At 40.5% G+C, this 72089-nt stretch overlaps 1 protein-coding gene across 9 annotated transcripts; it reads right to left on the reverse strand.

Moving 5' to 3' along the window:
- Positions 1-7028: 7028 nt before the first annotated feature.
- tle3a (TLE family member 3, transcriptional corepressor a) lies at positions 7029-33580 on the reverse strand. Of its 9 annotated transcripts, none has more exons than XM_032582532.1 (22): positions 32966-33580; positions 32344-32496; positions 31850-31950; positions 31587-31650; positions 30239-30283; positions 24197-24259; positions 23870-23974; positions 21285-21314; positions 18533-18737; positions 17214-17221; positions 15749-15871; positions 14534-14584; positions 14299-14451; positions 13716-13848; positions 13406-13578; positions 12595-12668; positions 12261-12510; positions 10858-11105; positions 10581-10728; positions 10344-10494; positions 9217-9293; positions 7029-8941 (listed from the first exon to the last, which is right to left on the reverse strand). In XM_032582532.1, exons 2-22 carry the CDS (start codon positions 32365-32367, stop codon positions 8834-8836), a joined length of 2334 nt encoding a protein of 777 aa, XP_032438423.1. In that variant the 5' UTR covers positions 32368-32496; positions 32966-33580; the 3' UTR covers positions 7029-8833. The 9 variants fall into 9 exon arrangements, with proteins under 9 accessions (XP_032438423.1, XP_032438414.1, XP_032438410.1 ...); XM_032582523.1 differs by having other exon boundaries at positions 13406-13581; positions 21285-21311; positions 32966-33575; XM_032582519.1 differs by having other exon boundaries at positions 13406-13581; positions 32966-33575.
- Positions 33581-72089: the final 38509 nt, after the last annotated feature.

The following is a 72089-nucleotide window of genomic DNA, read 5'->3' on the forward strand; positions in this document are numbered from 1 at the left end:
GCCAGAGCGTTGCCTTTTGTCTGCTGGAGACACAGGGGCAATTATCCAGCCTCCTGTAATGTTTCCCTGACTTTAATCTCCTGGCTGAAAGCGTAAAGCAAAATGGGTAAGGTTTCACAGTGCCTCTGGGTTCTATTAACACACAACTGCTGTTTCTGCTCAGGCCCGGACAGCTAAGAGAGGGCTGCCGTCTGACAGACAGGTTTCCCCCAGGGCTTTTAGAGGGAAAACATGATTATATCATAATATATTTTCAAAAACGGATCCTTTTTGAAAGATTGCCCCCTCTGTCTTTTCAATAGAACATGGTGGTGCCTTGGCCAGGGGCGGTGAGAGTGCCAGGAGTGACAGACATGTCAGTATATCAAGTTTTTAACTAGAAAAATGAAGATTCATGAGTTTCCATTAGATTTTTTTAACTTTCCTATTTTTAAAGCTTTTTAAGCTTGCCTTTTTAGACAGTATTGGTTTGACTCTTTGTCATCATCTTAATCCTTAGCCTCAGAAAATCCTACACATCTCTTTTCTGTAGGAACATCCGTATTATTGGTGACTGTTTTTTACAGATTCAAAACAAACCACCTCCATATTTTTTTCCATGTATAATATGAGTACAGAACATTATGAGATTATTAGGTTAACTTTTCCAAGTCAGGTAAAACTTAATCTCGTACTTTTGTGTCAACATAAAGAATTATGCTTACTGGTTTTTGTAAACACATACTTAATATATGATATGGTGCCACCAGCTTCAGAAAGACAATCAAAAGATAACTTTCAAAGGTTTACATACTAGCTAAAAACAATTTCTCAGAAATGAAATATAGATGTGTTTCAATGTCAAACTCTCTTCCTTAGAAGAAAGATGAGCTGGGGGGTTTTCTAGTGTATTTGATAAAGATATGGATGTTTTCAGATCCTCACTGCTAATTTCAGACAACACACCACTCACATGATCAAATCATGTAAACTCGCATCTTTTCATTGTTAACCAACAACCGATAGCCTGGAGTTAGCAAATACATCTGTGAATCACTTGATTGCACAGGATATTGTCAAAAGAAAACAAACAAACAAAAATAACTTGCAAGCCATATTTCCTTAGAGATTGTATTGGTTCCTGTCTGAATTACAAAAGAGTATGTTTCTTATTGAAAAGTACCAACATTCACTGACTGCTGTTACCTTTATACTGCATTAAATGGCTTAAAGCAACTATTATGATCACCAAGGAGAAAATGGGATTGTGTTTATACATTCAACAATCCTTCCAAAAATAACGGAAAGATAGACATTCTGACAAATTATGTATATTGAAATATTAATCCACAAAGCAGTAAAGTAACATTTTTTAACATTTTATTAAATCAAAACCAACTGCAAAATTCCTTATATGTAGGAGCAGATTCTTTCCAATTCAGCAAAAGTAGTCCATCGTGTAAATTATTTTAAATAATAATTAGAAGCAAACACAGGCGAAGATTAGCCAAAGGGAAATCCAGTTCTCATCACCTTAGCTCAATATCAGCATTTCCTCCGTAATTAGTCATGTTACTTATACACCTCCAGCTGTGCTTTAATCACTGAATGTGTGTGGAAAAATAATTAGCATCTTAGCATAATGCACATAATAAAGAAGCACTTGTAGCTGTCTTGATCTTAACATCAAAGAGCATGTGGGTCCCTTCATGGGGCATTAAAGTAACAAGAAAAAACAATCTAATCAGAAGCCATATTATTTACAGAATTTTTGGAATTAGTTCTTCTGGAAAACCTTTATTACTAAAGCATAAACAAAACAGCGGTTCTAAAGACAAGCGGAGAGGAAATTATTTATTTTATAGTAATAGCTGCGTTGCCTCAATAGTGGCCAATGCCAGGCAGCCGCCTTGACCTCAATATCTAAAATAGCATCCAGTCCACTCGTGTGGCCGTGTCATTTCACTAAGCTCTCCACGGGGTAAAGAGCAACATCAAGTTTTCATGTAGAGAGTCCTGTGAACATCAGCAGTCTGAACACAGCGAGTGACAGAGGCAGAGCTGGCAAGCAGCAATCCACCCTAATCCAAATGAATCCGGGTCTCCCAGGTTTGTTCATCCTGGTTGGAGGGCGATGACTGCTCTGCTCTGCTGGAGTGCTTATCTGCTGTCAGTGGTCGGTGACTGTACAGGCTTCATGTTATCAGGGCTCAACCTGCTTGGGGATTGGAGGGTCCACAGAAGGTAAACACAGAACCTGTCTTTTGCTTATCTGTCCCAGGAGTGAGTGTGCCTGTAACGTCCGTGTGTATGAGTGTGTGTCTACATAAAAGAGAGAGGAGAGAGAGAAAAACAGAGAGCGGGGAGCTTGTTTCCATGGCAACCTCCTACTTTACCCCCCCCCCCCCCCCCCCCCCATCCCTTGGCCCTCCCCTCTATAAGAGAACCCTGGTGGTCTTTGTGTAATGCGATTCCACTAGAATGCACTGTGGATTAGAGCTGTGTTGCCTTTGGGCCCTAGGCAGGGCAACAGTGAAGACATTATTACCCAGATCAAATGCTGTAATCACTAGGCACCGGGGGCTTTCACATGCATTGGAGATAAAACCGAGGACTGGCAATGCTCAGGTGATTAGAGGATTAATATTCTGAATTTCAGGAAGGTGCTAGTCTCACGCTGTCAGAAAAAAAAGAGAGAAAAGAAAAAAGATTTTCTGTGTGATGAAAAGGAGAACATACGAAACAGAGTTTCAGCCACACGATCAAGACAATATTCTGTTGGGTTGTGGGTTAGAAAGGGTCATTATGAGATTCTCACATTATGATAATCTTCAGTAAAAACACCAGAGTTTCAGGGTATCGTAATTTTTACACCAAGAATTTAAAGCAGAAATATCTAACATGATCACACAGCTTTTATTTAAAACAGAAAAACTCTTATTTCTGCAGCCAAATTAACCCTCTATGGCATGGCGTTGCCCTCAGGCAACAAACCACATATCTGTACCTCACATTGCTCCTTTATTTTATTTTTTGGGGGGCATGATTTTTGACATATTTTTGTCCAAAAAAAAGTTTTTTCATGAATATAGTTTTTGTTTGATTTGTATTTCATTTCTCATAATCAGTGTAGAAAATCTTGGTGTTCTAGACCAATGTTACCCTGAGGCAACAAACCCAAATCTGGTTCCAGGAGGTGTCAGAGTCCGATTTTATGATTGACATGTAATTAGGGACCACCAAGCTCCCAAAGAATGCAGGAAAATATTTTTTCCCCCCAAAAATAAAAAGTCATGCCATAGAGGGTTAAAATGGCATATTGATTATTACCGTACACTGATTGCAATGCTTTCTATACATTTTATTTATTACTTCTTTGATTTTGATGGTTAAACGTAAGCAGAAAAAAATGCTTATAGCATAGACAATTGCATCTTTTCGCTATTCTGCTTTTTACACATTAATGCTCAGAATAAAAGATATTATCCATCCTAAAACTTACTGGTACAAGTCACAATAAAAACTGGTGATGGTCATTTCCTTTAATTCCCTTCACTGTTACTTTCTTTTGTCAGTTTATGTAGTTATTTATGCGACTTATTCAGGTCCAAAATGATTCCCTTTACAGCTAGATGTTTCATAAGCCCCACAAATCAGTTCCAACCTGGCAGAGCCTTTGTACCCACTTTGGTAACCAAAAATTTCAAGTCATCCTTCACTCATTCTACTCAGTCTACTATGAGGAAATGTAGGTACTGTCTGTGAAATAAACAGTAAATATTGATGGCAGAAATGCTAAAATTATTCTGAGTTGACTTAAAGGTCATTATCTGTTATATTTATGAGTAAGTGGGTCCAAAAACCTAAATCAATAATAATAGTGATATTTTCAAAAAGTGCTATTTTAATGAGTGATGAGTGGTGCACTTTGAATTTCTACATTTTGAGTTTTTGCCTTTACTATTGACTGGAAATATTGCAAACGAGGAAAAAATTTACAATTCTTCTTTCCACCAGATGACAAGAAGTGTCCAGCAACAGGTGGGGGAGAGGGGACTTTGCATTACTCCATGCACCATACAATGTCACTGCTGCACTTTCTCTGGTATCTCATTGAAGGATATTAAAATATTTGTCCTGATGGAAAATTTTTAGCATTTTAAAACCTGAGCATAACTTGACACAAACAACCAGCCCATGCTTAACTGTGCTACTTGGTAAACCAAAAAAGGTAGCCTATTATCAGTCACCACTTGGTTTCCTGCATGGTTTTCAGATCTTGCCTCTAACAATCCAGACAGACTATGCAACTGGACTACGCTCTTGTGTTTTGAACTTCTGTAAAGCACTCGGGCCACTCTAGTCTCTCATCCTGCACCACTACCCTTCTTTAAATAGTCGAGAGCAGCACGGGCTTTTGCATGAGAACCTGCTGAAAGCCTTCCATTGAAACGTAGATCAGCGGAAGGCGAGACAATGACCCCCTCGATGTCCACGATTAGGCTCTTAGAGGTGCGGCCTTTCATCTGCAGATATTCCACTGTTTGATTAAGAGAGGAAGAAAATCGTACTTGAGCTGGGAGCTTAAGGTACAAATGCACACAGGAACTACACACTTCATGTGGGAAAAGAAAGACTACAGCTTTTAACAAATGAGCCCGTGAGAGCGTAGCGCGGCGGCTGGCTCCATGCTGAAAGCATCCGGCCCCGCTTTTGTAATCCAGCAACAACATCTCTGGAGAGACAGCCTTATGAAGAGCTCACTGCTTCAAGCACATGGTCCTAGAAAAGTGTTGCGGTGGAGTGGATGGACTGGGCCATTCTCCTCATCCTGCCCCAACGAATTCAGCGACCAAGAGGCCACTCACCAGAACTCAAGAGCTGTGTTTACGTCATTTCTTTCCTTCATGAAGTGGCTCTGAATAAAACTTCTGTCTTACTGAATCACACTGAAGATGACTGTGTGATGTCACAGTACAACCATGAAAACCTAAGAAGAGATTGGAGCTGACAGTGACCACACTTGGGGCACACTGCTGCCTTTGAAAGCTGCACCAAGTTCATCCCTCAAATATTAATGTGAGCTCAGTCATTTTCTGAGTTCCAGTTAAGCCAGGAGATCCACCACAGCCGCTCTAACAGCACACGGAGTGTCTTCCGCTTATGTCTGCAGTTCTCCTGAGATAGATGTCAGCTCTGGATGCATTTACTGCCATTTGCTGATGCACTTCCATTTACTGTCAAGGAGAGCCTGTGAATAATATTGCATGTACTGTAAATGCAGACCGGAGTACAGGAGAATCCTTGTGATAGTAACAAGACGAACTGAAGCGAGGACTCGGAGGACATACTTCTGGCTTCCAGGCAGTAGACACAAAGATAAGATCCTTTTATCATACCCTACAAACAGTGGATACAAACATGTTACACATTGTGTTGGACTCCCATGTCAAAATACAATGCCATAACAAATAATATCAAAATGTTTCCCACCTTTATTGGGAAGTACTATTCCATACAGTTCAATAAAAAGAAATCTGAACAGGGACATACGAAAAAGATCGTATGACATTTATGCCTTATTGCATAAATGTTTTTTGTTTGAATAATAAAAAAAATAAATTATAAAGTCTTTGACTGTGTAACGCCTCATGATCAAAGGTATTCTTTAAGCTTCTGGAAACACGGGAACAAGGTGTCTGTGTTATAATAGCTGCATTTTTAGTGAATAACAGTGTTAACTTCTGTTGCTTTTTTGGTCATGCTTTTATCCCTTATTTCTGTACGTCTTTTGTTTTATTGTTATAGATTTTTTTAGGATACAGGCCAGTGTACCAGAAGCAAAGGTAAACAAAGCATAAGTGTGGACACACCCTTAATCTAATAGCATGCCTTGATTTAATTTCAGCATTTTGTCTTCTTGTGTCTACATGCCATCGATAATAACAAATTCAATGAACCAAAAATAGAGTTCCGCTGTCTTAGTAGTCTTTTCCTGACATTTTCATCTTTCAAGTTAACCTTGTAAGACCTTGTGTTGCAGTATTACACAATCTCTATTTAAAAAAAAAAAAAGTACAAATACTGATTTTTCTTTTGCTTTTTTGTTGTTGTTGCTTTTGTACCCAGACTTAGAGACTGACCACTTTTATTCAGTCTTGGAATTCTATTAGGTAGGAAACCTGCATATAAGCTCCTGCTACAGTCACAAAATACCCCAACTTCAAAAACTTTTGATGTGCAAGATCTCTGTGAGTTACTGTATCACATTAATCAAAAGGAAGGTAAGTAAAGTGTCTTTTAAAATTTTTGGGGGTGATCATTAGAATGTGTACATATGTCATATCTGTGTAACACTTGCACAAAATCCTAAATAATTTCAGATTATTAGCATCATAAAACTGTACAAAAACATATTTTCACCTCCAAAGTGTTACAAAACCATCAACAAGCTTGAACTTTTTAAAAATGTTTGCCTATGTCTGGGTCTTCCACATTTAAATCATGGTTTGAAGAGAGAAGATCAAATATATCTAATTGTACAAAAGTATCGGTTAGGACAAGGATATTAAAATAAAGTTCTACAGCATTGCATATATGACTAGAGTGTTGACTGGCAAGACAGAAGTCCTTTCATAAAAAATATCCAAGCCTGACTAAAGATTTCACAAACCTATGGAAGAAAGTGTTATAGGTAGAGCTACAGCTGAATAGGCCACAATTTCAAAAGAATAACCATATTGCCAAAGAAACACAGTGAAACATGGCAGTGGCAGTATCATGCTCTGATGCAACCTTACTTGAGAATAATTAAAAATATAGCAAGAACCTGCTAATTTTAACCCAAGGCACTGAGGTGTCCTCTAGAAATAAAAAAAAAGTATTTGCACTGGAAGAAAATTGTAGCTGTAAAAGCCAGTCAGGAAATAAATAAAACTAACAAAAAATCTGATGTCCATTTTAAGTGTAAGCAGGTACCATCAATCAGATTATTATTTCTATTTTATTTCTGAAAGTGGAAAAAAGTCTGGTGTGATACCTTAGTCTTCTTTGAAAAATGTATCTAAAACCATTTGTTTCAACAGAACACCTTATGTTTCAGAAGTTTCAGATTTTGGATTAACTGAATTTATCACAAAGATTGATGGAGGATACATAGTTGTTATTTATTCCCTTGCAAGAAAAGCTGCACAAAATCTCATCTGAAAATGAGCTTATTAGCATAATAGTTGCTAGTTTAATATAAAGAGATTCAAATTAACATTTGCAGACATCTGTAGTCTTGGCACTAATCTACGCCAGTGAACTAGTTGAAACAGCAGTCAAAACAATGACGGAAATACAATTAGGCAAATAAGTACTTCAAAATTAAATAAAAAAAATATAATTTTACTATTTGAAAAAGAGCTGATATGCAGATTTTGTGAAAACAGGGTTGGATTTTTTTCAGATTCTCCCTGACTCTTCTGTTACTTTCATGTTAAGGTTTAATCCTCTTTAAGATAAATTAAATAAGAGTTAAAACATTCAGCTATTCACTAAACACCTTTGTAAGCAGAATGGCAACTGCAGGTTAGAAATCAAGTCCAGATTATACTTTATATAAAAACAGTTTATTGACTTATCAACAACTGTCTACTGTACAATCCTTATGGGTGAAGATGAGTGTATGCGACAGTTTATGCAGAGGTTGTTGCTGTAAGAGTTTTCCAGGCAGAATATTGAGAGTACTGAAGAAAGCAAATGGCATACCTAGGATGTCAAATGCGGACGTGGCTTTTCTTGCCATCTGTGTAACCAAGCAAGTCTTGCATATCAGTCACAGGCCGTCAAAACAAGGAAGGCAATAATTAACTTGCACAGACTGATGACTTTGCAGAGCGGAGCAATGAATTTTCATACAATGGTTGAGTCAACATCTGAGCTCAAGTCATGGCTGCCTTTCAGGAAATCCATCAGTCTCCCAGTCGTTAGTTATCCATTTTGGTATTACTGAAGGCAGCCAGTGTTCAGGGACAGATCTTCATTTCAGAGTTGAGTTTCTGCTGACCAAAGCCAGTGGGCCAATGAAAACTGAAAACAATGAATTTCTTCGTCCTCCAGACAGGGGGCGGGGTGGAAACGGGCAGTTCCGGAAACTTCTGTGGCTAAACTCCTTGGAACAAGCATCTGTTTTGTACCAAGTAGCAAACAAAAAAAAAAAAAAGCTGTTGTCGGGAAAGAAAGGAAAAAAAACCCTCCAAATTAGATTTCCGAAAAAGGTTGCTCTTGACAAAGAACATGGGAAAAAAATGGAAAAGAGGGGAGAGGGGGGAGGAAACAGAATATCCTCTTACAAAGTCCTAATCTAATTTCCATCCCCAAAGGGGACAGAAAATCACAGAGAGAACAAGAAAGAACCATCACAAGCGAAATTGGACACCAAAATATAAATCTATAAAAGGCCATTTATTACTCCATTATGTACACTTTTCACAGGACCTCCGAGGAAAAGCTCCAAAGAGAAGCACCGCTTCTAGTTGTGTCATGGAACTTTATCTCCACAATCGAAAGCATAAAAAAAAAAAAATCCAACAAGGAAGAAAAAAAAAAACCAGCAAGACGTCTTTTTGTTTAATTTCCTTTTCTCAGTGCCTTCGCAAAACCGCTCTTGCTGTACAGAGTGTTGTAATAATCAAGACATAAAATCCAGGTCCAGAACAGCGCCACCATCCATTCCAGTCTGGCACTGCCAAACTTCCTGTCCTGCAAAGCAGAATCCATGTAGTCTGTTTGAGGGAAGATAGACGGCGGAGGAAGAGCATGCCGTTCCTAAGCATGGGCATGCTCCGATCCGAAGCCGTCCTAAGCAGTTCTAATAAATCACTTCATACACGGTGGCCTTCTTGTCACCGGAGCCCGTCACGATGTACTTGTCGTCCGTTGAGATGTCGCAGCTCAGGACCGAAGAGGATTCCTTGGACTGTTAAAGAGAGAAGAAGATAAAAATGTGTTATTTCTGAAAGCGAATAATACACTTTGATCCATTTAAAGTAAAGTGGGGAAGATTAGCTGACTACAGGGGTAGATTAGATTGCGGTGACATCAAGTTTTTGGCCCTCAAAAAGACTCCTTTGTCAGGTCAATAATTCAGTTTCAGTTTTCACTGATAGGGTAGGCCTGTGAGACAGCGGTCGGCGTGTCCTTCCGCTCATTCTTTTGGCCGCGGCTGCAGACAAAGGGTATTGATCTGCATACCTGGAATATGCTGGCGCCATAAGGAGTCCTCCAAGCATTCAACAGATTGTCCTTCCCAGTGCTTACAAACCATTTACCTGCAAAAAAAAAAAAAAAAGGTAGTGCCATGATCAGGCCTCCTTGAACTAATGAGAGACCTGGGAAAATACCTTCAGAACAAGACTCATTACATCTCTAGCCTTGAGGACAAAACAACTGAAAAAAGGCTTTAGCTCTTAAAGTAGTACCATAAAATGCTTCTTGTTTTGTATTTTATTGGGATTTCATGTGATAGAGTAAAAAGGAGTGCATAATTGCATAGTAGAAAGAAAATGATATACGAGTTTAAGCTTTTTTCTCTGGAATAAAAGTCTGTAAAATGCAGAATGCATTTCATATTCAGTCATCCTAGAACATTTTATTGAGCCTTCTTTTGCTTCAATTATAATCTATTCACTAAAACTCCTGCCAAATTAGAGGCAAAAACAAAAACTAAGAAAGATTTCTGTTAAAAACAAAACGATGTAAGCAGTCTGATGTCTGTAGAAAAGGGATCTGTGACTCATTGTACACTCCCCGTCCCCAAAAATGATCCAGAATTATCCCACAGGTTTGCATTAGTAAAACAAAGATTTTCAAATTCTTTAATTGTTAGGGTTTACTATTTTCTTACATCCTGTAAAAGACTTGACTGAATTTTCTAGATGGGTTAGATTCCAGGGCTACCCTTTATTTATCTCCATCCAATTTTTTATATCTCCAGCTTCCCCTTCACACATGTAGAAAATCATCCCCTCAGCATTATGCTGCCAGAAGTGGGGGTGTTGTATTTGGGTATAGCATAGTAAGTTTTCTGCTGCGCTGGTGACTTCTAATTGTAGTTGAATTAAGTGGATTTTACATAGGATTATCAGAGTAAAATGGGCTAAATAAAAATACACGCCACATATTTCAGATTTTAATTCGTAAAAGTAAAAATAAATAGAAAAACTTTCTTTTTACTTTCACTTAAGACCAATTTACAAATTTGTGTCGATCTAGCTAAAAACAGTAAAAGTTAAAGTTTGTAATAACAATTCTAAGGGGTGTTAATAGTTTTGCAAGGTGCCATATTATTCTCTGTTCCTTTTATGAGGGTTAGTTCATACCACAGTAGGCGAACTTAAGGGAGAGGACACAGCTCTCGTGCAGGTGCAGCTGATACTTGTCAGGCTTCGAATGATGGAGCACCTCCACATTGCTGCTCTCCATTCCAACAGCAAGCCACTCTCCTGTCGGACAGTAGCCCAAGGAGAAGATCTGGGGGCGGGACAGTATTAACAGTTCAGTGGCTAAAACAACATATTGGTGGGCTACACGTTTGGTTCTGTATTAAATGGCTGTACCTGTGAAGTGAAGTCATGCTGCTGCAGCTGTCGACCCTCCCTCAGATCCCAAGAGCGAACAGTGTTATCAAGGCCGCCTGTCCACAGTTTAGTACCATCATGAGAAATGTCAATACAGCTAGCACCATCTGTATGACCCTGGAACTGCCTGCAATCAGAGTAAGAAGGAACACAAACATGTATTGACATCCTCTTTAAAAGCTCCTCACACAAGAGCGGTTCTGTTATGGGGCCAGGCCCCGCACACTGGGAATATGTTTTTTTTTTCCCCCCTAACCTAACAAGAGTCTGGTTGTGCAGGTCCCAAACGGCGATGTTTCCATCACTGCAGCAGGAGAAGCAGACTTTGGCGTCGGGGCTGATAGCCAAGGCGTAGCACGCCGGGGCGGACGAGGTGAGCTCAGCCTTGATGCGGGGCGTCTGGGAGGCCAGGTCCCAGATGGTCAGAGTGCTGGCCTCGCCTCCAACAATCAATGTGCGACCATCAGGCAGGAGCTTACAGGATCGGATGTAGTTATCCCTGTTCTGTCGTATGGAGGACAAAAGCCAATCAATACAAGCTCTGGCCAGTGAGAGGAGTGCAGAGAATTAGAAACGAATCAGGAAGAAAATCCTCAGACCAAATCAACTAACAGGTGTTCTCCAGGCTGACCTGAACCAAGTGGAAAGACGTACAGATGGTCACGATTGTGCATATATTTTAAATTTCCCAATTTTAAAATTCAATATTCTTCCCACACAATGATCTTCGAATTATTCAGTGTTTTTCTTCCTAGCATAAATTTGTGCTCTGTACTAACAACAAAAACCTGGATGGTCATTTTTTTTCTGTAGCCAACAGTGTTCAAAGAAAAACAAGGAATGACACATATGTAAAACCAAACTAAAAATGTTCTTTGAACATTTTTCCAATTTGTGGTCGTAATTTCCTTTACTTTTGGTCCCCCAAAAGTAAAGTTTTGCCATTAAGAACAAAGGTTCCTAATTGGCAGACGGTGGTTCGAACCTGGACCCAAATTAAAGCTGCAGGAGGTAACTCTTATAAAAAAATTATTTTGTACACATTTGTTAAAAACGTCAGTATGTCCAGACAGTATAATATGAGGCACATAACTTGTTAAAAATCAAACAAAAACAAAAAAAAATCAAGTTCCTCTGACTTCTCCCTGTGCTACTGCTATCTGCAGAAAGAGCTACACAGATTGGTCAGGAGCAACCAGTCAGAGGCAGAAGGAGGGTTTTAGTGCTGTCAATCATCCTCATAGGGCATTTTTGGATTTTTTTTCCCTTTTCTGAACATATAACTTTAGCATGGAAGGCACTGGTAATAGTAAGTACCTGCATCAATTGATTGGTTTATCTAGCAATGATGATGTAAAAAATAGTTTTGAAACATTTCTTCACACTTTCATAGACCTGGAAAAGTAATAACAATACTCATACTTTTGAGCCTGGTATTGTTTTGATCAGTATTGTTCAAACACTGAATAAATGTTTGCATTTCTGAGTCAGTACATTTAATATCAGACTCTTAAGTGGGATGTTATCCCTGTAACAGTTGTAATATAATCCTCAACAAAGGATTATCCGATTTTAGATGGAGTGACACAGTTTATAAACTCCACAACAAAGGCTAATTGTGAAATGTCAGAAATGAGTGAATCAGGAGAAGGTTCTTACCAGACAGTCCAGTTGGGATACGGGGCTTTTGCTGCCTGGCTGACTGATGTCCCAGATTTTGACGCAGCCCTTACCGCCGGTGTAGACGTGACGGGTGGGGTTGCTGATGGTGACAGCACACACCACTTCGCCATGGCTTAGCGTGTTGATCTGACGTGCATGACGCGGGATACCGGGGCCAATGAGAGCATCGGGCGGGAAGGGTACAGGTTGCATCTGACCATCTGCGCTGACGTGGAAAGAGTAGGCACTACAGAACGATACATAGAAGTGAAGTTAAAGTCGTTGGGCTTGGAAATGTGTAAAAGTGCTACACATTTGGTGAGACACTCACGGTTTGCCCCCAGAAATGGACGTGAGGCTAGCTGGAAGGCCAGGGGCTCTCATATGTGGGTGAGGGTCAAAACCCTAAAGAATGAGAAGACATAAATGTCTGAAATTCAGCTCTGTGATCAAAGAAAAAAACTCTCAAACTGTCCAGATAGAGTTGCATCACTCTGAATTTTTACTAACATGTCCAAATTTCTCTTTAAAAACTAAAATATAGGACATAAGAACATCACAGAAAATACAAAAATCTTCTTCATCATTTATATTAGAAGTGGAGGCATTTTTTATTCAGTAACTGCATCTGCAATATAGAGAGTAGTTGCTGTGATCCCAAACTGGTAGCACTTCCTGGTGATTTTTCTTTTCCTTTTTGCAAAGTTATTCACATCATGTCTTTATGGCAACCACTACTGTTGTTGTGAACGATCTCCGGCACTGAAGTTCCCCATGCTCAGAAGGAGACACATCTCATACGGCACTTGTTTAAGGAAGGAAATATGGATATGTCACGCGTTTCTGAAACTTTTGTACAATCAAAACCATCAAAAAGTTTGCTTAGCTACATGTCTGCCCTGGCCGTTTCATCCATTTTTTTTTTACATTTGATTTTGAGGTTTTAATCTCCATGGTAGAAAATTTGGATAAAATGCAACATGAAGGCTGGTTGCCTTAAAAAACAAATATATTTTTGACTTGCCTTTGTCAAATTTTGGAAAAAAACCCAAAACAGATATGGGTCACAAATGAGACGAAAAGTCAGATTTGCACTGAATGTGACATCGTGAGTGGCATATTGAAAGAGGCAGAATCATTACCATGGGGGTGCGTCCATACGCTGCGGCTGCTGCAGCACTCATCTGAGGGGAGATGTGCAGGCCAGCGTATACGCCCGGACTCGTCAGACTTCCATTCATTTCATGGTGGCCCATCATGGCAAAGGGAGTAGGATAGGAGCCCGCAATGGACAGAGGGGTCCGCAAAGCTGGTGCTGCTACAGGAAAAAAAGAAATTAAGAAAAACCAAAACAGGAGATGGATATCATTATGTGAGATGACCGCATACTGGAAAAGAATAATAATAAAACAAATAAATTCAGCCTCTAACAAGGACAGAGATGGTACCAACCAAGAGCCTCCATGCCTGGTGGTTTGCCCAGGATGGGTCTGAGCCCAGGAGTGGAGCTCGTGCCAGGGGTGGGGGCATCGTTACGCGGGGTGGGGGTGTTGGATTTGAGACCAGGCGTGGAGGATTTGTCATTCTGTCAGGGGAACAAGAGAGCAAGCGCATTCACAATCCCAAAAACCAGGCACTGTGCAGACTGACAATTTGAGAGCAAACTGAACCTAATCCAATCTAATTCTGACAACCCACAGCCATAAACTGCTATTTATTCTAAAACCTATTACGGTCACAATGGAGATGGGGCCGTTTCTATCCCCTTTAGCTTTAATCTTTCAGCGAGGCAGAGGCAAAAATCCCAGAATAGTTAAATACATTGAGCTATTAACAGAGGAGACCTGACTGATCCTGATGCGGGACAATATTATCCCTGACATTTTAGTCATGCACTTAAAGCACAGACAGCCATTCCTAATCCACAGCAGAAAATGCTCCAGATCTATTCGAACATACCCTTTTGCTCTCCCTGCAATTCCTTTTTAAAACCCCCTTCTGTCCTAGTTTGTCCTCATCTCTCTTGATGTCTTACGTGACTGAGCTCCTTGGCTTTGGAGGACGGGGTACTCCCGGAGGAGGCCACCGACGCTGGGCTGTTGGGTGTGTCTTTCTTGGGTGGGCGCGGTTTATCGATGCCGTTTTCCGGCGGGGAATGGGCCGGGCTGGCCCGTGGAGTAGCGGGATCCTGATAAAACACCAATATTTACGGTTATGTAACAGCTTTGGTAAAAAGTGGTTGTTATCATTTAAAACTACAAACCGCTCACCTCATTAGACACATCTACCACCAAATCGTCACTCTTCTCTCCATCACTGTCCTGCAGACATAGTTAGAAAAATCAGCCACCATAGCAGACATACTCTGGATAAACGTGTGTTTCTTTCTGAGAGTTGGATAAGCCTGGAGACAGAGACAGTGATAGTTGTCACTGTGAAGATGCCATTCAAGTAGAAGATTGGTTCATATCCACAGGGCACTGCAAAAGTTTTCATAAGGTTGAGAAACTTTTGACTGATTTTTTTTTTTGGCCTTCGCCTTCCTCTGGAATTCCACTAGATTCTCATCTCTCTTTAGTGTTCTGCCTGGGATTTCTCCCATTGCAGTGGACTCCTCAAGTAGAATTTCAACCAGGCAAATCAACAAACAGAAAGAGAAGTTGTGAACAATGACGTCGATTCCCTGCATTGTTTTAGAATTGTAGTCTGCCTGTAGAGTGGCAACAGTGAACAAAGCCGTTCGGTCTGTGTTGGCGACTCAGAACATTAATTAACATTAATGTTAATGTTCAACATTAACATTAAGTGTTAATGGTTCTTTACAGTGCAAGCAATTTCCACTTAGCTTCATAGTGATAAACTGATGCATTATATAAGTCACACCCAAACGTTAATGAATAAATGGGAAAAATTTAAAACTTTAAAAGAGTCCACACCTCCAGCAAACAATAATTTATCAATAACCGATAGACCAGCTGTATGAAGCAAAGTGTAGAAACAAGGGGCTGGTTTTATATCAAGCTAGGTTTGTCAGGATACAAACTTTAGTGTATTTTATTGGAAGTTTACATATCAGACCAGAACAAAATTAATATCATGTTAAAGTAGTAATATAACCATCCAGGTGTGCTGGAGCAAGGACACATTTAAAACATCAGACTGTTGGTTCTCAGGTTCATGATCTTACATATCTTAGATGTATCCCTGCTGCAGTTGACCTAAACCCACCACCTCAATAGTCAATCAGTGTAGTAGCATCATGCTGTGGGGATTATGGATTGACATTGAGCTATTATTGTAAAATGGGCAAAGGTTTCACAGTTATGTACAACTTTTGGTTGCTCTGTCATAAAAATGGGGTTTAATGTGAAGCTACAAGCTAATTTAATCTTGCGTTTCATTTTTTTAAATGTCTGAATATTTTTAGCTTTAATAGCTAAAACTAGATGTGAAGCACTTCTGTTCTTATCCTTTAATCAACATACATATCTGCTCATGCTGTCCTTCTCCTCCACTTTGCGTTTCTTTGAATCCAAGCTGTAGTCTGAGGAGCTGCGATGTTTCTCGCTGGCTGTTCGCAAGCTTTCTGATGGCGATATCGAGTTATTCTAGAGAAAGAAAAAAGTAATTTTTCTTTTTTACTGCCACTTTATTTGCCTTTATAAAATCCAGCAGCAAAATAACGTATGCATTTCATATTAAACAATGAACACATCGAGCTAATGCAAATGCTAAAAACGCCTCATTCACACAATGATATGGGCACAGCAGTCGTCTAAACATGCAGCTGTGGGCCAGCACCAAACAGTACCCTGACACCAACAGAGCCCAAGCTCTCAAACACACATACATACACCCAGACACACAACAGAATGAGCCGTTATCTAAATTAAACGGAGTACGGCTTGTTTTCTGAGCTCGCCCACCCCCTCTCCTTATAACTGGACAACAAACAGCCTCACAGGGGCTTGAGCAATGTGTTGTGACTGAACAGAGGGCCTTTTCTCCTCAGAGTCATTTGGACTAAGCATGCGAGAGAGAGACAGAGAGAAACTATATTCAGTGGGCTCTGGGCATTGGGCACTGTGTCAGCTCCTGCTTTGAGCTCTGATAAAGAAAAAGAATCTATATCCTGCCAGTGGGCACGGCAGCGTGGGACTGACTGGTGCTTCTCCGTGGAACCTGCCTACACAAGCTGGGATGGCTCACTCCAAGCGCCAACAGAAGGGGAGGCACTCGGCAGGACTCCAGCAGCTTTCACGGGGAGCTTGCCATTTGCCTGCAAACTGCCAAGTTGTCCCGAATCTCTACGTCCCTCCATCAGAGAGCCAAAGCAACAGCACAGACAAAAACCAGAGGAGGGGAACAATGGTTGATGGACTGGAAGTCTGGGCAAAGGGCCACTGTCTGCATAATGGCTGACCTTTAAAGAGATGCTTAGCGTGACTCATTAACCAAAGTCACCACTCTACTATCAGATGACCTGGGACGAGAACACAGAAAACAAAACAGGGCCTGCTAATCGCCCCAGGAGCTCCATTTCTTCAGAGATGACTGAGCCCATTCAGTCGGCGTGGCCCACGGAAACAGAACCGCACAGGCCCGTCACAAGTCATCCGACATTGCAGCGCCTTGAATAAAACACTTCAGCAGGTTCCAGCCTAACAGAGAGCATGAATATTCATCACACGGCCAAAAAGAAGAAAGCAGGAGCTGGTAAACAAGAGAGACAGTAGAGGGGATCAAACAAATCCTTTAAGAGAAGGAGGGCAAAGTCCTTCTTCAATTGTGATGAAATTACAAGCCTTCTAATCTCTCCAGCATGATAGTACACAGGTTTTACACTCCAAATGCCATTACTCCAAATTCTAAAAGCAGATTATAACAGCATATCAAATCAGCAATAAGATACAGTGAAGCCCAACAATCGCTGCGGTCCTGGACACTCACCGTGCTTTCTGCTCCACAGATGTCACAGAGGCAGCAGAGATGATGAGGGAACCCAAGTGAGCAAAGAGAAAAAGCATGTCAGTTAGTCAAAAGTAGCAAAAGCTTCTGGCTGAGTATGTGTGAATCAGCTGTGGGGCTCAAGGCTCCGTTCATCGACGTATGCTGGAGCTGCTGAATAACTGATGCAGTCGTCATGGGCTGGGAATGCAACCGCTCATTACACAGACAGAATGTGAACCGACAGGTTGGGTTTCACACCTAAGAGCTCCATGATACTGCTCTAATAAGAAGCATTGCATACTCTACGTGTTATTTTGCCCACATTTAACATGTTTTAAAACAAGGTTAAGATACCACATATTTCACTTCAACTAGACACAGTCAATTTTGGTACATCATGTTTTTAAAAACATGTTCAGACAGTTTAATGTCCTTTTAATTTAACCAGATAAGTCAGTTGAGAACAACGTTTCATTTCTAATGACCTTTGACGAGATGCCAGAACATGCCAGATGCCCAGGATATTCTGTTTGGAGTATAGCATAAAACCTTTTGCCCTCATGTTATTGAGCACTTCTGCTCAGCTGGCTGAAAGAAGTCAACTACACTGTTCCTAATTTGGGTGTTTGAGAATACATCTGCTTTCAAAAACAACCGATCAGCACATATCACTCCTGTTATTGGTTAGCAATCTTTGAGTGTAAGATTGCACAACCAAGCTAAGCTAAGCCATTAGCTTAACCATCAGATATAAACTTGTTACACTCTTTACAAAGCAGAATGTCAAAAACATATGATTCCTATATACTTTTAATTTCATAATTCCACACGTTTCCAGATTCTTAGCATTTAAAAGTCTCTTTAATTGCCATTTTGGGATTTGCATTTTAAACCCCAGATGGAGCTAGCGGTGACAAAAACTGTGAAAATGCCCAAATGTGTTCACCAATAACTCAAAAACCAAAACAACAATTTTTGAGTTAAAAAAATTTAGATTTTAGTTTTCAGCTAATCGATTCAGCAATTTTTCTGATCTCACTTTTATTTTTCTGTAGTTACCAAGGCTTGGAAAACACAAAGAAATTTAAATTCCACAACTTTTGAGCTTTGAAGACTACGTAGGAACCCTTGTAGTCTGCTCGAAAGGTTATTCAAACACATATTTCAAAATGACAACAATAAATGTTAAAGAAGTAATTTTTTTTATAATTAGAATGAAACTGGATATTCAGGCTTATCATGCATGTTAGCTAAACAGGATCTCATAATATTTCCAATTTCAGCTAAATAAACTTTCAAAACGCGGTAATATAACACACCTCTGTGCTCGAGGTCATGATGGTTCTTCTCATCCTTCACCGGGAGATGAGTTTGGCTGCCCAGAGCCCCGAGGGCCAGCAGGCCCGATCCAGAGCCGGTCACAGGGGGGATTCCAGGTGGCTGCAGCCCCGAGGGGTGGGGTGGCAGCTGGACCGGAGGGCCGTGAGCAGCGTGGGAGAGGTGCTGCGCCTGGAGCTGCTGCTGCTGCAAGACAACAGGGATGCAGACAGACAAACACCAAGTGGGTTGGAGGGAAGGAGAAGCCCCTTGCAGCACACAACATTAGCAAATGCACACGTCTTTTTCCATTTCAAGTTAAAGTGGCATGGGCCCTAAGATTGAGGAAGCAGAAGTTATTGCAAAAAATAGAAATGCACTGATGCAACTTTTAAATCAAGACAATATGATCACAGACTTGGCAATTTAAACTCTTTGGAATCTTATTGTAGCGATTAGCACAGTTAACATGGTTACTATTTCTAAAAACAGATTGTTTACTCCCTAGAAAACTGAGACTAAGATTTCAACATTTTCATGGCGAAAGAAATCGGAAGCTCAAAAAGGTAAAACAGACTGCTGTATAAACTGTTCAGCCTTCTTGTTATCTGCGGAAAGCCCTGCTCTCTCTCAAAATCTGAATGAACACATCAGGACATGTAAAAAAAAAAGTTTTTCTGCTGAATTTATCTTTTTAAACTAATTTTCACTTTGTTTGACCAGCTTCTTGACTTCTCAGTGCATCTCTATTTTAAAGCATTTTTCTGAACGCATCCCATATGCAACAGCGTTAGTAACATATAATTAAGAAAAAGCATATCTTCAGAGCATAAAATAAGGAAAACACCAAAGATAAGTTTGATGAAAGCCTGGATTAGCACAACAACAACAAAAAAAGAAAAACTCATTCATACTCTTGCTTAAACTGCTGCATTTCACTCTGCAGCAACACAAAAATCCTGTAGCATCAGTGAGTTTAACAATCATCTTTAAAGAACAATGAGCTGCCAGCCTCGGGGCCAAACAACTACCTCCTTAAAAACATAATAAATAAAAAAAAAACACAACAGAGTGTCCTTACTGCTTTTGTATACACAATCCTGTATCGGCAGCTCATAAATCATTTGCACACCCAAACTTTTAAGACACGGGGGGGAACTCTGAGTGCCAGAAGCTGGCCCTCCTTTTCTCTCATTCTTTGAGAAGGCAGCTTCAGGAGCCAGGAGCATGGGTCCCACTCCTGGCACTCACTCAAGTCTCCAATATTCGCCATCAATATTTGAAAGGCACGGGGAAATGAATGGGAGTTAAAAGGCACTCAGCCTGGGAAGGAAGCGGTTTAAAGCAAGGTTAAATAATACTTAGCTGAGACACCAATAAAACATCAGCAGTTTATTACCCATCTGCAAGCTAGCTGAATAATTCAGCTGTTGTTACAGCATGCAATCTTTCTCTTTTACAAGACGGACTTCAATCAGTGACCTTTTACAGCCATTTTAGGAATATCGGGAAGTTGGTAATTACTACAGGGCAGAAGCAGGTAGATTAACTCAGCAGGGGCTCAGGGGTGGCAGGAACCCAAAGATCTAAATTTGTTCTAAAATATTATTCTTTTTCTCTCCCGGAGTGATACGAGCTACGCTGGAAAACTGAAAGAGAGAGAGAAAGAGTGTCTTCTAATATTGTGTCCATGAGGGAAATTAAGGAGCCAGTTCATTGGCATGGGGGAAGACATCCTTGCTCATTGTGTTTAATGAGGCACTGATGGGTAATAAGCATGGCTGATCAGCAAGAGCCCTCATTAAAGGGCTATAAATGAAGACAATAATAAATAAATAAAGAAGTCTGGCCTATTTCTTTAATTTAATAATCCAAGATAAAGACTTATACACTATGCCCCTTTTGTAACCCCCACACCGAGTGTTACTGCAGGAAACAAAGCCCACCTGAGAATAGACTCACATGGGCTAACAGGACAATTACATTCAAAGAAGACATGGACCTGTTACTAGAAACAGTTTATCAAGGTTTTTTTTAAGTTATAGTATCAAAATTAGTCAAATTTGTCATAATACTCTCCAGGAATACTGCTAGCTAGATTACATAGAGATGACAGCTACTAGCTCCCTTGGTTGCAGTAAGGACAAACTGTACTGGAAATATTTCAGATCACAAAATAGCAGTGTTGGATAACTCTTACAATTACACCTTGCAAACTACAGAGGGAATGTCATTCAAGTCTGGCTGCTTAAGCAGATAGCCTGACTAATTAGCTAGCTAGTTTTAGCCTATTTTACTCCCAATGTCACTCTATCAAGAGCAGAATGCCAAACAGGCATACTATTCAATCAGTTCAGCAGGTCAAGTTTAAGTTTAGCTCATTAAATTGGTGTTAGTGTTTTTGTAACTAATAAACAGCAGCAGGAGGAATAATCAGTTTTTCTCATTTAAATCAAAGTAATTAGGGCATCTTAGTATACCAGATGGATAGACAGAAAAAAGAGTCAGGACAATGTGGTTCAGTCAAAATCATTAATGCTATTTTCACCAGTAGTATTGCAATTACTCTTTTTACTTAAGATTGTGAAATATTGGTTTTCATACTGTGTAAATATCAAAGCACACCATGCCCAATCAAAAGGCGCATTAATTAGATATAAGAATGGTCATGCAACATACAAAATCCCTTCAAGCCACAAAAGCCAAATCCAGTCCAAAGTGTGAAAAAGACAAATATTTATGTACACCACTGACCATAAGAGCAGGGTAGGCAGTTTGCTGCTGCTGAAAAGGAGGACAGAGGTGGTCAAAGCTACAGAAGTACTGGCCATAATGACCACACAGACAAGTTGTACTGACGAAAAGTGCAAAAGAACCCAGGTTGACATGTCAGAGACTTTTACCTTCGAACCAAACAGGACGCTCCAGCAGTTGGCTTCACCTCAAGCAGCTGCCCTAGTTGCATTCTATTAATGGCCTGCAGCTCCATCAATAAGACATGCAGCTGGTTCCTGTACACTTGCCTGTCTGCTTGGCATGCTCTTTCACCCCCACCTTGCTTTACAATATATATGAGGATTTTGGCATGCCTACAGAGCTTCTCTGTAATAAATAACTCATGGGAAGGTGTTCTTAAACATACACATCCCCCTGACATTAGCAACTGCTGCAAGGTTTGGACTGAGGCCTCTTCGTTTTATTCGACAGCCCCGATGCCACACACAACTGTGTACTAAATCCTCCTACAGGCACATCATATATTCCATCTAGTCTATTTTTAAAAATGACAACTTCAAACTATTGAATCACAGAGAAACAATCACCCCAGCTCCAACTTCTAAACAAACACAATGTAAGTGCTGCCATAACTGAAAACTACATATAAGATACATATAATCAAATGTTACTGTTGTTAGACACAACTGGTGCTGCTTGCAGTGTAATAAAACATCTTGCGTCAGTCCCAAAATTCAAGAAAGAAAGTAATAAACCAGAAACAAAAAGGTCAAAAGGAGCATAATAATTGAATTCCAATATGTGCATCCAGGCATCAGGTCAGCCTCTATGGACCTGCATGCTGAAGGTTCAACTGTTCAAATAAGATCACAGATATCCCAAGCTTTGTTTCCCCAATGAAACCAGTTGCGTCTGCCTGAGCAGTGCAGCATGGGTAAAGCTGATCAATGAGCAGCAGATGGTGTTTTGAAGCAGTGATGAACACCAAACATTAATTGTTTGGCGATGAGCTCTGCAAAGCGCAGAGCGGCGGAGATGTTCTGCTGTCTGAGCCGTCTCGGGGAGGCTGTTCTGCTCAGCCTCAGCCCTTTTAACTCCCACAGCTATCCGGGTCAAAAGTGAGGGATGAGGCTCCTTGTTAAAACCTTAGCCAATTAAAGCAATGCGGGCTGCGGAAGACGTCTCAAGAGCTCTCAGGCTCACATTTGTAAATGCACAACAAGGCAGGAAACCACGCTACTGAGAGCAAAGCTGCATAAACAAACCATCCTGTAAGAGTCACGCTAAATATATGGAGCATATCAGTCACATTGTTTTGCTAAGTGAGATGCAACAGGATTCATAGTTTAACAATTTTTAGAGATTTTATACAACAGACCAACACATAACACACAATTGTGAAAAAGATAGAAATAGAGTTAAGGTTCTGAATTCTTGCCAATTCTTCTTTGCGAATAAGCTTCAGCTCAAACAGCCTGAAAGGAAAACATTTCTGACCATCAACTTAGTTTAGCAGTTGGTAGCACTGTTGCCTTGCAGCAAGAAGGTTCTGGGTTTGATTCCCGGCCCGGGGTCTTTCTGCATGGAGTTTGCATGTTCTCCCTGTGCATGCGTGGGTTCTCTCTGGGTACTCCAGCTTTCTCCCACAGTCCAAAAACATGACTGTCAGGTTAATTGGTCTCTCTAAATTCTCCCTAGGTGTGAGTGTGTCTGTGAATGGTTGTTTGTCCTGTCTGACTTTGTGTTGCCCTGCGACAGACTGGCGACCTGTCCAGGGTGACCCCGCCTCTCGCCTGGAACGTTAGCTGGAGATAGGCACCAGCACCTCCAGACCCCACTAGAGACAGGGGTGTTACAAAATGGATGGATGGATGAATTTAAAAATAAGCCTTGCCACAGATTTTGATTTAGGCCTGGTTCATTCTTACTCATGACTATGCTTTAAATTAAAACATTCAAATCCAGTATGAAGTCTTTCGCAGCCTCTAACAGCTGGTCTGCTCCTGTTTATAAAAAATATTCCCACAGCATTATAGTGCTTCCACTGTTTCACAGAATGACTATTTTCAGGATTTTGTGCATCTTAGTCCTAAAAGTTACTTTTTTTTTTGTCTCATTTGACCAGCGCGTCTTCCACATGTTCTTCCCTTGCATGGCATTTGGCAATCTGTCAAGAGGACACTTTTGGTTGTTTTTTCCCTGTAATTTGCTTTCTTTTTGCCTCCATTTCATGTAGAAAGCACAACTAATAGCTGGCCTAGCTGTCAACCGAGTTTCAGATCTCTGCAGGTCCTCAATCATTGCTCCTTACTCAGGTGGTCAGTTTAGGTTAATGGGTTTATTTTGGTTGGTTTGAAGTTGTGCCATGCTTTTTCCATTTTTGACTACGCCTAAGAGGAACCTAAAGACTCAATTGTGCATTACATTATGTTGGTCTGTCACATATAATCCAATAAAATACAGAGACATCAATATGTTTTCAAGGCTGTACTGTATGTCAATTTATAAGTCTAGACAACATGTTCCAATTTGTGTCTTTTAGGTGCATTGAATGTCTGCCCCTACTCAAGTTAAAATAAAGGAAAAAAAGGGAGTATACACACGGTGAGAGGCAGATTGGGAAGTCCACGTACCCCGATGATGGCATTCAGCTCGGTCATAGTCACCTGCTTAGCCCTCTCCACTGCCTGAGCAACCTGCTGTTGGTGCTGCGGGGAGACATTTAGGCATGATTATTGAGACATCCCAATATTAGTTTCTTTTTCACACCACTACAAGGACTTCTGGAGTGAGGGTAAATGTCAACAACACGGTACAATTACTCAAAACTACTTAATTGTCTCTCTCTACAACACAGGTAACAATATGTCACTTAAAAAAAAAAAGAAAAAAAGTTGTGACACCGTTTGAAGGCCACATTCAAAACCTACCTCTTGTGACAGGAAAGGCATAATTTGAGCTAAAATTGCATTCAGTCGTTTGGCAATCTCCGTCTGGAAAAAAAAATAGAAAAAAAATAGAAAGAGAAGCAACATAAGTTGGAGGTGTATGAAGCACACAGTGACTGCACATAACCCCGCCTTTAATGTTTACACCGATTAAGCCAATTACTCCGGCAATCAGAACTGCTTGACTCAACATCCTCTAAACAGCGTGATATTGACATTTGAAATATTTAAAACATTAGGAGAGCCCAGGGGGATGGAGCACAGCTGTGCTGAGAGAGCACTCCACGTTAAACGGATATGAGCAGGCAGAGTGCGTCTGCGTCGAGAGGATCTCCTCCCTGCCCTCGCCTTCCTCCCTCCGCTTCCCCCCTACAACTGCAACTGCTCCGTCCTGCACTTAACCTCAGAGTTAAACCGCACAACCACACCCTTTTATGAAGCCTAGGCCTTCAACCTGTGCTGTTTACTTACATGTGACAGTGTAAAGGATCAAGATTATGAATCTCAGCGCACAATGATAACAAACCATAACAACTTTGTGGGTTACTGTCCTCCAGTCTGTGATCGATAAGCATTAAAAAAACAGCAAGCGGTCTGCGTCAGAAGCAGCTTTTCTAAGAATCAAGCCTGAGCAATTTCTTGCTGCCATCAACCCAGCACCCTCTCCAAGCCCCCCCTCCTGCAACCCTCCTCGCCTCCCATCCACAGAACCCTGCCTCCATTCTTCTGCTTGTCGACCAACTGCCATGGCAACAGCTACAGCCCTATCTGGCTGGGGATCATTATGCAAATGGCACCTCTGCTTGACCGTAACAGGCTTTAAAATCATATTACGTGCTTGGAGGCAGGTCATTAAATTGAATTTTCAGCCTGTCGATCACATGAACAGACCAAATGAATGGTGGATAAAAAGAGCGGTGGGAGAGGGGTGTAGGATCCACCCCCACTCTCCTGTAAAAACACAGCGCAGCCAGCTTGTTCTTCCACTCATGCTCGCTCTCTCTCTTTCTCTCTCCTTCTAGGCTTGGGAGATGAGACTTTCAGGTCTGAGCTCTGCACTGGGAGCAAAGAGAATAACAGGGCCAAAGCTACATCATCTTTGGAATTTATGAGACGCAGTTCAACCCAGGGCCACTGCAGAACACAAACACATCACTGGGATTTTCTCTGATTTCTCATTTGGAGCAGCAACAGCAGCAGCACACACGCACAATGTAGTTCGCAGACCTCCGGCTTATTTATTACACATGGCAGAAATGCCAGGCAGTTTCTGGCAGGCTGACATATTACCTCAGAGCAGAGCCAAGGAGTGCGATGGGAAAGTAATGACCGACGGAAGAAGACCTGCTGACCTACGTTGCAACATGGATAGCTACTTAAGCTAGGCGAGCCAGAAAACAAGCTGGAGATGTAATGTGAGATTAAATAAAGTGATGGCTGGCATCGGAAATGGCTGCATACAACGCATGTGCCACTCAAAAAGTTTTAATATTAGAAAGACTGAAAAGTGAACCTCCTTAAAAACCTTCATTCTGATTTTTCCTTCCACTCAACTTTCTATTAATTTGCTGACATAAAGCACTCTGAACAGCCAGCTTTATTTGCAATGACCTCTTGTGGCCTATTCTCCTGGAGGGCGTCATTGACTGTCTGATGGATAACTGCAAAGATCTCACTTAGACTGTTAGATGACATTTCTGTATTAAAACTTAATTTTTCTAAAAAAAAAATAAAAAATTATATCATAAAACAAAAAGCATTAACGTAATCTGTAAAACATAATCATCAAAATGAAAACAAACAAGTGAAATATTTATTCCTCTAATGAATGTATCCCTTTTTCCTCCTTTTTAAACTAAATCATTAAAATAAACAAGCTTTTAGATGATGTTACAGTATTGAGATACACCTGCTGGTGCTGCAGAAAGTACAATGGTCCAAAAGGTGATTCTGATCATAACTTACTTATTGCCTTGAGACAAGAAGGGGAATGACCTCATATGATAAAGATTTTATGGCTGATACATCAATGCAGTTTTGTAAGAGTTCTAGAAAGAGTTGACAGAGGCCATTAGAAACGGCTGGAAAGCTACCGGGGCCGTATAATCCATGTTTGCCGAGATAAGCCTTGTAAATAGCGCTCGAACATTTGACGGGATTTGTAAAAAGTCCTCGAGCACTCGGGGCCCATTCCTCTGTAGCTTAGTGTCATGGTGACAGCTGGCTGGGAGAGGTCAGGAGGTGCCGGATCCGCTCTGCCCTAAACAACTGCCAGCCTCCGCGCTCCCACAACACAACATGCAAATACATGGCAGACGCATCAGCTCAGCTCGCCGTCACTGTCAAAATAGATACAGTGCAGTGCTGCAAGGACTCCTTCTTTTTTTCCTTTTTTTTTTTTTGGCCTGCTGGCAGATAAAAATGGGGCTGTTGTCACTTTAAGTAGATGACAGCTTGGCCCTTGAGAGGCCAGCTTTGCACGGCTGCTACACAATTACAGGTACTCGGACCTGTGTAGCACCACTTTAAGAGCACTCTCAGGCTGGCGTGTCAATTGTGTGCAGAGAGGTATTTGCCTGTTGTTATCAGCAGTGGGAAAATGGACCTAAAAAACAATGATGGGCATTAAATTTAAAGGAAAAGCAGGTGATTCATCTGAAAACACTGCTTGACTGGTTATATTTAAAGAGGCAGTAATTTGTACTAGCTGAAAGCATGGCCTTAGGGCATGACTTTGCTATTAAGAAGAATCTAGGACCAGTGAGGTCATCTCTTCTAAACTGAATAATTAGTTTCCCACTTAACTAAAACGCAAAGAAACAGTATTTGTTCATTTGAGGCAAACTTTTTAAATGGTAATAGAAGTGATGGGTATTGAGTCAAATGGCCTGAGTAAAGGGACGCTGTCCACAGATCAGCAAACATCAAACATTAAAGTAGTAGTTCAAAAATTTTGAAGAAAGGTACTATTAAAAGCTTATAAGCAACTGTATCTCATCTGTTTAAATTCAAATTAGCTGAACCTGGAAGGTCCAAGACCAAAGCATACTTAACATCACTCTGGCCTCAGTAAGGCGTATGAAATCTTTAACATTAATCTATCACTTAACTGATCTGAAAAGAAATACTTTGCACGTTCTGCTCCCTTTGCGCGTTTGCCAGTATAAGGTAATAGCTGGCACACTACCTCCTACCGTCATTTGTTGAACTAGTCACTAGCTCCTGTATAAATAAGCATCCAAAGTAAACAAGATGACAATTTAAAGGGTCACAAAACAGCTTTCCAATAAACCGCAACAACAGACTTTTCTTTGACAACTTCAGGATCAAATAATCTGAAACCTATTTAACTTGTTCTATGCAAAGACAACAAAAGTTTCTCAATTCTTGCAAGTTCTAAATGAAATCTTTCCATTTACATAAGTGAACCTGACAGCCAAAACCCAAGTCCCAAGACTATTAAACTGATGTTCAGTCCCTTGTGACAGATTTGAGATGTAAAGCACTGATGGCTTTCAAGACCTACAGTGTTCTGAAACCACTTTTCAATTTTCTATGAACAATACAGCGCTTTGGTGCTGGTTCCATACAGTTATTTATTTATTTTTATTTTTTTGTCTTTAAGCAAACTCATGGAGGTATGAGTGTGTGTTACAACTACAGGTAACAACCAAATCTGATTGAAGTCAAAGTTTGAGTCCCAAACCCCCATGCAGCTCCAGGAAACAAGCACCATATGATGGTAATTACAAGGTTGACGTCATGCAGAAGAAATTAGCCATTTGCATCAACTTACTGCCAGGGCTGACAGAGAAGGATCAGATATCACTGCCACATCAATCCATCTAAGCTGTGTCGGTGTGTGCATTCTGAAACCTGAAATATGTCCCTGCGCGGTAATGAAAAAGGCACAGTAAGAGGAATGAGCTTCCACACTATGGAATAAATCTCTGGGCAGGGAAATAATATGGCTGTGTGCATCCAATAATCCACCCCAACCCTGCCTGTTAACCACTCCTGATCTTCTCCTCCTCCTCCTCCTTCTCCTCCTCCTCTTCTTCTTCTTCCTCCCCCTCCCGGGTTTGTAAGGCTGCAAGGACGAGGTCCCGCACTGTTTGCTCACAAACACACCGTTCAGGAGGTTAGGGGCCCCGTTGATGAATTATTCAAGCGCTTCCATCAGCTCTGTTGAGGCTCCTGATAAAAGTCAGACGCTAAAATGGATCAGTCGATTAACCTGTTTACACAAAGCCAGGCTCTTGCCCCTCCCCCTCCCAGCTCTATTCTCCTCCTCGTTTCCAGCTCCCATCCTCCCCCACCCCACCATCTTCCCTCTGGTTGGCGATAAGTGCCTGACAGAACCTATCAAAGGGGCTAGGGGCCTGACAGACATGTGGCAATGCGACACACAGCCTCAGACACTGATGGATCATCCCACCATGCCAATCCGTTTTGCCGCCAATGCTGTCATTGACCAAGGGGAAGAGACAGTCTTAATGGTTTAAATGCTGCATGTAGCAGAATCTGAGGATTACTCATTCATTCAATCTTTATAGTACTTCAGGCATTATTGTGATTGATCTGTGAAGCAATACGAGATAGGCCTCTTGGATAAAGATAAGGACGCAATAAATGGCTAAATGACTTTTGCTCTGCTCTTGTAATTACTGTTCAGCAGTTCTGTCTTTGTAATCGTCACGTCAAAGGCAGAGCTTGTCAAAGTCTACCTTTAATCTTATCAAAAAGCTAACTTGAATTACATGACACCACTTGTAGATTTCCAATAAAATGGCTGAGACTGATTGTATAAATGGTGGCACATGGTTTCATTCATTCAGCACATACGCCTGCGCACTCCTGTTAGGTTTACAGTGTATGGGTTTTTGACTAACCTGACTGCTCTGATACAATGAGCAGAGAGAATATAATAAAGATAATAATGCAATGCACAAAGAAATCAACTTCTGACCAGAATTGGACAATTTTCAGCTTGATCAGCCCTGACTAGTGACCTGCCGAACAAAACTCAAAAATCAAATTTCTTTTTGATCAGTTATTGCAACATTCTTAAGCACAACACAGTCATTCTTTGGAGTGGATCCTGTTACTGAGGGAAGAAGACTCTAAATTTAGCCATCATCATATATAATGTAGTGTTTAAATGCTAAGTTAAGAAGATGTGAGATGTAAATAGCCATTGAAAGGGAATCTACGTTTTCAAATACATGTTGAGATATAGATATGAACCTTCAGTTCTTTAAGACTGTAAAAGACCAAATGAACAGTATATCTAAAAAGCAGATCTGGTTTAGCCTTTTCAAGTTTTAGGTCTTACAACACAGGCAAGATTTGGAAATATTGACAGTTTATTTGAAATCTCAGAGCTAAGGAAAAGATTGTAATTTTCCAAAGTCGGAATATTCACATGTGAGTTTGGGACTCCATTTATGCTACAGGGTAAAAGAATCTGGCATTTTTTATAGATTCTTATAGGTATTCACATCAGATTAAGTAATGCTTCAAATATGATTTAAAAAAAAGACAAATATCATTGCGTGATGTTTGTGTTGTAGCTATACCTGTTTAACTTTACTGGCTAGAACATTTTGTAAACAAAACACTGCTACTTTGTGGTCGAGAAACTGGATATTTAGGGAACTACCACTCTAGAAACACACAGAAATGTCTGCTTTAGTAATACAGGCCACACAAATCATGCTAAATGCTAGCATATTGTTTATTTTGGAATCCTTTTATGATTGTTTTATAATATTTCGCAATAGCCTGTTTGAAACTAACTGCTATCTCTAACACACAGTGTGATGTCTCCTCTACACATGATATAATTATTAGCACTCACAGGATAAAGGATAGAAAAAAAATATTTGAATTCTGTTCTGATATTATAATTCTTAAAAACAAGTTAAAATTGGCTAAAGTCTGTTTGGCAGGTCAAATAAGCTTAAAAAATATAATCAGAGGTTCTCTATTATAAGTTATGGCAAAAAAAAAAAAGTTACATACCTGTTTGTGCATCTCTATGTTCAACCCATAAGACATCTCGTAGTACTGAAAAAGAAAGAAAGTACACATTACACAAACTGTGTGATATTTTTATGGGTTTGAACGTAACTAATAGGCTCTGCACAGCCACTAATCAATGTGATTGATCCTTACACTAATCACATTATCACATGCTTTTGAACAGTGGGGACGGAAAAAAAAACCTTGAAAGGTGATGAACTAAGATCAGACCAGAAGAGAAGTTCTTTGAGCAGCTGACAGTGTGCAGCCGATAAATAGATTTTTTTCCCCCCTCTGCTGTTTGTAGTGTAGGCGCAGGGAGGAAAGGGTTAGATGCATTGATCACCATCTTAAGTCCTCAGATCTCCACGATGTCTGTTTACTTAGCGTAACGCGATTGCTCAACACTCTTGATATTTCCAGCCAGGTCAGTCCGTCTGGCTGGCTGAAATGTAATCCGTGGAGTCCAGAATTGGCAACCGGGGCAGAAATGGCTTTCCAGTCAGCGTCTATTTGATGAGGCCAATGCATTATTCAGTCCATTAGCTTCTTCGAAAATTACTCTCAAACAAGAGAGCCATTCTGTCTGAGATCAGAGTCTTACAGCCGTAGAGTAACCCGACACCCATCGTTGGCTGTGGGATACTTCCCAACATGTTTACCTAACCTCCTGGATGTCAGACTGACATGTTGTTTTCACAGGAAAAACAACAAAAAAGTAGTTTAATTTAGGCCAGAATGTATTGGTTTAAATTGCCCCTGCTGTGTGTGTGAGTGTTTACCAGAGACAAGCGAGTACACATCCACAGGAAAACCTGCTCATTGCGTCATGTCTGGGCTCATTTCTTGCGTCAGCGGCACACCTATGTTTTTCTTAGAGACTGCTTAAATAAAAGCTAATAATTAAAGATTATAAAGAAGGTTAGTGCAAAGATACAACCGCAACCCTGTTCCACAACCTCCATCTTGTTTACAGTGGCCTCCGTCAACAGCTCGCACCTAATTTATGGCCGTGCATATGTCTGAGCGTGGTGTCTCCAAGGAGAATAATCAGATCAGCACACACAGAGGGCAAAGCGGCAGTCAACCCCTTGGAGATCAGAGAGGCGGGCTTTAATGAAGCCCACTGCCCATCAGGAAGAGCTCTTCCGTAACAACTAGCTGCACCAAACCACTCCTCCTTCCCACCACCACCACCCTGAGGGCTTTTACAGGTCCGTACCTGACACAGGCCCTAACCACCACATGCAGGTGATCACAATAGCCTGCGTTGCTCCACCCTGACCAGATCTTCAACAAGCCTTGCAATTTGGTACCATAATTGCTCCCCATTGTAACGCAAGCTTACCATGACATAGTGGCGCTGCATCTCCGTTTTCTCATTGGCCAGTTTGTCATACTCCACCTTGAGACTGAAAACAGAAGACAAGGTGTCAATTTCAACCACTTCAACAGTCATTCACGCGTATCTACTCGTCAGATGAGGAATAGAGTGGAGGGGGGAGAGAGGGGGAAGCTGGCCCTTTTTCATTGCAAGGCGTTTATTACTCTTAACCTTCACAGACGAATAAAGTAAACCGACGTTCCTGTCATTTCTGTGATAATCATTACCTGTGATACTGGGCTTGGAGGAATTGAAACTCATCTTTAATTCTGTCGCAAGACTCGGCGACTGTAAATTTGAAGCCAGGCTGGCCGGGCTGATGTGGAGCCTGAAAGCAGAAGGAGAGAGAGAAAAATCTCAGCAATCCGACTCACCGGTTTGGAAGTTTTATCCCACAGATTCACTACTTCCAGGATATGAGCGTCTCCCTCTGCAGTAAGACATTATACCACAAGCAGAGGTGGGTCCATACTTCACACCTCCAGCTGCTAATAACACCACATGAGTAGGCTTTCACACTGAATATGAATATGAAGCCACCACCTGTCCTTGCATACAGCACAAGTCATGTGAGTAAAAGCATGTTAACATGCAAAACATCTGCACACTCATCAGGAGCATGGGGATGACCTGCATTAAGAGTGGAAAATGGGTTTTGCAGGGGAGTTTTGCCTCCTTTTTTTTGCACAAATGCTCAAAGTACATAAGAGGCACATCTTACCGGATGTCGGCCTTGTGGATACATCTTGAAATGTATCCTTTGTTTATGTCTCCAGTGTGCAGGTCCTTTGGCAAAATGGTCGAAATTTGGCTCACAGAAACCAGTCTCAGCAGACACGGGTGGGGTGAGGGGTGAGGGGAGGTCGTGGAAATTCTATATTCGAGTGGGAAAAAGACGCAAATTAACCTACACATGTACAATAAACAACTTAATGCAGTTCCAAACAAGTCCACAGTTACTGCAGCAATTTTAAGTCGTGTAAAAAAGCAACACAATGCGCGCGCCTCTGTCTTCTTGACCTTATTCGGTTACGATTTTTTTTGTACACATACATATATAAACATTTATTACATATTGATAATTTAAAGTGGTTCAATCTAATTCATCTCAATGTGGGACTTTTAAACCCTGATCTTATCGGCTTTTTTTTTTAAAATTGATGTTCCGTCAAATGACCAGAAAGCCCCGCACTCACAGGACACCACCGACCGACGGCAGCTGGCTTTTCCGCCGACTTTGACTCTGCACGGAGGCGCGAAGAGCCGCGCTGCGGAGCGCACGCCCCGAGAAGACACATTAAAATACGCTGAAACAGAAATCAACAGCTGTGAAAAATACATACCCAAACGTGCGTCCTAGTCGTTGGTAGGACTGTTGTTTCCCCCAAAGAGAGAGAGGGACAGTGAGGAAGAAAAATAAAAACAGAGAACGGTACAATTCAGGCGTTTAATCCCTCGTAATGTGGACGCAGATCTCGACAAGCATCCTCCACTGTCTCCAGAACGCACCCAGCCAGACTAGACCAGACTGGAGGGAGCAGTTGGGAGAAAATTTCGTGCGGTCGGGCTCGATTAAACTACTTTATTCTTCGGTGTTGAACCTCCGAGGAATGCGCTCCTTACGCGGCTGGTTAATCCTTTCAAAAAAGAAAAAAGAAAAAAAACAAAACAAATATACATATAGGCTTCCAAAAAAAAAATCTCTCCTACGAGTCGAAGAGGTTCTTTAAACGCGTAACACGGTACTCTCCACAATCTCGCATTTCCCCCCCAGTTGTCCAGCTTACCCCCGGTTGCCACACACAGGCAGCAGGGCTGAACTGCCGTGGAAGCGTCTATCTGTCCAATCGCATTACTCGGAAGGAATATGGCCACATCTGCCTATCGGAGAGCGGCGGGCCCCACGTGGGGTGCACTGATACATGACATCATCCCGCGGATCCACAAGGCATCAGCCGAGCCGTCCCACAGTGTGTTCGACAACAGCAGCACGCACTGATGTGCCGACGATCATCTCCAAATTTGACGGAGGCTGCAAAAACACCACATCCGCGCTTCATTAGGGGATGCTTGCTTGTTTTTCTGTGGATAAAATGACTTTAATTATTTCTTAAGGGGGGGAGAGGGGGTGAGACCACCAAGATAACTTGAGGAGGTGAGGGGGAGGGGGAAGATGATGCGCCTTGCAACAAGCATTCTTCAATTTTTACCCTCCATACAAGGAAACCGGCTATATAAACACGAAGTGATGTTGCTGTGAAATATCCAAAGTGAAAGCCCCCCCTTCAAGAAATCCGGCTTTAATCCGCCCCTTAATGCACGTGCACCGTGAAGGGCAAGATAATGACCAATCGATCGTCGACGTTCGCCAAAACTAAAGCCATAAATTTCTACTTTAAGCGGCTCGTGATTGTTGCACAACACGTCCGCGCCCCTACCTATCAGCATTTGGGTGATAGCTGCACAGCGGGAGGGGAGAGAGGAGAGGAGATGATTGCCTTTGTGTGATATGAACATCAGCCATGTCTGAGCACTGCCTTGTTTTGAAGCCTCGGCTCCTGCCCCACGTGGGGAACTCCTCTGCGGCTTTAAGGCCTCTCGACCAATAGCGGCGCGGTGCACTTACTCGGCGGCCTTCCATTGGTCCGCCGGCGCCGAGCCTGTCATTCTCGGTGCGGGGTTGTCAATCAATACCACGCGGGGTCAAGCGCTGACAAATGCCTGTGCTCCCCGGTCCTCTGCCTGTGAATAGAGCCTGGAATGGCTGCTTAATTAGCTTCGAATGGCTTTTCTCTCCAGTTCAAACAATCTGTTACCACCACGTGGTAATGAGAGCCTACATTAAACAAAGGAAGAAAGGAAGCATGCAAACAGTTGTAACATTACAACCTGTAGTTTTCCTTTACATATGGGTCTATGTAAAAAGCAGACAAAAGGTTGTTGTTTATCACAAAAGCAAATCGACCTGTTCTAACAGTAGGTATGATTTCAATGTCATGTTTAATGGAAGATGCAGCGTTTGAGTAAAATGTCTGAAAAGACCACTGCAGTACTTGTCTTTAGCCGTGCTCATAGGAGAGAGAGCCTTATCCATAAATACTTATGGTATGGTAATTATGTTTTATCATAACGAGTCATGTGATGTTTAGGTCAGTAACAGGTTTTGCTTGAAGTGTCAGAGCCAGCCCAAAGCAAAAGCAAACTAAGAGGCAGGCTTACACCAGCAGGGGGCCTCCAGGAGCACTGGGATAGTCAAACTACTACAAATGCAAATTATAAAGCAAATCATAAATGATTGGCATAGATGCTGTTCCATTTTATACCCATAAAGAAAAACCAATCAGATTTTCATGGTATACGCAAATAAATGTTTATAAAATGCTAAAATCTGATGTGTATTACACTGCTTTCACATTTATTTGGTTCTGGTCCGCGTTAGGGCAGGGTGGCTTTTCTGAATTATGAAAATTTTAAGTGAAGTCCTGTTGGGAAGATTGTTTATTGGAGTCATATAACCACCATTTATTCCTGTAGGCTATGAGTAAATTAGGAAAAAAAAATATTTTGTCAAAGCAGGTTTAAAACATCCCTTGGTTAGTTCCAAACACTCTACTGTAAGGGCACCATTTTGTTCAAATAACCAAAATGGAAAAGGTTCAAAATGGCGAAGAGATAAATAACCAGCATGCATGCATTGTTTGGTAACTTTCCTACTCTACTTAAGTAATACGTAGAGTTGGCATTTACCTCATGCCAACAACTCATGAGATCTAGGAATAAATTTGTCAGTTGTTCAGTCATTTAATACATTGGATGGTTTGATGATATGCAAACTGAGAGGCTGTTTAGGGCCCCCACATCAACAGGGACCCCAAAAGAGCACCAAGCAAGTTTAAAATATCAAATATAAGTGTCACTTAAGCAAAATGAGCATTTTGTTTGATAACTTTCCTCCTCTGCTTAGTCAGAACTAACTTCTGCTCTCCAGGAGCTGTAAATATGTTATCCTAGCCTCATGCTATCACAAGTGCTATCACTGGTGAATCATTACATACCAACGTGACACGTGTATAACGTGGGTGGATTACCAGAGTAGCCATGATTATTCATGCGGTTTTATAATGAAATCAGGATGCATGAGTTTTTAGATGACATAATTAGTGAAATCTCATCTCTTTGAATGAAACTCACGTTTTGGAGGGAATTCTGTTGTCATTTCTGCAGCTGAATAAGAATTATGTCTTCCGACTGTTTGGGAAGAAAAGTGCAACAAGTCGGAAAGAAGCAAATAGTGTTTGACAGTCCAGCACATCATATTAAGTGAATATCAATTAGTTTACATTTATCATTTATGAGCAGCAACTTTGAACAGTTAATTCATTCTAATTGTTCATAACAGATTTAAATTTATATTACTGGAAGGTCCAATCAAATCACTTTTAGGACTCCATGTAAACTTGCTCTGAATGGTGCCCTAGGCAAGTATCTTCTTTTGTGTGCATTATTTATATATGTACATGTATATTTTTAGAAAGTTAAAAATATGGCTTTTTATTTTCAAAAACAGACTAAAAACATTTTTAAAGAAAATTTTTTGACTTCCTAGTGGCCTTTAAAGATGACAATCAGACAGGAAGTTGGAAAAGCAAAAAGGGAGAAAGCTGTTCACAAAAGGTTCCAAGGCTGGGAATCAGACCCTGGCCAAACACTGGCTATTAGTCTTTGGTTCAGTCAAAGACTAACAGCCTTCATATTGGAAGTAACCTTTAAATTGTTGCTTCAATTTAAAGGTGATTCTAGTAAAAAAAAATGGAATAGCTTTTTTGTGTCTGTTAAACAGCCATATCGGATATTACACTGCCTATGGTTTACATGTTGTCCTTGTACTAGAATTCATATCTTATGAGCTCTGAGTCAGTCAACAATGTTTACATTTATTTTTGAGTGCTTGTCCTGTCCTGGATGAAGAGCCACCTTGCTCTTATGAGAAGCAGTTCAGTAATCAAAGATGATAAATCAGCTGAAGGGAATGTGATGCTCTGTACACAAGTACAACATGGAGTCCTGTACAACACAGAACAATATTATGGCCATGTTAGTACAGCAATTTTAAACTAATATCACCAAACTGGGTTGTAAAAAATTACTTGAGGCAACAAAAAAAAAAAAAAAAGTCAGCCATGTTTCACAGTGGCACAGCAGCAGATTTGAGGTGAATGCTAAGTTCATTATGTCACACTGAGGTCTGAGATTGCTCAGCAGTCATCTCACTTGTCATTCTTGTCAGCCACCTTGAGGATGTGGGATAATTGTGTTATTTCCAAAAGTATGGGGGCAAGTCTGTGAGAAACTCAAGCACACACAAGAGCCGTCGGGCTAATCTCAGCCAGGCACCCCCTCATGCTTTTCAATAGAGAGTCCTTGGATTAAAGACAACAAAAGGGGCCAAACCCCTGGGAGAAAGGGCCCCTCCACCCACTGATACCCCCACACTGTTTATTTACAAGGAAACCCCAGCCTGAGTCTAACTCCCACCCTTAGGCATTGCACTATAGGTCTGTTTGCAGAGGTGGCTCTAATTCTTAACAGAGCAAGGATTGTCCTTGGTTTTGCTACTTTGAATTGACTAGAAGTTCACTTTTCACTCAGCTGAGATGTAGCTGGTGTGAAAATACTTTGTCTGCCACAGAACAATCACTGTGGGGTCAAATTATTCAAATGTAGCAATAATTTTGAAATCCTACAAAAATCTGTTTTGAAAAATTGGCACTGATTGAAATTCTCATGTTGCAGCTCCACAAACAAGCCCCATATCAACGATAGCGTGGAGCTATTTTTCATCATTTTAATGATAGTATTTGCACAGTTTTGGCTCATTAAATCAACTTATTTATTTTTCTAAACTACTTACCGATATTTCTCTCCTGCATGGTTTATGTTGTGTTTACAAAGCTAAAAACAAGCTCCCTGCTACAGCAGATTGCTGGGGTTCAAGCTTATAATACAGCAACTCACACGCCTGAGTACTGGCGGACTGTTTTCATGAAGATTTGCAGACTTATACTGTACGTTCACAAATAAACACTGTGTATCGCTGCCACATCATTCACAGGCGAGAGGCAAAAAATGTGCAAAAACAGGCACGCACATTCCATGCAACAAAGAGCCCACAGTATGTGGTGGAAAGATGAATTGCCTGTTCTGTTTTAATCAGGATGAGTCATCAGACTGTAATCAATGAAAACAGGATGAGAGTCCTTATCAAAGGAGACAAAAAATGCAGATATGAGCAGTGCTGTAAAACAAAAAGAGACTTTTGGCAGCGATCTGGAGCTGCAAATAGCCCTAAGCTGAGGGGGACACAGCCAAATGATACAATGAAAATTAATATCCTGCAATCAACAACTGCCTCTGATAAGTACTGACAATAAGAACAATACATGCACAAATTTCAGTTCAAAAAGTCACTTCCTTGTGTAAATGTTTAATCTTTTCTCACACGGAGTGGTAAAAATAAGCTAATTTATGGTTTTCATATCTGTAAAAATGACATATGGTAATAATAAAAATGCAGAACATCAAAAGTGTTGTGGTAAAATTGATAACTTAAAGTTCCTTTGCTCTTCTTTTCAGTTTAAAAACCTGGAAGTTTTCTCTATTTCTCTTAATAAATATGTATTTTACATGCGTATCAGTTTACTTAATTTTCTTAAATTAGATCTCTTTGTTTGGCTTCAAAGAAATGGAGAAACTCTCAACCACATTGAGGTCAAACATGGATCAAAAAACAAAAACAGACACATTGCTAGATCATCATCAAATCATATGTATGAAATTTGTCTGCCAAGATGATATAAGCACTGAATTAATGGACATTTTTCAGCAATAATACTTTAATCAAAAAGATATAATAAATATAAGGAAGTAATAATTAACTAAACCACTGCTATGTGTGTTGGTTTTGGTTTATCATAGCCATAAAAATAGTTGACATAAAGTGATATCACTTTGTTTACACCCAGGAAGCCACACAGTGATTAAAAACAAAGGTTTAGAGTGACAATAAAAATCTGAAACAGTCAGGCATTTGTTTGGTAATCATTTCATCTTCGCAGTAACATCCTCGTCTTTCAGTTTGGTCAAATAAATCACAGCGTTTCAAATCGACAAATTGATTGGAGCGTTTAGTTGAGAGAAAGGCTGCAGGAGCACGCTGGAAACTAAAACAGAAGCCTCACAAGTAGCTCTTTGTGTGCAGGCTGAACATATTTTTGTGCAGAATGTCTTTTAACCCGGCAGACTTTTTCTCCTCTGTAATATTGTCATCTATATGTGTTGTTGTTGTTGTTCTGTACAGAGCAAATAGCAGAAGGGCTTCCAGCACGATTCTTAGCCACTTAAATTCGACTGCTATTTTCAGCAAAGTGATGCTGGCAGACAGTCGTCCTTCTTAACTTGTTTTTTCCCTCATACTCTCCACACTGTATAATCAAAACTCAAAACTGCCTGCTGAACAGACCCTAAACTCTTCTGCATTACATCTATTTTCATAACACCCACAGATCAGGCCTAGGTAAAGTCTGTTGTGTCTGTGAGGTGAATTAGTCCTAAGAATCCGCTTCTTAGACGTGCAAAGATTGCAAAAAGACTCAATGACATTAAACTGATCAGAGGATCAAGCTGTACCAATTAATTGAGAGGACCTTGAGCTGCACAACAAAGATCTTGTTACTCTAATCCCGTTTCCTAAATGGCTAATGTGATTAAAGAGATTCTTTGGGCCTAAATTCAGTTTTGGTTCATGATTACATTCACATGGCATGGGAATGACTTCACATGACTGTCTCGAATGAAAATTTGTTGTCAGGGCTACAGCCCTAGCAGGAAAAGTGCTCCTTCTATTAAAGTCAGAGGCTGAGAATTGCTTAGCTAAGTGTCGCATGATGTCGAGGGTTATGTTCCTGTTCATCAAACGGCGATGTCGGTGAAGGCAAGATCCTTGTCAGTGAGGAATGTGCAGCGCTTTTGTATCGCTGCTGTATGGTAACCAGACAGCTTTAACTTGCTCTGTAACGACAACGGGAGCTGGATCATTTTTCACAAATCTCCCTATGAGAGCACAAGCCTCTGTCATCATATATGCAAGCCTTTCACCACTTCTGCCTCACTGAGGAGCATTTCATATTCCATGGCACACAGTGCTATAGCTGTACTCCTCCAGTCCAAATTGACTCCACAAGTGCTCCTATACCTGCTGACTGACACATGCTCACTGAAAATGATTCCCTCACTAGTGGCTGGCACTGCTTCTTGCTCTGGAAGTGTGCTTGATTCCATTATTAAGCTGAAAAAAAAGAGAGAGAGTGAGTGGAAGGGGAAAAAAAAGCTAGACTTGGTCGAGGAGAATAATGGACATCTGAGGAAGTTATCAGGGGAGGGTAGAGTGTGGATGCGGCCTGACAGCAGATCAGAGAGCTCCTCCAGCTGGAACCTCTGCTTATAAGCCTGGCAGAGCAGCGCGCAGGAGTCAGCCGGGACGATAAGATCTGTGGCATTATTGGACAGGTCCGAACAGTAGCATCTATCAAGGTTATATCATGTCTACATCTTTATATCAGCATCAACCACTGGTGCGCTGAAAGCAGAATACAAATATTACACCCAAAAATCACCTTCCAATAGGAAGATTCAAATGTGGATCTGATTTTAATGGAGTAATTTATTTATTTATTTTTTTTCTGTGAAAAAGAAACAGTGAACTTTATTAATTTTGAAATCAGATTTGCACAGACCACAGAAAATAAACAATATCTTTCTCATCAATAAAAGCACATGTCATGTTTGTGATGCTGGCATTTTTTATTTAAGGATAACCATTTTTAAAACTGTTCACTCACTCTAATAATTTATATACTACTTGTGTGCATTCAAATAAAATCTACAGATCCTAATGGTCTTGCTAATCAGATTATAATTATAACTTGTGCCTTATTTAAAGAATTATGCAAGGAATCCATCAATCCATCCATATCAATATCAGATATACAAGAGAATGACCTAACTTTATAATTTGATGCACTTAGTAACTTTGTTAGAAGTGTCATTCTTTTGGAGCACACAGTATTGAAATTATATATGTCTCCAAAAGTGACTGTTACTCTGTGTATTTCTGATTTGTCTTGTAGAAATGGACATTAAAAGGGTTAAAGAATTACAGAGAAGGAAAAGCGGCGAGAGAAAGCGAGACCAAATCAACAAATTAAAGACTGTCCTGTGAGAGCCTAAGCCTCTTATTTTTATTTCAAATGAGGACAGAAATTGACTTCCTTATTGAATCTAATTATTAGCCGGTGCCCTCCAAAAGTCTCCTGAAATTGCCTGGAGCAGTCAGACTATTAGCATAAACACCACCACTGGCAAGCTTAAAACAAATGGCATATTTAGTCAGTGTTAATGGGATTAAAATGTGCGGGATTCAGGAGTGGTTCACCTAACAGCGAGCATCACATCATCATTATGTATGTCCTGACTTTTCAGCTTCCACTCTTTTTGTTTGCGTTTAATTTCTCTGCACCCTCTCCCTCCCGTCTCCCATCCCTCCAAGCTAGTCTCCGTTATTCAACAGATTGTGTTCAATCTTGATCCCAAAAAATCCCAGACAATCATAAATAATAAAGGATTACACCGATCTGAAAAGCTGGTGCCTTGCCTGCGGCAGTGAACACACAGAGAAATAATAGTTGCCCATCTGTGCACCAGCTTGGTAAGAAGAAAGGGTAAACAAAGAGCATAGTGTACCTGGTGAAGCCTTCTCCTCTCTCAGCTCTTTGGCCAGAGTACATGAAAGGCTTCGGATGGCTCTCCTCCCCCCCCCTGCAGATTCCACTGGCTCACTTCATAAGATTTTTTGATTAGGGAGGTCTGAAAACCACAGACTGACAAGGTGCATCTGTCAGGACTCTAACAAGCCTTGGGATTATCTCTCTATTGGGGGTCCAGCTGTACTGAGATGCAGTTTACAGTATCCTCCATGCTCAGAGCATAACTGTACAGAGGAGCTGTCTAATCCAGACTGGCCTTGCTAAAATATTTACACCTCTTGAGCTTCTCCATGTTTTCTTACATAAATCATAAGCTTTATTGAATTCTATTGAGATTTAATATGACTGGCCGACATGAAGTAGCATGCTATTTTGGTGTGAAAAGAAACGGATATGTGGTTTTTACACGATTTTCAGGTAAAAATGTGAAGTAGAGTTTGCATTTGCATTTGACCCCTTTTACGTTGATAACGCAACATAAAATTAACACGCCACACTTTTCAGATTCATATTTGTAAAAACAAGTGCTAAAAAAAGCTTTTCCTTTCACTGTAAAATAGTCTACTACAACGTGTTGGCCTAGCAGATATAATTCATTCATGGTTGGGGTTGCAATTATGACAAAAAATGACAAAGTTTAGGGAGTCACTCCAACACATTTGAGCTCCCAGAAAGACTGATTTATGTGAATACACCTCCAGCATCAATCACCCATCTCATTTTGAGGATATTGATCTTGCTCCCAGAGATCTCACAAGGGTCAATCTATTCATTTTGAGGTGATATGATCTGCATTAATGGGCCGAGTTTATAAATCAATGAAAGATGGATTTTGCATGACTTCCATCATCTATTCAGTAGCCTGGATGTCTCAAATTAACTGTCTTGTGATTTGAGTAGTTTAAAACTCCACTCATCACACACTGTTTCTACAAACCTCTACATAGAATACACATCGCTGCACAGCTGTATGTATTGTGTAACTGTATCTTTTAATTGGGGGTAACAAAACAAGCAAAAAAAAACAACAACAACTTAGCTTGGTTTACTTCTGCAACTTTACAGCCTGTGCAGAGGGTGAAAAATGACCTTACGGCTTCTCATCCATCCCATCTGGGGAGCCCTCATTACGGCACAAGATTTATATATGTAAATGCAGAGAGAGCGATATCGAGATAAATAGAGTTGGGTTCTGCAGCAGGGAGGAGACAAAAGATAGAGCAGAGGCATAATGAGCTCTGTTTATGTGCACTGTTGCTTGGCCTGTTGACAACAGATAATGAAGTTACAGTTAGTGGGGGGATCTGCTGGCACTAATTAAGCTCACTGTCATTAGCAGCATTAGAAACACGAGGCACTGTCTCAGAAATGGGAGGTGCTAACAGGAAAATTCATGTCAGCACCAGCAAGTCCAAAAACACAAGCAGCTCCATGCAGGAGCTTATATGCAAAAACCTCTGGAACTTTTTTACATGTTGCCATGATCTCACAATATGTATTTTACTGGAATGTTATGCATAATTGTAAGGCTGATTGATTTAGTTACACCTGTAAGTCCCTTGGAATAAGCTTCCCATATCATAATGTTGCCACCAATTATTGGACGGTGTGTTCAAGGTGACTTGAGCTAGTTTTCTGTGGCTCACAGTGTTTTCTATGTTTCCACAATTTTAGTTTAATCTGACTGAAGTTGTATCCTCTACATGGTTTGTAGAAAACTGAAAATTGGACAGCATGTGCTTTCCTTTAAAGAAATATTTGATCTTCTTGTGACCTTTTCATAAAAGCCAGATTTTGTGGCGAGCACAAACAATAGTTTGTAAATTTATATTTTACAGTTTTGTGCTACTTTGTGTTGGTCTGTCACAAAAATCCCATTAAAATAATTTCAAATTTATGACTTTGGCGTGACAAAATGTGAAACATTTTAAATACTTTTGAAACCCAGTCGCGTCTGCTCTGCACTGATGGCGCTTCAAAAATTTCCATTAAACTTTCATTTTTCAGAATGAGCTAAAAATAACTTGCTTCTGTTTCATTTCACACAAATATCTATCTCCACGTGAAAGGACTCACGTGAGGACGTGTCACGAGATTTGAACATGATGCAGTAGCTTTGAAGCATCTAAAAGTGTCTAAAAATCGCCATTTATGTTAAACACCGTATACAGGAAATATTTTCCCTCTAAGTGAAGCTACAGTGTGAATTGGCTTGTGCAGAAGCCACAGCTCTGACATCTGGAAATGTGGCATTCACCACTGAGCTGTTAGAAAGTGGGAGAGCTCGATTGACTGTCACAGAGTCAGAGCAGAGCTCAGTGAGTGCCATCCTAACCACAGCTCCATCGCAGCCTGTAATCCAACTCACCACCGAAGCCGCTGCTGCTGGCTGCCTGCACAGACCCAAGCCTCACTGTTTGTTTATCCAGCACGTAGACCGGGCCATTAAAAGTGGGAAGCCTGTCAAAAATAAAAAGAGACTTTTCATGTTTGAGGGCTGCAATTGTGGCTCTTGTGTGATGTTTTTCCTCCACACTGACCCCTTTACTTTGAGGTCGGGAAGCCGCTTAAGCCTGGCCCCGTGGAGCCAGCCATTTTGCCGGGCCAAATGCAGTATTTTTGAATGTGGTTGTGTAGCGTTGGGGGTTGGAGCGGTGACTCTGGCAGAGACTCTCTGGTAGCGTGCAGTGATGGCCTACACATCGTTATAACGTCTCCTTGGGCAAACAAAGCCAAAAATTTTATATACATTCCTACATTTTCTTTACTTGGTCTAATTAGCCTCGACTTTTGCATGGCTAAAAACTCTCAACACTCTCAAAGTTAACCATGCACCACGCCGAGTAGAGACCGAGTTCTAGTAATTGAAAAAAAAAGGTTTTTCCCTTAGTCTTCTGCATCGCTCTCACTCTTCAGAAGCTGCTAACAAATGATACAAGCAGTTTAAGACATCTATTCCCAGCTCAAAACGATTCAAATAATAAAAGCAGCAAAGGGAAAATGTGGAAATTTGCTATGTAGTTAACTTGTGACAGCCACCAATTAGGTTTATGATTCGGGCGCCTCTGGGCCACTGTCGCCAGGCCTCAGTCTCCCTCTGATGTCATTACACAAATCTGCAGCAGTCTGACAGAGCAGAAAGGGCCACACTGCAGGACACAGGAGGGAGAGAAGCAGAAGAAAAGGTGGCTCGACTCTTCTCCTCCGATAGCAGCTGATAAGCCTGCCGAGGGGCCTCTTATCTCATCTGCACGTCCCGTGTAAATGTAAGTTTTAGTCTGGCAGATTACATCAGCTGAGGCTGCGAGGGACAGAGGTTGGCAGCCGGGGGACCTCCATGACTCCCTTCATGCGACAAATGTGTCCCCTCCACCCTTCGTGAACTAACAAAGCCGGAACAGGATGTACTGTGGGAGACAGCTCCTCAGTTAAAGTGAGTCCCCCAGAGAAACTGGAATTAAAACTGCCATCTTCCATTTCGTTCTGCAGCTCACCCCCTCGGCATTTGCTTTTGCTGTTGGCTGCGAGAATAGTGATATTAGTGGACAGCACCCCTCAGTTTTGATAAAAGTCTGCGTTGCAGCTGTGTGGAGGTGTGTCCTGACGAGAGAAGCACACAGCATCTGACATGCATGCTCCTCTGTGGTCCAGAGGCCACAAAAATGCCATGTGACTGTATGAGGTTCATTTTAGGATACATAAACACACCCTCTGTGTTTGTCTAAAAAACCTCCCCATCCATATACTGTATGTACAGCACATTCCAGCCACACAGATAGACAGACAGACAGACAGACAGACTTACAGACAAGCCACATCTGGTGAACGACCCACAGAAGGCCTTCGCCCCATTCCTCCTCCTCCTCTCCACTGTCATCCCACCCAGGGAGGGGAAGTGGTGAGGTTGCAGCGGTTGGCCTGACGGGGCCAGCTGTGGGACCACAGACCTCTGAGGGGTGCAGGGAGGGATCCAGAAGCCTTATTACAGACCCAGCTTCACACTGGGCCTCACAAACAACTACCTCACAGCCAGCGGCGGGTACCAAGCGGCAACACTGCAGGATTTGTCCTTTAACGGCGTCAGAATGAGAGCCTGTGTCTTACTGAAAGGTTCAAACAAGCACAACGTGTTCTTTAATGGGATAATAAAGACCCACAGTGGCTTGCAAATAGTTTTCATTCCCCTTGAACCTTTTTCAATGTGTTGTCAAATTAAACTACACACTTCAATGTTTTTTATTGGGATTTTATTTGTTAGATAAAATCTAACAAATAAATTCTACTGATTCACAAAGTAGAATCAGTGCAAAAACAAAAAATCTATTTGGTCTAGTTTCTAGTGCAAATATCTTGAAATATGACAAAACTAACTTAGAACTTTTCAGCAAAATTTACAAGCTTGTTTTAAGTCAAGAATTCCTTAAGATTGATGAAAAAATATTTGTTCAGCTGGCAGATTATTTCACTTATAACATGGGAAAAAATGTTTTAAGTGAAATAATCTCTCAGTGGAATTAGTCCTTTTTCATACCATGCGTAGTTATACTATTCTAATTCACAATAATGCACTACTTTATGTTTTTCTATTACACTGAAATCCCAGTAAAAAAAAGATTGAATGATGTGCATAGCCTGACCGAATGCGGAAAAAGGTCCAGGCACTTTAAGTCACCAAAGTGACAAACTCAGAGCAGCTATACAGACGCTGAATAACCCTGGCACTTTTGGGGTGGATTGCTATTGTGCCACAGTCAGCTGCCAACTCATATCAGCTGAAGGCGACTGTTGCTGAACTTCACCGTCAGCTGGATCACAGGACAGGAAGTTTGAGAGTGATGAAGTCACTGTTTTGCCTCGGTCCCCAGGGCGGTGATTTGTGAGCTAATCTGGTGCTGTCTCCCCAGATTCCAGGTCTTTCTCTCCCCCTGCGGGGGGGCTGCTAATGGAACAGTGGGACGGAGCCACCATGCAGCCCAGAGTGACAGGAACACACATAAAAAGACAAAGAACAATGTTGACATTGACTCTGCTGTCACTTCTCTGTATGTGCACACACATACAAGCAAGGATGCACAGTATTGTGCACACACTTGGACAGCAGCAAATGCAGAATAAATTACGCACTGCATGTATAACCTTGGCTATTTGCAATTTGTCATGCAGCCTAGGAAAGATAATTGAGGCAACCTCACAGTATGCAAATGGAATGATAATCAGCCTCACTATATTCCCAAACACATGCACAGAGAGAGAAAAAAACAGTTACATTGTTAGCAATTTCTAATAGAGGACACCTATTGACCTATTTTCTCTTGGAAAGCAATTTGTCCCTCCAAAATAAAACTAATAGGTGGCAAGATGAATGGATTAGAGTGGGCTAGGCTGGGCGCACTATGCCATGAGGCACTAAATCACCAGATTATTAGTTTTATGAGCCAAGCCCATGAGAGAATGATTGCTAATGTTCCCAGAGTAACCAAGGGAAATAAAGGTAATGGAGCAATTTATAAATTCTGATTGGTATACATAGAGAACTTCCAGCCCATCTCCTTTGTTATTTTACTGCTCTCGATAAAATACGCCCCAAGCCACACAAACACTGTGGCCAGCTATCAAAATCAATACAATCACAGGGCTGCAAGTGCTGCCTCTGCTTCTCGGTTATTTTTAGTGCATTGCAGTCTGACCCGCAGTTATAAATCAAAACCATGTGGAAAGGAAGGGAAAAAAAAGAAAAAAGAAAGAAAACCAACACCGGCTTCCTTTTTTTTTTTCTCTTTTACTTAATTCAGACCGTCTGGAAGACATACGGGAGACGATTCACCCCCAGCGCTCCGAACACTCAAGATGTGTGTTTACAGATGAAGACAAGCTCGGTTTGAAATCATGCATCACAATTTGTCAGACAGGAGGACGGATGGAGGGAAGACAGGCGGGCAGGTGTTGGGTTTAAATCCTCCCAGCTTAGATGAATAACCATCTTTCACTCATCCTGTTTTCGTAGCCACACAACTTTCCATCATACAAACCCCAATCCCTAATTTCCACCTCTTCACAGCTCTCTGATGTCTAAATTGTAAGTTGCACAAACTTCAAATGTATTCTAAAATGTGCTGCAGATGTAGGTGCCTCTCATGTGGTTCATGAAAGGAGAGTTTTATCTGGTTGGGGGGGAGACTTGTTGCTTTGCCACCACAGCCTGACTACCTCGTTTTTTACGTCGTAATGGGTGGTCCCGACATCTTCTCATGTCCATTTGTTATGATGGTAAACAGCACACATCCTACAGCATTTTTCCACCCCACTTTAGCTTGTTTTAAATAAATCACCTAATCGCTGTTCATTTAGGACATGTGCCGCTAAGATTTCCATTAGAATTTGATCTGTTTCAGTGCTGGCATACGCTTTAGTGCAAAGGTGAGAGGAAGAGAAAAGAGGTGTTACAAACAACACCTAGTATCTAAAAAAAATATTTACATTCTTGTCACGTTTTTAACCTCCATGTATTTTATTAGGATTTTATGTGATAGACTATTACAAAGTAGTTCACAACTGTGAATTTATATGATACATGCTATGATACAAATATTTGAAATAAATGAAAATCTGAAAAGTGCTACATGCATCTGTAATCATACCCCTTGATTCTGATGTTTTAAAATATAATCCAATGTGACCAGAAATAATCAATTTGTGTAGATAAACCCAGTTTTGACCTCTAAAGTCTTTTAAGAGACTTTAGAGGTCTCTTAAAAGAAAAGTAGCATCTTCACAAACAACATCATAAAGGTAAAGGAACGGAGCAGACAGCGCAGGTATAAAGTTTTTGATAAAGTTTGAAACTAAAATATCTCCATAATTTGAACATCTCACACAACACTGTCCCATCCATTATCTGGGCAGAGAAAGAGTGTTTAACAATCGCAAACCTAAAGTATTGACCAAAACGACAATGCTAACTCTGGAGGAGCTGCAGAGATTCACAGTTAAGGTAGGAGATTCTGTAAACAGGAGATTTATAACACTAAACATCTGGCATCAAATAGTGACAAAAAAAGACAAAGGAAGCCAAAACTGGAAGCCAAGAAAAACCATCCCAATTGTGGTCTGCTATCCATGAGATGCATTGAACATGTGAAAGAAAAGGTTCTGGTCAAATGTAACTTTGCAAAAGTCCTTAATTTGTAGGAAAAAGCACCTCATAGCTCTTTAAACACACCCTCCCCCCAGTGAAATATTTTTATGGCGGTTTCCTGCTGTGAGGATACTTGTTTTCAGCAGGGGAAGGGAAGCTGGTCAGAATTAATGGGAGATGGTTATAGCTTCAAACAAGGAAATTCGGGAAGAAAACCTTTTAGAGGCTGCAAAACACCGGGGCGGATGTACCCCTTCGAGCATTCATAAAACTTGCAGTTAGAATTTCACAAAATGGGAAAAAGTTAAACGGGTGTGAATACTTTAAGATGATGGCAGTGCCTCCAGTCGTCCTCAAGCCCCAAGCAGCTTGTCTGTCAGTGAATCTGTGACGGATTTGTTCTGCCGGAGCTTTCTGCAGCCAAGAGGAGCTGATATCTTTGAAAGAGTAGATGCTGTAAACACACGCACACACACACGCACACACACACTACTTGACCTTTAAAGAGCAGGGCTGCTGACAGCTCGCAAACTCTGATTGTAAGTGAAAATCTTCTCATATGCTTCTTTTCCACCCACTTCTTGTTTTTCCGTGGTGAAGCTACATTGCTCACTTGTGTTTTCACTTCCTCGTCTTACAGGTATGAAGTAACACTGTGACCTGTGACAGCAGAATCTGTTGAGACTTGTCGAGGGAAGGAAAATGTGGCTTTTAGATGTTTTATATTCTTTTGTGAGTGGGCGATTCAGCAGAAATGACTGGCTGCTGCATTTGGAGGGCTATAGGTGTGACATTTTTAAAGGCTTCCTCCTGCACATAGACAGGGCTTCATTCCTTCAGCCCTCTCCCACAGAGAGGGTGCTTTTGGGTCACACTGCTGGTTCATCATCACCCCACGTTTCCTGTTGTGAAATGGTGCAACGCCCTTTGCAGAGCGAACGGATCTTAGCAAATCATGAGCGGAAACTCATTTGGATGAAAGTTTATCCTGTGGTGTGATCATTCACCTCCAGAGCTTTAGTTTGTAGCTTTGTGGTATCATTTTTAATCAACGCAGGTTTGTCAAGCAATTCGTGTTTGACACATAACAGGGCTTTAATTTAGCGCACACTCTAAAGATCAACCAACTGCAGGATTTGGGCTCAGATGTGGACGCTGATTTTCCAGTAAATTGACTCTGCTGAAGTTTTCGTGCAGATTCTCAAAGAGAAAAGCAGCAGCAACAAATTCTGAGATCCCACAGTCTCTGTACAATGTGGTTAGGTTTTATCCAAACGCGACAAAGCCTGGAATAATTCTTGTCTTTCTTCCATCAGCCTTCCAGCAGCTGGAAGCCGTCAAGGGAAGCCACCCCAAGCAAAATGTTATTCCAGCTTGTTAGTGTTTGAAGTTGCAGTGAGCTGGGTTGCAGAAGCTGCTGCCTGCGGTTTATGGCTTGTTGGGCTGCTCAAGATATGGAGTCTCACTTTCCAACTCAGGATGTCGTTCTGCCATTGAAGCCACAACTGTAGCTGAATGATAACACAAGCCCGTCTAGAAGAAAGGACTTCAGAATCGACGCGTAGTCTTAGCTAAGTGAGTGACAGCACTGGAGTTTCTGTGGTAGCATGTGTGCATCTGCTTCAGCTCCTGTTGTTTATCCACTGACTGGAGCAGCGCTGCTTGCTCAGGCTCCTCTTTCTCATTCTGACATCCTTTCTTAATAATACAAAGTAAAGTAATAGGAGATTATTTCTCAGTTCTCACATTTTGGCACCTCTGGAAAGCATAGTTAAAGCCTTGAAACAAGCTAAGCTTTCATTGTTGTAACATCAACACAAACTGAAGAAAATTACTGAATTTTTAGGAATTAACAGTGGGGAGTTGCTTTTCTATGCGCCTGTTTTTATTTCAACGATTGCTCTGATTATTAATCTACATAAATTTAGGTGAATAGCATTTTTTTTGTATTCAGGTACTCAGCTAAAAATGCAGGTTCAGTTGTGTTTACTTACATGGTTGTCTATCCAGAGCCCACACTTTTGAGTGCAAATTTCAAACTTTGCTCAGTGTATTATAGTATCAGTTGTTTCTGATTCAATATGCTCTGATAGAAATAGATGAAATATCTTTAAGTTTGGCTAACACTGTTGAAATTATGTCACCACACTACAGAAACTAAGAGGCTGGAAAGTCACTCTGGCTGTTGTGGTAGCCAAACATAACTCCCACAGGGTGGTGGGGAAAAAAGGACTGTATCTGTTGGGACCGAATGGTGAAGTCAACAATGTTGTTCTTCATAAGCATTAGATTGTTCCTGGGTAAATTGTCAATTCTTTTCCAATTTTCTTTTCTTTGTTTTCTGCCAATAAACAATCATTTTTTGCCAAACTTTGATTTCTGACTTCACTCTTAAGCTGTTTTCTGTTCACTAAACTGGTTTTCAGAGATGGTCTGGGACAAAAAGGTTGATTTCAGATCCAGTAGACCAGATTTTTTAATATTGCCCTGCTGAAAGAATGGGTGATGACCCATTCACCCACTTCCAGCTTACTGGCAGATTACGCCATATTCCTATTTAAAATGTCTTGTTATTTCACCTCTAACAATGTTCTCTGGCCTTTGGAAAAGAAAAATGCACATCACATTACACACCTTCCACCACAGCTAATTGTTTCATGTCCCCTGAGATGTTGGTACTGAAAAACTCAAACAAATCAGTTCTACCATGGTTCTCTGACCAGGAGCTATGATTCTTTTAAATCGCTTACGATCATCCCGACTATGTATTTGTATCACGATAAACGTTTTGGTTCAGGATGTTTGTCACAAGTCCAGTTGTTCATAAGTTAAAGTTGTTTTTCTGACAGTACCACTTTAAGCAAGTAACAGTAGCAGTCATTTAATGAATTATAAAGATAAAATCTTAAAGATAAACAGACCTCTGTGTCATCTTAAACTAGACAGAAAAAAAACGTATTAGAAAAATGCTTTAACTTGATTTATGCTATAGAAAGAATAATTAGACATGCAAGTAACTGTAGCACTAGTGCTGTAAAACATAACACATAAAATTTTGATTTGTCATTTGTGTTTCTAGAACACAACGAAATTGGAGGGGTACGCTCAGGTTGACCGCTCCAAGCCGCTGTGTGTTTACATGCCGCCAGAGCAACAACTAACATGTTACAAAAAAGCTAATATTTTTTAATATGCTGCATGTTTTTAAGTATGAGCTCGTGGTACTGAAAGAAAATATTTATTGCAATTTCCCATTAAAAATGGGAAAAAAAGTCATATTTAGCAACTGGATGTTCCAAAGTTATCCATGGATATTTTTTAACAATCTTATTTTGCACCTCAAAAGTGATTAACCTCTTTCTGCTTCCCTCTGAATGAAACAGTTAGAGATTCCAGTTCAGCGGCGGCATCCTTGCCACAGCTGTCGGGTCAGTTGAGGAGAACTTTGGCCCCTTAGGCCTATGATTTTGTCTTCTCTGGGTCTGTATGTGGTCACACAAAAAGTCCATTTCACATATTTTTTTGAGGTTAGTCTCATATTCTGGTCAGAAAGATATGGGTCATTATGTGGCCAAACTCTTTAGGGTGTTGGAGTAGTATAGTCAACATCAAACCTGACATCTTCAAATGTCTTTTTGGGATGCAAAATGGCAATAAAAGATTATTTGCTTATTGATTAATGAATGTTTTTATATAAGTTCAGTCCTGATTCCATCAGGTGATTGTAATAGTGGTCACCTCATTACTGTAAAAATCTCCACAGGGAGAAGTAAACGCCGAGCTGAAGCAGGTGGAACAAAGTGCTGCGTGTGAAAATGACAAGCCAGGATGTGAAAATGGCTGCAATAAAATGCAATGAACAAACCATTAAGCCTTAAGTGAAGGACATGCAGATACCAATTAGATATGCTTGGTTGATTCTATTACACTATAAAGATGAGGTTAGACAGAGGGGTCAAGAGGGTCTCTACGATGCTGTGTCTGATTCAGTGAAGGCTTCTCTTCCAGTCTCCCTTGTGCAGTGTTTGGTTCCCCACGCAAACACAAAGAAACAGTCTAAGACATATGACCCGGGGGTCAGCTGTCATGCCTGCTGCTCCTGCTTGTCCCTTGGGGAGGTTAGTCGGACAGGCTATTGATCAGCCAGAGTATTATCAGAGCTGAAGCTGTTTATCACGCTGTCTGCTCCCAGCAGGGAGACTCTGTCTCTAATGGACCATGGTGGGGTGCTCTCCTGCACCTGTCCTTGTCACCCACACACCTTAAGCACCATCGATCCCTGTGTCACCCGTCCTTGTCATGCTTCTCTGGAGACGAGGGGTTTTCCTGTAATGTGTGAAAAAACATTATTTCTTTCATCATGGAGCTTGGACCAAGTGAGGAGCATCATTTTTTTTAAAGGTCTGATGTTGACCAACTACATCTGAATAACAGATATTTATATAGACTCAATAAAAAAGATGACCTTTTCTTAGAATTAGAAGTATTTGTTAAATGTCTGTATGATGAGCTAGAGTATTTTTATTTTTTATTTTGTCTTCTTTCTTGAAATTGAAATTCAGACATTTACATACATTTCCTTAGTATTTGCTGAAAGTATTGTTAAACTGTATGACTTTGTTAAAGACTGTGGGTATCCTTCCACAAGCTTTTCTCAATAGAGCAAGGGTGTTCAACTCCAGTCCTCGAGGGCCAGTATCCATCAGCTTTTACATTTGTCTCAGCATCAACACACCTGTGTCAAATAATCAGGCCATTAGCAATGATGTGGAGAACATGATTGCATAGCAGGAAGGTAATTCAGCCATTTGATTCAGATCTGGGGGACCAGGCATACATCTAAAAGTTGTGGTACACTGGCCCTCGTGGACTGGAGTTGCAGGCCTCTGCACTAGACAGTAGTTTTCTGAAATTTTGTCCCATTCCACCTGACAGAAATGGAGCAACTGAGTCAGGTTTGTAGGCCACCTTGCTGACACACATTTTTAACTCCGCACACAAATCGCACACATACTTTGCGATGATCATTTCAAGCTGACTTTTCTGTCCTTTGGCTACTAATTTGATTTGGTCATTGGTCATTTGGAAGACATTTCTGCCCAACCTTTAACTTGCTGACTCATCTCTTGAGATGTTGCTTCAATATTGGTCACATAGTGTTTTTCTCTTGTGTTACCTCCTATTTTATGCAGTGCACTAAGTTTCCCCCACAAGCACGCACCATCACAACATGATACTATCAGCTTCATATTTCACAAATGAGACAGTGTTTTCAGGTTTGGAAAGTTTCCTCTTTTTACCACAAATATAGCAATAGTCATTTTGGTCAAACAGCTAAGTTGTAGTTTTGTTAGATCAGAGGGCATCCCTCCTGCATTTAGCACTCATTGTCGCTGAGAGGATTTGCAAACAGTAGTTTTGAGTTTTTTATAGTGCTGTTGGAGTAATGGCTTCTTTCCCTCTGAGTGTCCTTTCAGTCCATGTCAGTACAGGACTTATTTCACTGTGGATATCGATATTCTTTTACCAGCTTCAGCCAGCCATTTCACAGTCTTTTGTTCTGGGGTTGATTGGCGCATTTCCCAGCATATCTGGAACAAATCTGGGAGACAATTGCTGCCTCCTTGCTAAACAATGCGATGACTAGACATTTCCATGCAGTTTACACTTGCGTATAATTGCTAAACAGATAAAACTATCTTCACGCATCTGGATAAGCCAGACTTGTGGCTTCCACAGGTGTGTTTCCATTTAACTCAATTGTAGTAAGTACACTAATCAGATGTTTACAAAGCAAATGACATCATGCATTAAACTGCATCCTTTTCCTTAAAATTTTTTTATTTTTCTGGCATTAGTTAAATGGGTATACTTTTGCTATTTATTACTGACATGGTCTGATTCCCGGTCAGGCAGTGGAAAAATGTTATGTCTCTTTAAATGATGTCTGTAGATGTCTGGTTTCGGTTGTGTGAGCTAAAGAGGAAGGGATCTTTCTGTTTACTCCCTTTGAATCAATGAATGCGCTGAACTTGAACATTACTCACGTTGCCATCTTGATTTTCTTGAATTGTTATTTGTTACTCTTGACTTCCAGGTGTTTCTCAGCATATATTTTAGCATTGTGCAAGAATGCAAAATATGAGCTTTCAGGATTTCTACATTGGATAATTAGCTGCAAATAAAGTTCCAAATCACTTATGCACCAATTGGATTTGTCCTCTTTTCTTCCTGTTTCCAATGTGTACACGCTTATTTCAATGTAGCAGAGCAATGTCACATCCTTTTAAAATAAATTTTCAAAAATAAATATTTAGTCATAAGGAGGATTCAGGTGTAGAAATAGGGTCATAATCTGCAGATATATTTTTTGAAACCATAAATGTCAATGTTTCTGCCAGAGCAGAGGAACATAATAGTTGGGTTAATTTGTTTGAAGAAGTTTGGTGCAGAAGTTATGAAACAGGAAAGAAACAGCAATCTGCTGGTGTTTTAAGTGAATCATGCCTTTTTGAAGGAAGGTTTCACAATAGAGTGCACATCTTGAGGTCAGCAAATGAGAAGCAATGTTAGGGTTGAAAATGAAACGAGCTGTCGCCTGCACTTAATTCACACTTTGGATCTCTCTTTTTATGTGCCAAACCTTATGCTGCAGTAATACACCCATTCTAAGGGTGTGATCTGTATCTTTGCGATTGATTGAGTGCAAACCTGTTCTCCTTCTGCCCATCATTTTAAGTAGTAGTTGCTGCTCCACCTCCACCTTGTCCAGATTTTTTATTGGTAATGCTAGACTGCCCTTATGGACAGCACTCTGACTTTAGACCTACAGTATATCTCTGTCTTATACTGCTGCCACACTCAACATATTTTCTTTAAAAATGAGCATTACTACTACTACTAATAGTAACACATTATACCCATGGAGAGTACGCATCTTGTTTCTCATAATAGATGACCCCAAGAGCAACATTAAGTGGATACTGAAGTCTGGGCACAAAACAGTGCTCGACCCTGAGCATGCTGTCAAATTAATTTCAAAATAGCCTAAGGGTGAGACGCTTACAAAGCCCTAATTTCAGTTCCATATGAAATATATACAAATAAGAACATTTTTGGGTAGGTCATAGTTATTTCTTTCTGTGCAGGTCTATAAAAATATCTGATTTCAGCTGTAAAACCCCATATATAAATCTTCAGACTGACAAAAGACCATATGCAGCACAATCAAAGAACATGTGTTGCATGTAATCAGGAAGATGTTTCTTTAACTCATAACACAGTTACAAACTTCCAAAATGCTTTTGATAGTGAGATCATCCTGTCTACATCACTTATATTTCACAAAACACGGTTTTGACACAAATTCGAAACATCTGTGGGAGTAGTGTTAGGATCCAACAAAAATCTTTATATCCAGTCCTTGTAGCCTATCTTCACCACTTGCTTCGAACGCATCTATGTCCTGTCAGCTGACAAAAGCAAACTGTATTTCCCTCGCTGCTGGTGGGTGGATCAGTTTATGTGCTCGGTTGATTGGGTAAAACAATGCCCAGTCACACTCTTTGAGCATGTGGTCAATATCGGCTCTGTGCACAGCAAAGCTGTTACACTGGTCCATTAAAATAGGAGGCTGTGAATGTCAGGCACCAGAAGCCGAGGCCATAAACAAGCCAGCAGACGGTGGTTATTCGGAGGTCAGGCAGAGTGCTCAGTTGTCGGTGGCGGCTGGCCGGGGGAAACAAAGTGATGAGGATTTAATGATATCCAGCTTTGTGCCTATTGATAGCAGAGTCAATGGGCTGCGCTGTGGGTGTTTCTCTGATACACAGCAGATTAGCAGCTCTGTGCCAGATGAAAACGTCAGAGATCAATAGGACACAAGGGAGAATCAATAATCGCCCCACTGCTCTGTGGCTTTCATTTGGTGGATTGCTGTGGTCCTTTATGGCCTGCCGTGCTGTCAGCGTGCCATTAACTGCATTCATAAAACATGCATCACAGATCTGTCATGGGCATCATATGTTAATGTCTGCAGCTAATGAATATGAATGTGCAACTCATAAGCCAGCTCTCTCTCTCTCATTACATTTCTTCACACTCTGCTGAACTGAGAGAGGTTGCTTTGGATAAAATGTAAATCACTGCTTTATTGGGCTAAAATGTTTCACTATCACATTAAAATGGCATGCAGGTATAAGAAAAACTAACCCAGTTTGCAGCAGATCAAAAACTCCGAAGCAGTGGTGAACTAGAGAGAAAGTAGTGGACTAATTACAGCCCCAGCAGAGAGCCTGGTGTGAAGGAATAATAGAGAATATTCAGTCATGTCCTTAAAACTATAATCAGCGTTACCTGGGTTGTCACGCTTCATTATAGTCCAGAGATCTCAGATTAATTAGCATTATTGTGCACAGTGAGTGAGAGAATTGGACAGTAATTACATTAACCTTCCGGATCGCACCTTGTCTTTCTACAAGATATGTCTGGGCAATAAAAGATTGCTATTGCATAGATGATTACACTTATCCTCAACAGTGTCTGCCTACTAAATTGATCCAATTAGCCATTCAGGGCTAATTTAATTACTTGGGGCCGCTGTGGCTGGTCTGCATTTCCGTCCTTGCCACCAGGATAATCATAACTCCGAGCTAGGGAGCCGATTTTCAACACATGCATGAAGAGAGCAAATTTAATCTGATATGGAGAAACAGGAATTATCAGGCTCTTTTAATGCAAACGAATGCAAGCAAAGTGAGATCTTTGGCCAGATTTCCTGGCATATTAGTGTGCGTCAATAAATAAGGAGATAAACAGGACACACCCAAGTCTGGTTTTGCCACAGTTATCAGTGTCAGACGTCTCTCACTTCCCCAGAATATCAATCATGCGAGAAAAGTATGTTTCATTTTATACTCTAATGAAGGTGAGAGCCGGTTCATATGAAAGAGTGTTTCCAAGTCATTAGTATGCATGTGGCAGGCACATCGTTGATATTAGGTGAAACCTTCTTCATGCACACGAAGTAATCTCATCTGCTTCATTTTGAGCAAAGCGCCGAGACGCCAAGCACGTACCAATCTCGTCTGCTCTGGGGACGACTGTGAGTTTGAGAAATGAGAGGTGGAAAAACCACCTCATCGCCAGCCAACATCCATAATTGGCGAACCGAACGAGACAAGGATGAACTCTGAGCCTGGCTCGACTTTGTTGTAATTAAGATGAAATTCGCCAATCGTTTAAACTCACAAATGGAGCTTTGACAGGAAGCCAAGGGTCTATTGAAATACCATTGGCTCGCAGCTAAGGTATTCATCTGCCTTTGCAAAGGAATGAGGCAGTGTATTAAAGTCCTCAATCAGGATTCAGGAATGGTTTCTCAGTAATTTGAGTAAAGGTTAAATTCTTTTGTACAAAAGCAGAAAAAATGTTGGCGCAACTGGCAAGGATGTAAAAAGACCATTAAGATTAACTCATCTTTTAATTCAACAGCATTATCTGACATAGAACATTTTTGAAAAAACACTTTTTGCTCTTAGAACATTACTTAGTCATGTTTTCTATGGCATTTTTCAAAGTCAGAGCATACAGATAAAACAAGTTGATTAGTCCAGAGTCCTGTTTCGTTCCTTATTGGACTTCCTCCAATATTTAGATCTGGGGCATCATTTTTAACTTTTTGTCTTATGTGGCTATATGTTTTGCATCATTGTCGAAAGATCAGCGGTTGTCCATTTTCAGTTTCCTAGTACAGGAAAATTTCCAAGAGTATTTTTTGACTGAAACTCCTTTTTTTATATACTGTACAGTCTAACAGGGTTTCTAGGATATTTGAAAGAAAAACAGCAAACACCAAACCCACCTGAATTGCTTAGAATAGAATAGAATAGAATAGAATAGAATAGAATAGAATCTTCCCAATCAGTCAATATTAATTCATAACAGACAATAAGGAATAGATAGCCCCACAGTTAAATCCCAGTAGCTCTTGGCAAACCTTACATGTTTACATTTGTTATGATAGGGAAAAAAAGGCTTTTTTTTCTCAGATGGAGTCCAATAGTTGATGAGATTTGATGAAACAAAGATGACACACCATACAGGATGCAAGTAGTAAAAACGTTCTTTTATTACCTTTATTAAAGAAGCTTTTTTTTCATTATTAGATTATGCTACAGTACAAGGTTTAATTAAGGCTTCCTACATACACAAGAGGTGCCTGCAAATTTGTCTGCATATGTGCAGTCATTAAGCCAAATTGTGCTGGTTAATAAACATAAAATAACTGATTATCACATAAAACATTTTGTTGGATGTCTGTATGTTTGCATTTCTCTCATAAGTTTATGTTTATATTAGCTGGAGGGAGCCACAGTTAAGTCGGCGTATTCACAGCTCTCCATCTCCTGCAGCGGGCCCTCTTTAGTACCACTGTGCCAGTCTGGCTCGGTCAGGAACACAGAGCATAAACAGAGCTATAATCACAGAACTGTTTGGGGAGGGCTGTTTTAATCTGTGATTATTACACCAGATCAGTGAGGATTCCTGCTCTGAGCTGTGTCAGTGATAAAAAAAAGTTGGATTTATATCAAAACATCAAAGATTCATTGCCAGTTTATACCCAAAGGATGCACAACCACATACAGTCACAACTTTTATTTTATAGACAAAACAAAACAAAGTCTCTGGATAGATCAAGCTTCTTAAGATTGAATTTCACATAAAAAAAAATGTTAGAAACTGTTGCAATTATAACACTTTTCATGTGGCATAACGCTAAATAAAAAGTAAGGCTCCTGATTGTCATCGTCAGTTAGGAAGACAAGCAAACAGCATGTTAAACATGGCTGTTTGACAGCATTATGGAGTCGGAGTTGCCTCATGAGATAAACCCAACCCTCACAGCTTAACACATTTGGTCTTTGCTTTACAATTCCCTTTAAATAGCAAGATTTGCGAGTCGGAAAAGTCTTTGAGTGCTTCAGCACAATGAATAATAAATCACCAATGCATCAACAAAGCAAAACTATAAAAAGTTTTCAGGGATTAGGGAGATGGATGGGGTTTGTCCTTCATATGTTAATAGCTAAAAGCAGATATGGATTGTGGTGAATTGCAATATAGATTTTATTTTGCAATGCGAAGCAAACAATAGGACACTAGCTTTGTGTGGAGCAGATGATTTGCATTCGGTTAATGTTCACTTTTAGATTGAGTTTAACATATAATATGACATTACTATCCTGCTAAATGTAAGGAAACAGGAAATTAGTTTTTGTCCTAAATTTGCTGTTGTTTATCCTTCAATAACCTGCACATCTAGTGAAAATTCTGTTGTTCATTGCTTGGTTTCATGTGATGCTTAATTACTCGCAGCCTATCAGAGTTGCTAACCTGCAAGCAGGGTCGTTCTGTCCCCTAAATACACCAATAGAAGGGTGAGAAGTTGACATCCAGGCATCATGGGCATTCCATATGAATTTAATGTCTTTAAAGATGGTCTTTAAAAGTGCTGAACTAGGTTTTGAAATATTAATATATGGAGTCAAAATGAAGATATTTCACATTTTCACATAGTCCACAAGGCTCATTACTGCACCCATATGTCTACATATGACCCAAGAGATTGCAGCACCATAAAAATGCCAAGCTTTTTCAAATACCAGCCATCCTGACTGTTTTTAATGCACTGAAATTGGTTTTTCAAGTTTTCTTCTCACTTTGTTTCTTACTGACCAACTTGACATTTGCCTCTTATGATTTCAGGTTTTATGTAACACACCCAAGAATGCAATGTCTTAAAGAAAAGGTCTTCCATTCAGTTTGGGTTGCATTAAGTACAAGTTCACCCTGATTTTCCAACCATTAGAGTAAAACTACTATCCTAATTGTCCTAAATACAGCTGCAAACAACACAGAGCATTGACGTTAGTGGCCACTTACAACAAAGCATAACCCAGAGAACCAACAGGCACACAACCTGGTTTAATCTTTTTAAATGTTTGATGGCATTTGCTTGAGAGTGAAAGCCACAAGTACATAATTATCTGTCTAATTAAGCTGCCAAAACACAAGCACAGTGCCTGAGCACCTCTGAAACTGTGAGTGTGCCATTCATTAGCATGTGCTATAAGCTTATTAATCATCTAACAGCCAATTAGCACACTGTTACCATTTGCAGTGGGTGTGTAAATAAATTCCTGGGTTAATTTCTTCCTCTGATAATAAAGGGAACATTATGAAAATTAGCTCTGTGACTATGTAAATGATCTATGTTGTTAATTGCACAGCAGCGATGGATGTTTGCTGTGGACCAGGCGACTGATGCAACAAATATTTCCCAGGCTGTTAGAGAAATTAAACGGGTAGCTGCTGATTCCCTGGAGGAATCCACAAGCTGCAATAATGACATTTACCCAGCCTCTGGCACACTGATAATGACAATGTCGCCGTTTGGCAGCAGGCCAGCGGGAGGTGAGGGTGATGGTGTGGGGCTGGCAATCATCTCAGAGAAAGACAGCACACACACACACACACACGCAGACACACGTATATATATCCACACTGACCAGCTGGTGGATAAACTGTACATTTTAAAGAATAAATCACCTCTTGTATCAGTCACTGGTTATTAATTATAATTGCTTTCTAATAAGAGGGCAGCAGCACCTGCAAAACATGATGGTATTGTAAATAGAATCTAATGAGATTCACTTTATCAAAATAACACAAACGTAAGTGCGCATATACAGTAAATCCATGCAAAACCACCAATTACCACTCACTGCTAATGGAATTAGATGCAGTGCGAACAAATGAATGTCATTATTTACTATGCTTATTACAAGATAATTTGGGTGACTTTTGAAGTCATCTGGTTGAAACAGGATATCAAATTAAAAACTGTTGCAAAAAAGAGCTTTCCACACATTTCAGACTTCTTTTGGTAAATAATTATTCATTCATTTCCATGCCCTCCATGCACTTTGATTCAGTCTACTGTGTAAAATCCCAATCTAACTCCCTGCTCATTCATTCAGATGTATAGCTGTCAAATTACTGTCATATTTAACAAAGATGTCAGACTGATCTAGAATCAGCCAATCTACGGGCTATCGCTGTTGACTTCCTTCATGAAGTAATTAAGACATTCTCGATGTAAAAAGAAAAAGAAGCATGAGACAAGTCACAGTTTCTCCACCAAAGCGGTGCGCCCACTCTAGCCTGCTCCACCCTCCTTGTCCCGGTTTTGTGATGAATGCTTCAAGCTGGCCCTAACCATGCGTGTGACAGAAGAGGAAATGAAGGCTGCAGAAGACAGACAGGATGAATGGAGCATTTACTTCGGGTGGCTTCCATAAAACATCCTGCCATGCAATACTACCACTGTACTGCTGACAATGTCTTGCTATTGACTGTGTAGTTCAGACACTTTAGAAAATACTCCCAACATGTCCGAGAGGATAACCTTAGGCTTGACTAGTACCAGAAAAAAGTCTTAGTACTGGAAGGTTTGGTTACAAATGCTTGAAAAATTACATTTATAGATTTTATTCAACTGTTGGCCTATTTCCTCACCAATGCTCTGTAACAATTATCTAAATCCTTCACTCATACTGATACTCATACTTCATTCATACTGAGAATAAAATATATATAGATGGTCTCTGCTTAATAACTAAACGTCATCTGAAGCAATTGAATTTTACTGAAGGGTATCATAGTAAAGGGGTCTGAATATAGATACAAAATTTAAAAATGTTACTTATTTAAACATTTTATATACGTTTTACATAATAAAATGTAAAAGAAAAATCCATTGACAGAGGATTTTTTTGCTGTCAATGTCAGTGAAAAACATCTACAAAAACATAAATCCTACTTTTTTTTTTCTTTTAGCATTTTCTGTCAGTGCACAACTTAAAATCTCCCAAAAGTTTACATATTTCAAAAGAATATAAAAAGATGCAAGAGGCGTTGTTGTCTTTAAAAGACATTTTATTTAGCTGTAATGTCAGAGAATAGCATCAAATTTAACTTTTTGAAATCTCTCTGAAGGCGATTCCCCCCATGCTTCTGCTGTTCAATCAATTAACAACCACATAATACCGGGCCTTTTAGAGCCAGCCAAAACTTTCTCGGTGCTGTCATCTGCTGTTGGAACAATTGCTTAATATAACACAAGACTCGAAGGAGCACTTACCAGGGCCCAATCTCCTGAAATCAATAACAACAGGCAGGCTATATTGTTTCAAACAAGGAAACAGCGGGAGATGAGGGGAAGAGAGCGCCAGAGAAATGGGAGGTGGGTCAATACAAGTGCTTGGGGTTTAAAAGTAGCTGGCTCAGCCATATAAAGAAAAAAAAAAACTACCCTGAAGTGCTGCTGTTCCCTGACATGGTTATAAGCACCACTTCCTGGACAGAGGGGCCATGTGTAGTTAAGATCTGAAAGAGGATGTGGTCTATCATTAGGCCTCTCCACAGCTATAAGAAAAGTCAGGAGGTTTTAACCTCTGAGTAGAAGCATGGCGGCTAAAGGGCAACAGCCTGGGGGCAGACATGGTGTGACCGCCTGCAGCTTTTGTCACCGGCACTGTGGGATGCTGTCAGGGAGTGGCGTCATCAGCCATGGCATTTCGGGGTCAGGAAGGATTTCATTTTGTTTATGATAATTGGGCAGGAGCTGTCCGTCAGAGTTGATGAGAATTCAGATTTCGCTGCTAGCGGATGATTAGGAAGGCATTTACCATCGGCGTGACACAAATGTCACAGTCCTGGTAGCATCCCAGCGACAGAGCGGGCGGATCCACCCCCGCCTGGCTAATGGAGAGGATTTTTCTAGTAAGTGAAGCTGTTGCCTCCCTGGGGCCTGTCAATGTCAGAGCTGCATGGATCGCATCATTTCCTGTGCCAGCAGGGTGAGCTGGCTGGAGACACCACTAGCTATCGATTTGTCTGTAATCACACAAGCAGTTTTGGCTTGAGAAAAACTTCATCCTGAAGTGCTTAGCTTTGAGGCCAGGATACAGTTTCGTTGCAGGGAACGGGGGAAGAGAAAAGATGAGGGATCAAATATCTTTACAACAATCTGAAACACAAGAGCAGAGAGATATTGACAATGGAGGGGCAAAACTTGCCCCCTGTTATAGATCAGTGGCAACTCATGTGAAACCTCATGACTGCTGAATCTTTTAACCCACAATCCAATAACTAATCCCCATGTAGTTTTTGCTTTGATTCACAACAGAATTTTTAACTTTCATCTCCAGAGACTCTTATCACCTACTTCAGTTGGCCAGCTGGAATTGAGATTTCATCAAATTGCGCTACTAATTTAGTCGTTTAGAGACTTTCTCAAAATATTTAGATGGTTTCTCAAAACCGACTGTTGCTACATCTTTCTTTTAATGTGAATGGTAAATGGCCTGTACGTGCAAAGAGACCCCAAAGCGCTTCACACAACATTAAGTCACCCATTCAAACAGACAATCACATGCTGATATCAATCAGCTCATATTTTGATTAAATCTTCCAATAAAAAGTGTGCAGTTGGGCAGTAAACATGTCATAGAATAATATCATGTCCATCTTTTTGTCTTTAGTGTTACTCTATCACTATTACATAAACATTGATTAGGATGACGTGTTATTTATTTCTGCTACAAACCTTAAACTCTTACGTTTTCATGTCAACTCTTTCAAAAAATTAATATGTAAAAATATAAAAATATGTTTTCATATGTGGAAATGTTTACTGGAAATGTAGAAATTATACTTAGGTGGAAGGATTGATACTGATTGTCAAAGAGACGTTTTTTATTTTTGACAACAGGCAAGACAAGCTGGGTTATGGTTTCAAAAAATGCATGTCAGGTGACAAACATGTCTGAATAATCCACAAGAAACAAAAGCAGAGACACAAAATCATTGACAGCAAAAGATAGAAGCAACAAGAAACACTTCCATATATTTTTGTAAAAAAAAACACCTCATGTGAATCTATTGACCAACCTGAGTCGAAAAGAGAGAAAGAAAACACTGGAGGGTTTTATGATGCTGCAGATTTGAATATCATCTCTATTTTGAGAGCAGAAGAGGTAGTTCTGACTAACAGTGAATGCGTGAGTGATTACACCTGCATCTTTGGATGAAGACAGTGAACCTCGGAGGACAAAAAAAGGATCAAATGCGGGTATATGAAGAAGCAGGTAAGGAGGAGGTGTGAACTTGCAGAATCCTTTTCCACAAGGACTGTGATCATTCTGCCTCTCATCTCACCTTTCTTTGATGTATTTATATGAAAGTATATCACAGAATCAGTCTCGGAGTCTCAGTTGAAGGTTTCGATGTCTAAAAACTGATGCTACGTGAAGAAAAATCATGAGAGAGATTCAGCAAACGCATAAAGAACCATAACAAATTTTACTTAAAGGGAAAAAGAGACTACTAACTTTCTAAGTTGAGAGCATCTAGTTGAAATTCAAAATCAGTATATTTTAATCTATTCAGTGTAGCACCTGGCAAAATCATGGTTTTCAATTATTTGTTAATTATTTGGTATGCAAAAAAATCTGAAAAGTGGGATTCATTTGTATTCAGACCCCTTCATTGGACTGAGATTAAACTAACAGGAACTGAATATAAATGCACGGCACTGCTTTGTGGTGGTTTATGATATAAAATACCAACAAAATACATCGAGGTTCACTGTTGTTGTAACACCACAACCGGAAAAAGTTCTAGGGGTGTGAACACTTTCCCAGGACATTGTATTCTCTCTGCTTCCATATGGTGAAGCAGATGTGCTGCCTGCAGACAGACAACTGTCTGCTGCTCCACGTCTGCTATCAAACAGCTCCCCAAGACTTCTCCCAGCTCACGGCACGCTACCTGCATACGTCCCCTCCAGTTGCCATGGCAATGGAGACTGGCGTAAGTAGCGATGGGCAAACCACAGACATCAGAGCAGCTGTTAAGCAGAAACATCAGACGACTGCCGGCGGAGGTAATTTATTATGGCTGTGTTCAAAGTCCATCTGAACCATAACAAGCCTATAAGCATGCAACGGATCGAATACATTAAACTGGTTGAGAGAGCCCCGCTCCCTCTTCATTACAGTGTACATATTATGTTCCACCATGCATGGAAGAGTGAACAAAGAGACACACCGAACACAAAATGAATAAAAGACATTGGAGTGTGCTCAAAAATCACACAATCTTATTTGGAGCATATCATGTTTATGCACAGAGTGAACCTTAATTTGCTCCTGAATAATTGACTTTGCCAGAGTTAAAATCTCAGGAGACCTTTTTTTTGTTTATTTGCTGCATGGCCTTTGCAGGATGAACAACATATTAACCTCTAAGAAATGTCTTGTCAGGCCTGCTGCCAAGCTATACATAAAGACTGTTTTTTTTTTTTGCAACACCTTTTCTCTCATAACCTTCAACTAACCTTTAAACCTCTGCAAATAATTCCAATCCTATTTTCATATCAATGGCCAAGTCAAGGCAGGCAATTATCTTTTATCCGCATATTTTGCTGTCTGAGGAGAGAATAATAAAGATTTCCCTTGTGAGGAGCTGGAGGAGAAAGAGAAGAGAGCGAGCCAAAAAAGCAGAGCAAGATGCTGGAGATGCTATCTAAAGACATTAATGCAGCAATGAATAATTCAGTAATGACTACAAGATCTGTCATGAGGAGAGAGAGAGAGAGAAAAAAGAAGAAAAAAGCTGTGCTAACATCTGCACCATGTTCTGAGGGGGCTGAGCAGAGCAGGGCATTGACGCCAGAACGCCTCTGAAGATAAACATGACAAATTGGCAGATCATCTGTTCAATTAGGGTAGCAGAGCAGGTGTGCCGGAGAGGTGGCTGCGCCACAAGATGACACAGTTACCAAGCCAAACCAGAGGCATGATGGGAATACCTTGTTTGTGTGACAGTGATTTAAAGTGGTGCACCAGAAGGATACCCCATGAAAAAAAAGGATATTCCCCTTGGTACTCATTAAAATTCGACTGCAGACGGCACCCTGCCCCTCTCCCCCTCTGCTTCATTGCTTCATCCTCCTGCTTTTGGCGCCTCAGCTGCCTGACTGGACCTTCCAGGATCATTTCTTATTAATCCATAAAACATACTATCCTGGCGAACGGATTGAAGGGAGCAGTGGAGCAGCAAAGCATGAGATAGGGGAGAAAACATCACACATTTCTGGCGAACATGCAGGCAGGTGGGGGATGGAGAGTCGAAGGGAGGTTTGAGAAAGGGGGGTGGTGGTGGTGTCAGGGGTTGAGATAGGAGAATAAGTGGTGAACAGGGAATGGGCTGCATGTGCAAGAGATGATGCTGCTGGGGGTGAGGGGGGCGGCGGGGACGAGGAAAAAGAGGAGGGGATTGGAAGCAAGGAACATGTTTTGAAATATTAATCGGGTGGTTCTGGCCGTGGGCTGGTGCACACAGATGAAGAAAAAAGAAAACAGAGGAAACCTTTGAAGCGGGGGAATGTTCCTTGAATTTGTGAAGCAGGCACAGTATTAGAAGGCCACGTTGGTGGAGAACAACTGGGGCTGGTGGAATGTTTCTTACTTCTTGTATTCATGCAGGGCTGCATGGCTTATTGGTGCAGTGTGTATTTAAAGAGCTCCCCTTTTCCCAGGCCTGACACAAATGAGATGAGTGTGGTACACTCTCTTAATCCCCAGTGTCGTGTAATGCCTTTGAAAGGAATACTTACTGCAACATAAACTATCACTCATGGTCTTAAAGCAAGTTCAAGTGCTGTTCTCTGAGGGAAAGGCAACTTTCTTCACCCAGCATTCAATGTTTATTACATTTTGGAGAGGGGAAAAAAATCATAATTTTACAGAGCCTTAAAGGGATAGCTATGGGTTTTTAAAGGCAGGTTCTATGATGAAATGATCTACAGTATATATATCACCTGCGTTAGATAAATATCTTTGCATCTTCATTTAGTTTAAATTAAATATAAATAAATTGAATTTTGACTATCCTCATAACTCCAGTCTCAAAAACAGTATAATCACTTCATGCAAATACTCTGTAAACTCTTTTCACATTACCACAGAAACTGAGGATTATTTATACAGGACATTGGATGGGGTGCACCACCTTTAATCTTCCTGTCTGAAACACATTCTAAGAACAGTGATCTGCAAGGAAGACAACCACTAGCAGTGCAAAAGGTCCCTAGAAGTTGCTAGGTTATGTAAATCAGTGTTCGAAAGGCCATGTGCATGTAACAATATAGAAAACAAGAATAAAAATTGAATATACAAAAGAAACGAGTAAAAAACATTTACATTTTCTAATTAATTGCTACTGTTAACTTTTTAATCACAATTCTAATGTGATTTCGAACATGATCCAAAGTACCAACTTGGTAATTTGCTACAATATATATATATTTTTTTAACCCCTCCAGGGGGTCTTTTTGTGGGCTCTAGAGTCCCTTTTTCATGAAGTAGGCTGACAGGAAAGGGGGGAAGACATGCGGTAAACGTCGCCAGGTCCGGGAGTCGAACCCGCGACAGCCGCGTCGAGGACTTGAGGCCTCCAAATGTGGGTCGCGCTAACCCCTACGCCACCACGGCACGCCCTTGCTACAATATTTTAACTGCTTCTTTGTCAGTGTGTTGTTTGCACAGGAAAATCACTGGGATGCAAAGCTTTCAACCTCAATTTCCCATATATCAGACTCTATAAATGCAATACAGTACAAATGTGATAGTGGCGTAAATTCTATTCTAGGTTTGTTACATGAAAACGCCAGGAGAGTTATCTACCACAGAAAAAATATTTCCTCACCTTTTAACCGGACCTCACTTAGAAAATCTTGAAGTATACCTTTAATAATGTATTGAAATCAACACTATGTTTTGACTCCAGTTCCTGTCTCCCAGTTGCACCATGACAGATGGACAGAAAAAAAAAATGCTCCACAGCTCTCAACACAGACCCATAACATAACAGCTAAAACAAAAGCAGGAAATTGTGGTCTGGAAAAAGTTGTAAAAATGGACGCCTCATTTAACACAAGAGGAAAATTTGGGTAGATAACTTAATATGCAATCTTCAAATTTACTTCACTAAACAAATCCGCTGTGAAGACAATACATTAAAACACTTTCAAAAAATCACATTGGGAAAAGTCATCATCATTAAAGCGTACTCAGGCTAAGTATCTTAGATGAATTATGCCGCCTGCATCAAAAGACAGCAGGAATAACATTGAGACTGTGTCCTCAGTTCTTCTGTTCCCTGGTTGCACCCTGCTGGGAAACTTAAAATTACCCTCAGTCTGGCTATTCCCCCTAATAATAATGATAAATTTTTTTCTCTATCTCTCTCTCTAATTATGCAAAGAACTCTCAATTAGCATAACTCGTCCTCTGTGTCAGTGCAAACAGTAGAACACCCTGCGGGCCCACGATGGTTTCATTGTCTATCTCTTTTTTTTCCCTGACTTCTTTCATTGAGCTAATGAAGATGTATGCTTATAGTGATGGCTGTGTGCAGGTGCAACCTAGCTGCTGCAGAAGGTGACGTGTGTTTAGTGTGCTGCCCTCTGCAGGTCTCCCAGAGGGGCTGCAGCGCTGCAACAAAGCAGGCCTCAAGCCTCAGCGGAGAGGCTCCAGGTGACACACATACTCTCTCACACAGCCTGCAGCGAAGATTAAAGATGTATGTTTAGGGCAGATCAAATAGAATGCAGAATCCACAAGCCTACAGAGAGAAAACAACACATTGAAAAGGATTTTAAATAAAACTATACTAACCGTTTGCTCAAGGCTTTGTCTGAGCCTGGAGTCAGTGCTGGTGAGAGCGCCTCACGAAATTGCTTTATTTAAGAGAAACCTAAAGGGCATGTTTCATCATCTTTCCAACTTTTTCTTTTTGTTTGTGTTCATACTTGTAGGTCAGGACAGTTGCATTCATTTTCATGTACAAAATCAAAAACTGTGTTAAATCATTTTAGAAAAAACATAAGTTGGAGACAGAAGTTGATGAATAGTGGTAATGGTAAGATGTATCTCCAAACTTGGACATGACTGAGGATGCCTGACAAAAATAGAGATAGCATAGTCTGTATCTCAAATATAAGTTCATAAAGCAAAAATTCATACAGGTGATGTCATTGCCTGAGAGGAGTACACAACAAGAAAAAAAACAAGTGAAAAACCAAATGTTCATAAAACAACATCAATAGCTGTCTAGGTGGTCTGGCTGTTGACTCCCTGTCCAAGCTATCAGTCTCAGCCATTACGTGAAACATAATCCACTGCTTATTCAGCTTTGGATTGTTCTATTAATTAAAAATTTCTATTATAATCTTTGTTTCACAATCCTATTGAATTTGGAGAATTTCAATATGATTTCTCTTATCAGTTTAAAGACACACATCCATCTGATATATCATAATTTGGAGTCTTTTTTGGTGAAGATAGTATTTCCCTAATTTGCAGCAAAAGACAGAGTCAGGCTCCCAGACTCATGGAAGTGCCTATCTGATTTTAAGGAGGTACCACTAAAATGTGCCAGAAAAGGATTCTTAAAAATATTCCTTTTGCTCTTGAAAAACAATAAAAATGTCAATTGTGATTTACTTGTGCTTCATACTTTCAAAATTAAATTTTTTCCTGGCTGTAAAATATGATGAAACTTGGACATTAAAAAAGAAGGTTTTCATTTATGCTTTTGCTTATGTAAAGGACAATATGCTCATGAGAGGAAACAATGCGAGAATCTGCAAACAAGTGACAGCTGGTGCAGGATCACATTCATGTAAATGAGTAATGCAAGTGTGCAACAACTTGGAAATGGCAGGCAGGCCTGACTGAGACACATGAGTGACCCATGGGACTTAAAGGTGTTGTGTGCAGCTTTAAAAAAAATAAAAAAGTAAAAAACACACACAGGAGAGTGACAGTAATATAAGACATTAAAAGCTGCCTGAACACAGGCGGGGAAGAGTGTATTATGTACCACTGAGAGCTGATGAAAGTGCCTGTTAGTCCTTAAGGATTTAGCAGTAAACACTACAAACAGAAAATCCCCAGAGAGCGCCGTCACTTTCCTCCGCCTCCCTCTTTCTCCTTTTCTCTCATGACAAAGTGGAGCACCATTTAGACCACACTAGGAGAGAAGACATAGCATTTCCTTGAAAAAGACAGTAAACCAGATGCCAGTTAGCTTGAAATAGATCTATTGATTCAGCTGACCATCATGGCAAACATTATCTTTGATACCAGCCCTAATTCTTGTCTACTAGTTTATACTACATTGGACTTGTTGAAGATTTGCTAGTTCAACATTTTAATGCCAACTAATAGGAGCAGAAATATTATTTTGATGCACTGACTATGTCAGATGAGTTAACTACTTAGCATTGAAAAGCAGTGATCTGGATTGACTTGTTAACACAGATTATGCCAAGTGGTTTTTTGGTGACTCAAATGTGAAGACTAGTCAACTAGTGCAGACTCTAAAAAATACTAAATTGATCTAATTTGAAAGTTTTTGTCGCACTAAAAGAGTAGAATAGCAAAAAATACTGTTTAGTTAAAAGGCACTGCTGAAATGGCTTCTTTTAGTTAACTAATATTCATTTTATGTGTTTCTAATTAATGTGCAAGGCCAAAAAGTAGTAAACTATAAGACATTATAAGTACATTATTAATGTCCTTATTAAATAATTGATGCATTTAGTTGCACTAGAGAACTACTACTATCAAAAAGTTATAACCAGACATTTTAGGCTCTATTAGTCAACAAATGTGACCTAAAATTCAACGGGCTGACTAGTAGAGCCAAAAGACTGCACTGGTTGATTATCTGAAGTTTGTTTGGCAATAATGCCTCACTAGTGCATTTAGAGAGACAGCGCCAAAACAAGTTGCAATTTAGAAGAGGGCTAAAAGAGCATTGAAGTTCCATTTTATATAGACTACAACTGAATGATTTAAATGTAAAATGGAAGGATTGAAAAGAGTGTTTCATATAAACTAGTTAATTAGCATTTAGGCTTCATCAGTTAACATGCAGATCAAAAGTAGTCCTACTCTATGCATCTTTGAGTGCATTTTTGGATCCCTTTTCTAGGTTCCCTAGTAAACTGGTATTACCAGAAAAAGCTCATATTAGTCAACTTTTGCACTTTGTAGGGTATACTAGATAAGCGAAGGGTCGTCAGTGGCGTTTTTAATGCCAACTGATAACAAGGTGGCTGACTAGTTTGGTCTTGTCGTCAATTTGTGTGTCCAAAGTCTGTTAGCTGAGAATATTGCTCTACTAATGTGGACAGCCAAATTAGACAAAAGTACCACAAGATGGCAAAAAGGAACACTAGTAAGAGTGCTTTTGCAAAGTACTAGTGTACTTTGCAACTAGTAACTAGTAACTAGCTCTCTAACTAGCAAAGAGCAGCCACAAACCAGTGGCTGCTCTTTGATAGCACCTTGATAGCACCCTTGTTGCTATCAAGGA

Source organism: Xiphophorus hellerii, chromosome 2 (genome assembly GCF_003331165.1).
Source record: "Xiphophorus hellerii strain 12219 chromosome 2, Xiphophorus_hellerii-4.1, whole genome shotgun sequence".
Taxonomy (NCBI): domain Eukaryota; kingdom Metazoa; phylum Chordata; class Actinopteri; order Cyprinodontiformes; family Poeciliidae; genus Xiphophorus; species Xiphophorus hellerii.

Coding starts and splice junctions, on each gene's coding strand:
- tle3a (XM_032582519.1), bottom strand. CDS start 32,367: ATGTATCCACAAGGCCGACATCCG. Junction 31,651..31,849: donor CTCCAAGCCCAGTATCACAG/GTAATGATTATC, acceptor TTCTGTTTTCAG/TCTCAAGGTGGAGTATGACA. Junction 24,260..30,238: donor ACATAGAGATGCACAAACAG/GTATGTAACTTT, acceptor TTTTTTTTCCAG/ACGGAGATTGCCAAACGACT.